Source organism: Molossus molossus, unplaced genomic scaffold (assembly GCF_014108415.1).
Source record: "Molossus molossus isolate mMolMol1 unplaced genomic scaffold, mMolMol1.p scaffold_m16_p_19, whole genome shotgun sequence".
Taxonomy (NCBI): domain Eukaryota; kingdom Metazoa; phylum Chordata; class Mammalia; order Chiroptera; family Molossidae; genus Molossus; species Molossus molossus.
This window is the reverse complement of record NW_023425354.1, coordinates 45,109,468-45,178,646: the sequence shown is the minus strand read 5'-3', so window position 1 is coordinate 45,178,646 and position 69,179 is coordinate 45,109,468. Positions and strand designations below refer to the sequence as shown.

At 50.8% G+C, this 69,179-nt stretch overlaps 5 protein-coding genes across 8 annotated transcripts in view; 2 read left to right on the top strand and 3 right to left on the bottom strand.

The window, feature by feature from the left end:
- Positions 1-9,376, bottom strand: part of KIAA0753 (KIAA0753 ortholog) — a 67,623-nt gene extending 58,247 nt beyond the window's left edge. Inside the window, exon 1 of the mRNA XM_036268239.1 lies at positions 9,355-9,376. The gene's annotated coding sequence lies outside the window, so the exon portion shown is untranslated. The remainder of the gene's footprint in view (positions 1-9,354) is intronic.
- Positions 614-2,939, top strand: TXNDC17 (thioredoxin domain containing 17). The gene is made up of 4 exons (XM_036268241.1): positions 614-816; positions 1,326-1,407; positions 2,100-2,175; positions 2,777-2,939. Exons 1-4 carry the CDS (start codon positions 672-674, stop codon positions 2,843-2,845), a joined length of 372 nt encoding a protein of 123 aa, XP_036124134.1. The 5' UTR covers positions 614-671; the 3' UTR covers positions 2,846-2,939.
- On the bottom strand, positions 4,089-10,712 carry MED31 (mediator complex subunit 31). Its single transcript, XM_036268240.1, has 4 exons — positions 10,617-10,712; positions 9,729-9,806; positions 9,355-9,451; positions 4,089-4,447 (listed from the first exon to the last, which is right to left on the bottom strand). Exons 1-4 carry the CDS (start codon positions 10,642-10,644, stop codon positions 4,255-4,257), a joined length of 396 nt encoding a protein of 131 aa, XP_036124133.1. The 5' UTR covers positions 10,645-10,712; the 3' UTR covers positions 4,089-4,254.
- A 397-nt stretch (positions 10,713-11,109) lies between these two features.
- CUNH17orf100 (chromosome unknown C17orf100 homolog) lies at positions 11,110-11,484 on the top strand. The gene has a single exon (XM_036267653.1). The coding sequence runs from the start codon at positions 11,110-11,112 to the stop codon at positions 11,482-11,484; it is 375 nt and encodes a 124-aa protein (XP_036123546.1).
- Positions 11,485-42,593: 31,109 nt separating this feature from the next.
- On the bottom strand, positions 42,594-68,183 carry SLC13A5 (solute carrier family 13 member 5). 4 transcript variants are annotated; one of them, XM_036269065.1, is made up of 12 exons: positions 68,045-68,183; positions 63,637-63,765; positions 63,220-63,356; positions 60,419-60,606; positions 59,262-59,430; positions 57,748-57,870; positions 52,502-52,714; positions 51,377-51,477; positions 50,158-50,276; positions 47,643-47,804; positions 44,342-44,479; positions 42,594-42,725 (listed from the first exon to the last, which is right to left on the bottom strand). In XM_036269065.1, the coding sequence occupies exons 1-12, from the start codon at positions 68,144-68,146 to the stop codon at positions 42,594-42,596; spliced, it is 1,713 nt and encodes a 570-aa protein (XP_036124958.1). In that variant the 5' UTR covers positions 68,147-68,183. The 4 variants fall into 4 exon arrangements, with proteins under 4 accessions (XP_036124958.1, XP_036124959.1, XP_036124960.1 ...); XM_036269066.1 differs by having other exon boundaries at positions 60,419-60,555; XM_036269067.1 differs by lacking the exon at positions 44,342-44,479.
- Between the last annotated feature and the right edge of the window lie 996 nt (positions 68,184-69,179).

The following is a 69,179-nucleotide window of genomic DNA, read 5'->3' as shown; positions in this document are numbered from 1 at the left end:
CACTCACACACCCAGCTCCAACCTGGCAGCCTCCTTCCTCCCGCCCCCGCCCAGTCCCGCACGCCCTCCCTCCAGGCCCGGCCCCACCCGAAAGCCTAGGCAGAATAGGTAATTAGGGGCGACGAGCTGCAGGAGCTGCCCTGGGCCAAGGTCTCCTCTCCCCCAGGTCCATGGCTCCTAATGCAGCGTCCCAGAACCTCCCCAACTCCGCGGGAGCCCACCCGGCCACAGGCAGCGAAGCGCGGCTACTAGGAAGCCGGCGGACCTCAATTAAGCCTGGTTTCCGGCCGCTCGCCCAGTCGCCATAGCAACAGACGCAGGGAGGCTTGGGAGGGAGCCTTTAGGGCTCCTAAGACACCTAAGGGTCCAATGGCTGCACGGCGTCAGGTTTTGCAGCGATCGTATATGGGACTGAGACCGACACCAGATTAGGGCAGAAACCTGGGTTTCGGAATGAAGCCAGAACCGTAAAATCGGAGAAGCGACAGCAGAAAGGCGGTACGGATGAGTTATGGCCTTCAGAGGCCCCCGTAGCACCAAGTCTTGTAGGCCCTTTGTGGGCGGTGCTCCTGGCCCACCCGGAAACAGGTTCGCCCCGCCCCACATGGGCCCCGCCCCCAAAGCTGCGCAACCCCTAGACTCCCCCGGCCGGTCCACGTTGCGCTCTCCTGATGGCCCTTTTCCAAGAGGTATGTGTGTCCGGCTTCGAGGACTTCAGCCGGGCTGTGGAGCAGCACAAAGACAAGGCCATTTTCGCCTACTTTACCGGTTCTAAGGACGCCGAAGGGAAAAGCTGGTGCCCCGACTGCGTGGAGGGTGAGGCCGGGATTCGGGGAATGCTGCCTAGAGGAAGTGGCAGGAAGGCCCAGGCTCTGGCCAGAGCGCCGTTAACAAGAGGCAGATGGAGCCTGACTCCTGGAGACCCGCAGGGCTGTCTGAGCTGTCCTCTTGCCACCTTTTTACCCTGGTTCCCTTCTTCTGTTAAGTCCATCCCCACCCCAAGAGTGCTTTCTACCATTCGACCCATATAATCTTGAAATTAGTGTTTTACTAGAGACGTGAGTTGATCTCATTTAGATAGATCAGCAAATATTTATGCCTTTCTTTTGGGCGCTGGGACGTGGGATCAAATTAGGACTGGGACTTAGTACCCTTAAAGTGGCTCTCAAATCAGAGAACATCTGACTTGTGTTAACCTCCTCAGTTAACTGCAGGTTAAAGTCTGACTTCTTAGCAACACTGAGGGGAGGGAAGAGGAACAGTATGTCGGTGCCTGATTGTAAAGTTGATGTGTGACTATTTTATATCAACTTTTTTTTTTTAAGCTGAACCAGTCGTACGAGAGGGGCTGAAGCATATTTGTAAAGAATGTGTGTTCATCTACTGCCAAGTAGGAGAAAAACCTTAGTAAGTGGCAATATATACTCTTATTTTCCAGACATGCTATACTAGACTCATGCAAACTTCGGCAGGAAGGGCCTTGAGACGCGGGTTGTGTATCTAAGGTATAGTCAGATAAGCAAGTAGAAGACACTAAATACAAATTAAAGATTTGAATGTTTGGCCACCTGTATTAGAAGCAGGATTATTCAACGAATTTGGCCTGGTGTTAGTTCAGAACTTAATTGTCTTTACATTTATTTTATATCTCAGTCACACTTTTTAAAAAAGCTTTTACTCAGGGGAATAGGTAAACCACAGTCCTCAAGGTTTTTTTTGTTTGTTTGTTTTTGTTTTTTTTTTTATCCTCACCTGAGGACATTTTTCCATCCTTTGTACAGACAGAGTGGGAGGGAGAGAGAGAAAGAGACAGAGAGGGAAACATCAATGTGAAAGGGACACATCGAGTGGCTGCCACCTGCACGACCAACCAGGGCCGGGGACAAACTGCAACCAAGGTACATGCCCTTAGCGGGAACCGAACCCGGGTCTCTCCGGACCACAGGCGGATGCTCTAACCGCTGAGCCAAACCGGCCAGGGCTAGGTTTTTTAAATGATTACAATAAAAACAATGATGACTAAATGTAAGAATATATCAATTTTTTTTTAATGTAAGAAACAAAGTAAATGTTTCATTATCATTTCTTTTTCAAAATAGCTGGAAAGATCCAAATAATGACTTCAGAAAAAACTTGAAAATAACTGCAGTGCCTACACTACTTAAATATGGAACAGTGAGTATCTTTCTTCAACTATGTTGGCACTACAATTCACCGTATCAAAACTCTCTTAACTTGTTCTGGATTCAAATTTGGAAAGGTCTTGACATTTCACCCCAAATACCACATTGCTGTTCAGAGTGCATCTGTCAATCCCCTATGGTCAATCCCAATATCTAAATATTACATCTTTTTCATGCTCTTTAAAAGTTATTAATTTAAAATTCTATAAACATTGCTCAAGAAAGTTGGTTTACACATGACTTGTTAAACACTGGCATCATTGGTTGTTTTCCATTTAATCCATAATTCTGGTTGAAAAGGACACCTCCTGTAGTCATGGCCGTGGGATTCTAAATGAAAGCGCTGAGGTCAAGATGGCGACATTGGGCTTACTGTCTCCTTGTTTTAGTCTGAGTTTTGAGCCAAGTACTTTAATGATTCACCTTAAAGCAACTATCTTAACTATTTCATAAAACTTGTTACAACTGGTTGATAGTTTCTGAATGGCATAATTTCTGTTTCAAGATTTGTGTCACTCAAGGCTGAACAACTGTGCCCTCCTAATACCATTTTTGTAACTGTGGGTTACAATTTGACTATTCTTCTCTTACAGCCTCAAAAACTGGTAGAATCTGAATGTCTTCAGGCCAACCTCGTGGAGATGTTGTTCTCTGAAGATTAAGATTTGACCATTGTGTCTTGATTTCCTGATTTGCTCTAGTATAAAAGAAATTGCATACTTGCTTTGAATTCATGTTAGGCATAAATAAATGATGATGACAAGAAAATTGGTTTGTCTAAACAATAGAGCGTTATAAAATGTGTCTGTGAACCCTCAGTTTGTTTGTAATATATGGATATCTTTAAGATATAGGTAAAAAGTGGTAGTAATAGCACAAAGGAATGTATTGGAGGTAATAGAAATATCTGAAAGCCCTTCATAGTGAGTAGACAGCTTCCAAATCTTTAAACGAGTTAGGATCTTTTACCTTAAATTCCATGAATTCACAATAAATTCCATGAATTCCTAAAACACCTTCTTTGGCTTTAGACTTTAGAACTTAACCTAACCACTGAAGGACAGCACAACACATCTAATCCAGCCCTCACTCATGCAGACAGCTTTGTTTTACAGCTGTCTGAATGTGCTTCACTACTTGGGATGAGGCAGAGAGATGAAAGCCTATATAACCTAGCAGAAGGCCTCCAACCTGTAAGCCAGTCACATTCTTGATTAGCACTTACTAACAGTGTAACCATGGGCAAGTTACTTAACCTGTCTAAACCTCAGTCTCCTCCTTTTGAACCACGATTGTTCTGAGAATACAATGAAAATGCAACTAAACACTTAACACAGTGCCTGGTTTGTGGTGTCTGCCAATAAACGTTAGTTTTACCAAATGAGCACAACTGTTTGAGGTTCCTCATCTTTGTTCTAGTCTCAGGTCAAGAGTCCAGTTAGTTAATTACCAATCTTCCTGCCATCACTAGGTCTGTGACATACCAATGATTCTTCCATAAAAGCTCTCTTGCAAAGCAAGTAGTGGTATAGGTATGTCCTCTTCTGCAGAATTTAAGAAACCTTATGCTGTTCCTGCTCTGTGATTTAAAGAGGTCACTGACTCTATTCCTTATGTATGCAGATAAGGAATACAGCCAATGACTTCATTATGTGGATAAGAAGGGTAAGGTAGCTGATCTAGGGGACAGTAAGGTTCTAGGAGATAGGCTTGCCCCAGGCCCCACTGTACATCAGGAACAGAGCTAGGATGAGTTTGGGATATTGGGGTGGCCTTCCCCTTCCCCATCCTCACTGCCTCCTTAAATTAGTCCAAGGCACCAAATATTTCTGTTCTTAACTCAGTTTGTTGTGTTCAATACTAATAAAAACTTACAAACCCAGAGGGAAATCAAAGAACAGTTTTGGTTTAACAGAAATAATCTATTAACAATAAAAAGTTAGTCAGATTAAATAGCACACTAAAGGTACTAAGTGCTACCACAATAAAAGTAGGTAAGATGAGTCTTTTTTGTCTTCACTATACAAAAGCAATATGTACACTCTTAGGAGCCTGGTTTGGATCCAGCTTTTCATTTTCCTGACGTGTTATTTTGCTGTTGCTGCTCTGCCAGGGCTTGCTGAAGGCGCATCCGCTTCCGGGAATAGTGCTGCCAGTGCAGAATTTGCTGCTCATCAATAAATTTCGCGCACTGAGCATTCACCAGCTCCTTGCGGAAGTGTTCATATTGGAGTAGTTCTAACATGTGTAAACACTGAGGGTACCTGGGTTTAAGTGTACAAATTAATGACTGGCATAATTTAAGTCAATAACACCAACCTCTAATTCAGTTACTTAAAAATGATCCTTGTAGCTACAATTTCTGTTACATTAACTTAATACACTTTGGTAGCATAGAGTTCTTTTTTTTTCCTGCTTAGGCAAAAAAGCTAGTGATCAAAAGTCAGCATTAAACAAAATTTTCAAAAGTGAGAAACCTTAAGTTCAGAAAGATTAAGTAACTTTCCCAAGACCACACAATAACTGCTAAGCGGAGTCAACATTTGGGGACAAATCATGCTACTCTATTCTTGTGGTTTCCAAGGTGAGGAACAGGAACACTTTTACTTTTAGTAATTATGTGTTAAATTGATAACTATTGGTTTTCTGCCAGTAATGATAAAGACATCTTTTATTTTCCAGGGCTAAGGCAGGGAAAATACAAGGTGAGCCTGCAATATTATGTAGTGCCAAAGAAAAATGCTCAAAAAATTATGGGGAGCCCTTCTCCCATGGGGATTATGGAATTCTGAAATTATGCATACTCCAAGACTGAGCAAAGACGTAAGTAAATATACTGTGGATAAAGAGCCAAATTTCTGGCTGTCATAAAAAGAGACAGATGAAGAAAGGGGGAAGGCAAGAGGGAACCCTGTCTTTGAACTAGAGTTGAAAACATCAGTATGAACACATGACTTTTTATATAGAAAAAGACACAGACGTGTTCTTAGTTTGTGTACAGAGAGGGCCTAGGAGGAATGACACTGTGGTACCAATAAGCACACAGTGCCTAATTCATGGGTTTTAAATAGCATTTTCCAGAGTTTCTTGGAGAAATGGCTGATTCCAGGGCTGAGGCAGGGAAAAATACAAGGTGAGCCTGTACTATTATGTAGAGCCAGAGAAAATGATCAAAAAAACTATGGGGAGCCCTGGCCAGTTTAGCTCAGCAGTTGGAGCATCGGCCCAAGGACCAAAGTGTCACAGGTTCTTGATTCCTGGTCAAGGGCATGTACCTGGGTTGCAGGTTCAATTTAATACTCAAGAGACTATTTGAAAGGTCTCCTAATGGCCATATCTGGAATCACTAGGGCAACAAAAAACATAATTATAATCCACAAAATAAAAATAAGATTATGCGAGTCCATATTGATGCAACTTTTTTAAATGAATAAATAAATAAAATGGGAACAAGGTAATGTTCCTTACATCTGAATTCCACCTAATAAATATAGAAAGAATGATGGTATTAGAATTAGAAAAAAAATTATTTGAGGCAAGTAGCTTTAATAGATACTAAAATTAGTGGGTAAAAGTATAATATGAAACAAGGTATTTACAGTTTCAAAGTACTTCCTCACAAGATATTTTACTAAACATAGAAGAAAATATAGTAACTTGATATGGAGAAAACTGGCAGCCACCACCTCAACTGAGTGATCAAGATGAACATCACCAGTGTTGGGTAAATTGACTTCCTGTGACTCCTGATATACCTAGAAGAATACAGCATCACTTCTGTGTCAGTCATGGGGGAATGGGGGGGGAAACCAATGAACTCACAAAGGAGACTAAGAGGACAAGATGACAAAATGCAGCATATGAGCTTAGAGTGGATACTGTACCAGACAGGACATTAATAAGACAGCCTGAAAAATTTGAAGTCTGTAGATTAGATAATAAGGTTAATATATTAATGCTAATGGTCTGATTTTGATCATTGTACTGTGGTTATATAAGATGTTAACATTTAGGATACATGAGTGAGGAATACACAGGGATTCTCTTTACTATTTTTCCAAGCTGTTTTGTAAGTGAAATTATTTCAAATAGAAAAGACATAAACTTTAAATGAGTAAATTAAAAACATTAAATCATATAGGGAGTACACAGAGCCAAAACTGTCCAAGTGGTACAAATGACTCAAGTTTGGAAAACAGTATACTACAGCAGGCCTTCTCATATTTTAACATGCACATGAATCACTTCTTGAAATACAGATTCTATTTAGACTGGGGTGGGGCCTAAGCTCTGCATTTCTAACAAGCTCCCAAGTGATACCAACACTATGATCTGAAAACCACACTGAGTAGCATGCTGTCCTTCCAAGATATTACAGGTTTGCTGTGTACACTCTAGACACACAGTTGCTTGTGATGGTTGCTAGCCTAGAATGCCCTACTCACACCCACCCTAGCTATTTCTTTTTCATGAGGGCACTGGTAGTTAAAAAAACCTAGGTCATATACCAGATCTGAAATTCACCAGTTGGGTGGCCTTGAATAAGGTACTTAACCTCTCACTAAGGTTTAGTTTCTTTATCTGTAAAATAATGTGACAACCAAGAGAATGTTCTCAAGTAGCATTTAAAAGTCAATAACTAGAATTTAGACCCACTGATCTTTTATCAAACTTGTAGAAGCAAGGCTCAGAATATATTAAACAACACAATAAGGAATTATAAATAATTTGACAGGCTATAGTTGTAGCATTACTCAACAAGATGAAATAGAAAAGGTACAAATAGAAAGTTATGCATTTAAGTAAACAAGACATAAATGAACTCAACAGCATTAATAAAAATAAGAACTGAAGGATTTTAGTTGACATAAAGCTCCCAGGAAATCAACCGTGTGAATCCTTGCTCTCCCAGCACCACCCCACCAAAAGGTAATGTAAACTTAAGTTGAACTAACAGAAGTATAATGTCCATATTAAGAAAAAAGTGCTATTTGGTCCACTGTACCCTTACATCTGAAGACCTGTGTTTAGTTCTTGGCTGAATAAGATAAGGCATGATTGCAAAATATCCAGAGGAGGACATAAGATAAGTGACTGAAAGGTAGGTGAGAAAAATAAATGTGAGACATTACAGTTGCAGGTACTGGCTGTTAGTGAAACAGGTCAAATGGGAGAAAGTGTGTAGAGAGGCAGCTGCTCCTCGTCTCTATCCAGTCATTGATTTGGGAGAATGAAGACCTGGGGTTACCAGCTCTTCCAGATTTCAAAGAGTAGCCTGAACTCTGATTACATGACACTTTTCCAATCTTTAAATGTTGGCAACTATTAAAATTAAAAAAAAAAACTTATGCAGACTGAATGATATGTCCACAGGGGTTAATTTGAAACCTCTCTTGAATTTTATTTACTTATCTGTAAAACACTTTTTTTAAAAATAAACGGCCTTCTATTTTTTTCTTTCGAGGAAGAGGGAGAGAGAGAAACATCGATCAGTTGCCTCCGGCATGCAAGGGATTCAAGCCCACAACCTGGGTATGTGCCCTGACCAAAAATCGAACTGGCAACCTTTCTGAGCATGGAACAATGCTCAACCAACTAAGCCACGCCAGCAGAGCAGACCTCTCTTAAGTTAAAATGTCAGAAGGGCCCTTGCCTCACTAAGGCATAGACTAGTTCTAAATTTAGAAACAAAACTGGGTATGTAGATTGAAGCTACATGGAGGTACAAAATATCACAATATAAGGAAGAACTTTGTAGCATCTAGTTAACAATGGAATTGGCTGTCCCCAAATGAAGCAATATCTGCTCAATGGAAACCTCTAGCCCTAATGTAGATGACCATCTCAGCAATGTTGTAGGTGAAATTAAACTTGATGGTGTCCAAGACTCAGTGTCCATCACTGAGTCTCTAAATCTACATACATACATGTTTCAATCTAATAAAAAAGTATTTTCTGTGGATTATTAAATGAGCAAGTGGTTGTTTATAAAGAGCCAGTAAGGGTACAAAGGGTCCTGTAGGCAATCAGAAAAGTGACTTGGGTAAAAAGTACAAGTTTGAAACATTCTTCTCTTAAATTTATGTTTGTTTAGGGAAAAAAGACAGGAAGTTTCATTATTGCTTTTTGACTACCTAGTTAAGACCAAGCAGAGATGTGAATTCTAAGTTTATTTTTTACCATTAAAATGGAATAGTTGTGTACCCTGGCCAGTTTGGCTCAGTGGTGGTGCATCAGCCCACGGATCAGAGTCATGGGTTTGACTCTGGCCAAGGGCACGTACCTCAGTTTCGGTTCGTCCCCGGTCCTGATTGGGGTCGTGTGGGAGGCAACCAGTCTTTGTGTCCCTCTCACATCGATGTTTCTCTCTTTCTTCCTTTCTCTCCCTCTCTCACTCTATCTGAAGATAAAGAGAAAAATATCCTCGGGTGAGGATTTAAAAAAAGGGAACAGGTTTGTGATTATAATATGCTTCTTACAATTTAGTAACCATTAAAATGACATCATCTTTTTGCATAACGTAAATGGGGTGTGTGTGTGTATACACATTAATGAGCACAGTACTTGGCACATAGGAGGCTCTAAAAAAAGACAGTAGCTATTAAGACTCACATAAGGTTACCTCCTCCAGAAAACCTTCCCTAGCCCCTTTCTACGTTCTTAAGTTTTTAGCCTATTGCTATGTCCCTGCATTTATAGATTGTAGGTTCTTTGGGGTCAGAAAACCAATGAGATAGGGTGAGTGGTACAAGATAAAGTCAGATAAGACACAACCAGATCATATAGAGTTTATCTCAAGAAAAGAGACTGAATTTTATTCTGCATTCAATGGGAAGCCATTGAAAAATTCTAAGCAAGAAAGTAACATGTTGTGATCTACATTTTTAAGAGATTAATTTGGCTTCTGTGTAAAGAACTCTTGCTTTGTTTGGCTGGGGGTGGGGGGTGGGAGGAAGAAAGGTAAGAGTGGAAGCAGAGATAATCAGTGAGTAGATTATTGCGATAATCCAAGTTAGAGATGAGTGTGTCTTGTAAGGTGGTCACAACTAAAAGAAGTGGAGAGATTCAAAATAGTTTTTCCCCAATGTGAAACTAAGAGGTCTGTTAAATATCAGTGTTTTGGAGTATAATAAAGTATATACATATTTAGGACTATAAAAATTAAACTTACTTTAGATACTTGGCATATTCTGGTTCTTTCCAGTAAAGCAAGTACTTAAGATAATTAACAAAAGCTTTGTCTTTGAAGTAACCTCTTTGGGCAAGAACTGAAAGGCATAGAAGAAAAAAAAATACATCTGTAGAGCAAACCAATCCTTGAACTACTAATTTGTGACTCCTAACATAAAGCATTTACTTACATAACATCCCCACCAACACACATTGAATTAAAAAAAACAATCCCAGTGTGCTCAGTTATATATATATCATCAGCATAAGTGTAGCAATAATTCTATTCAATTGACAATGTATAAAAGCAGACACTATTATGAATCACAACTCCTGTCACAAATCATTAATTCAATGAGGTGCTTAACAACTTACAATTAAGGTAATTTGGGTTAGCTAAACACTGCACAAACTCCAACTCCAACTGAAACCGAAGTCGATTTCCAGCATCATCTAAGAAAGAAGAGAGCAAAAAAATCACTCAAAATAAAGGTCAGTTCACATAATACGGATTTGTAGAAAGAACAGCAGTAAGGAAACCTGACTAATGCTGAGATACATTTCTACATGAAAGGCAGCCGATGGTTTTTCTACACTGGGTGTGAGAGGAGATAAGCCTTCCTTACAAGGGTGAAAAAGGCAAAGGCCTGATTAGAACAATTAGGTTTCTCTAAAGTTAAAGAGAAGTCATCAAAGAAAACAGGAACACAGGGGGGGCAGGATATTTATCACTTGTGAGCCTCTAGGTAATGTTTTAACAGTAATCACTATGTAAGTGGTAATAAATGTGCCTTCCCCTATTTTAATAGTGCGTTAAAAGGTTAATGTGATTAAGTTAAGCAAATGCTAAATCAATGAAAAAAAAATGTTTAGAATTCAAGCAGAAAGAGACGGAACGTGAGCATACGTGAGAAACGTCTGTGGCAGAAAAATACACGTGTCGACGATATTTCAAACTTATACAAGTTCGTTTGAGATGCAGAAAACAAATCGAACTCGGTTAGTCTCGCCCACGCCAGAAAGCCCATGGGGTCGGTGTTGGACTAGCAAGTGAGGGAAAAAGGTCGGCGAACAAATCAGACTCTGAAAAGGCCAAACTACCTTCGCCTGTCCAGCCGCTACAAGAGCCCTCGCGCCTCCGAGTCCGAATTCCAGCCCCGCCGAGAGTCAGGCCGCCAGAGAGTCCCGGGCGGGAGCAGGAGGAGGTGCCTGGGCCCCGGATCGGGCTGTTCGCGAAAACTCGCGGCTCCGAGAGCTACTGACCTGTCTCCATAGCGACAGCCGCGGCCATCCCAGGCAAAGAAGCTGAGTCGCCACCAGCCCCACACGGCCGCTACCAAGAGATGCGGAGGAGGTTCCGGAAGCCGCGGCTCCGCCTTCCTGTCGCGGGGCAGTGTGGGACATGGGGGCGGGCACAGCCTGGAGTGGGAGCGAGAGGCTCCGCCCACCCCGGGCCCGCCCCCGCTCCGCCGGCGCGCGCTCGCCGAAGGCGAGGGCAGGTGGGTCCACGGAGCGCCAGGGGGCAGGGCGCAGGGCCCAATATTTGCACGGAGAGAACAGCCCGCAGGGAATCCCCGAGCCTTCACGTCATCGTGTCGGGACACTCTCGTTCACCCTCGAGCCTGCCGTGACGTAACACGCCATTGTGACATCATCCCTTCCCCTGTGATGTAACCTAGAGGAGAGACTATCGGAGAGTGTTGGGCCGACCGGCCTCCCCAGGTCTCTCCGTCCCCTCCCCCGTTACACCCGTAGAATGGCCTCACCCCTTCGAGGAAAGACCGCTTCGCCCCGGGTGGAAACCACCCGCCACAAAGAGACGTCGACGGTCCGCGTGGAGACCTCGTCCCACCGCGTGGAGACCTCCTCCCGACTGGTACACACCTACTCCCAGCAAGTGGAGACTTCCCCCGGTCGCGGTGAGGGGCCGTTCCAATCCCACTCCGGGAAGAGGCTCCCTCGCGTCCTCGAGGTGTCCTCACAGCGCGTGGAAACCTCACAGCGCACAGAAACGTCCTCGCGCCACGTCAAGGCCTCGTCCCTGCGGGTGGAGACGTCTCTGCACCACGTGGAGAGCCCTCCCCGAAGGGACAAGCCAGCAACCAGCCGGAATGTAAAAATGTCCCGATGAATTGCTTCCCAAAGGCCACGACAGGGCCATGGCCCTCAGCCAGGGCAGCATCGCCGCCAGTTTACAGCCATCCAGCTGCCAGGTGGACCAGTCATCTTTGTTTTCATGGAAACAGCCCAGCTACAGTTCCCGGGCTCAGCCAGCATTTATTGACCATGCTGCACCTTGGATCATCCTGCCTTTGACCCAGGCAACTATTTTAACTTGAAGCCAGCACCAAAGGTTTTCAGGTCCATGCTACTTTTTAAATTGAGTTGATGGACAAAGAGGCTGTTTGAACCTCTGAGCCAGGTGAGTTTGAGATTCATAGTCCCTTCACTGCTTCGGGACAGGGAGCAATCTGAAACAATGACCAGTAGAATGATTATATGCCTGCCAAAAACCTGAGGGGCAAGGATCAGTGGAATATTGAGAAAACCTGATGTAGGGGACAAACGAGGAAATAAAAACTAGTTGGGAAGCTAATGCCATGGTCTAGTGGTTTGATCCTAGGGTGCAGGAGTGGGGCTAGAGAAAAGAGGCAGATTAGGCATAGGTTTGCAGGCAGAGCTGACATGACCCATGGATATGGAGGTGAGGGAAAGAGGAATAGTAGAATCAAGGGTGACTTCTCAGTTTTGGCTTGAGCAATTTGGTGTATGGTGGTATGGCCATTTATGAGAAATACCAGGGGACGATCAGGTTTAGGAGGGAAAATCAGTTCCGTTTTGGCCATGCTGAGTTTGAGATTCCTGTACAAGACCCAAATGGAGACACTGAGTAGCAGTTGAATGCAAGAAGCTGGCTACCATGAGGGACGTGAGGATTGGAAATATAGAATGGGAGGGCATCAGTACATAGATGGTGTATAAAGCCATATGACTAAGCATCTATCATCTGCCAGTCTGTCTCACTCATTCTATGCTGTATGAATGAATTTGAGATCTTGTTCTTCAGGGAACCCCAGCTGGCTGAACACCTCTTCCCTCCCTCATCCCCACAGGGCCTAGCTTGACCTACATAATTTTTCCTGGCCTATAGTCCTTTCTCACCAATAACTGAGAAAGTTTGCACTACATGTTAGAGAAATGTTTCAGAAAATTTGAGTTTCACAGGTAACATTACATTGCTCCCGGGAAGAAGGTCTTAAAACAAAATTTAAAAGTTCAAGTTTTGGGGTATGGGTTTGTTTCTGGTGGTGGGAGGGTACATGGATATTAATGTGTAGTCCTACTAGCCCAGGTTCTTATGGGATGGCTGAAGAACAACTAAATTGATCTATACCTGTGGTTTTAAACTGGGGGCAATTTTGCCACACAGGGGCACTTGGCAATGTCTGGAGATATTTTTGTCACAACTGTGGGGTTGGATGCCACTGGCATCCACTGGGTCAAGTTTTGGCTTGAGCAGTTTGGTGTATGTTGTATGCCACTAAACATCTTACAATTCACAGGTTAACCTGGCCCCTGACAACAAAGACTCACTGGTCTGAAATCTCTTTAGTTCCAAGGTCCCTGCAGCTTAGAAAGCTAAAGTGTGATCCATCGAGGAAGGATCCACTAATCATAGAATTATGCTATGGGAGAGGCTTAGAAATAGTGACCTATTTCAAATGTCAGGGCAAGAACTCTTAGAGGAGAGGGGTAAGTTGCTTTTTTTTTTTATCCTCACCGGAGGATAAAGGGGTAAGTTGCTTTTTGAGGAGACCTTACATCTGTGCTTTCCATAATTTGTGTGGTATTTACCCCAGGAGGAAAGCTGGTCCCATCTAACAAGATGTAAGTGACCTTGATTCTGTGGGACCTTTTTGTGAGGTAGAGTACTTGCTGTTTCCAAACATTGTGCTAAGTCATTACCCACATTACTTCATTTAATTACAGGGGACTGCACTGGGCTGCCCAGGAGAACAGGGCTAGAAGAATGTTATGAACCCAGAGGCTACCCTCATACTTCTGCCTCATATAACTTCTGCTATAAACTAATATTTAGACTTTGAAATTTTAGTCTTTGGTGAGCTTACTGATTCTTTTACTAAGACCATGTGTATTATATACAAACACACTTTTAATCAGTGTTTTATAAATGAATATGGTAGTTGCTTTTTTTTTTTTTTTTTTTTTATATCCTCACCCGAGGATATTTTTCTGTTTTTTGTACAGATAGAGTGGGAGGGAGAGAGAGGAAGGGAGAGAGAGAGAGAAACATCGACATGAAGGGACACAGCAGCACGACCAACCAGGGCCGGGGACAAACTGCAACCGAAGTACGCGCCCTTAGCGGGAACCGAACCCGGGTCTCTCCGGACCGCAGGCCGACACTCTAACCGCTGAGCCAAACCGGCCAGGGCGGTAGTTGCTTTTTTAACCAATGTTCTTTATTAATGTCTATCACAAAAGTTATATACATGCTTAATGTAACAGGAAATAATTCAAAGATGTGTAAAGAAAAGTTGAATAATTTGTCATCATTCCTTTCCATATTCATCCTCTGGAACTAATGTCAGCAACTTGGAGTATATCCTTCTAGACTTTTCTGTATTAACTACTTTGATCCTCCCTTCTTAGTAGTACTTATAAGGCTGGTTGGAAGGTTACTGTGAAAAAGCTGAACCCAAGCCCTGGCCGGTTTGGCTCAGCAGTTAGAGCGTCGGCCTGCGGTCCCGAGAGACCCGGGTTCGGTTCCTGCTAAGGGCATGTACCTTGGTTGCAGTTTGTCCCTGGCCCTCCTGGTTGGGTCGTGCGGGTGGCAACCACTCAGTGTGTCCCCTTTCACATCAATGTTTCTGTCTCTCTTCCTCTCTTTTCCTTCCACTCTATCTGAACAAAAAAATGGAAAAATGTCCTCCGGTGAGGATAAAAAAAGAAAAAGCTGAACACTTGGTTTCTAGATGTGACTGATTCTCTTGGAAGGATACAGAATTGTGTTACCTTCTTTCTTTTTGTTAGCCTTGTAGGTGTCTTCCTCCAAATTTCATTTATCGGTATTTCAAAGCTGAAATCCAAAGGGGTATACACAGAGCAAGAAAGTGTTAAAAAAGACAAGAGGCACAAAGAAAAGGATGTTGACAGGATGCTTAACGTACATTCTGTTTTATACATCTGAGTCCACAGCTTTAAAATGATCCTGTATATTAAAGAAGCTATATCTGTCCTAATGTTTAATGTACCTGCTACATATAAGTGTGTGCTGCCCATATTGTGTGTCAGCATCCTCCCCACACTGTCTTCTCTTGGAAACGTCAAAGGAGCACGGGTGCTGTTGTACCTGTGACATGATGTACAATGCTGAGCACGTGTACAATAAGCAATGCTGTTCCCTCTGTGGCCAGCCAGGAACGCCTCTAATGTGTCCATCCACAAATCCTTTGGATTTGTTGAGCTAGGAAATAGCTGTCACTTATCTTCAGTTGTTGCCATTCATTTACATATAAGCTGAGGGCAGCTTATAAAATTCATAACTATTTGCTGTCAGTTGTTGAAAATACTTAAAATGAAAGAATGCTGTTAATAGAATACCCTTTCCCCAGATCTCACAAGTAAGAGGAAGAATTAAGAGCCCAGCCAGCAAGCTATGTGGCTGAAGTTCTCATTTACATCTCCCAGCATTCCTGGTCTTCCGTCCTTGCTGGGCTCCCATCCCAGTATGGCTAGTACAGGTACCAAGCCCTGGATACTCGGCCCAGCCTCTGCAGCTCCACAGGCTGATATGGGTTCCACATGCTGTTAGGCTAGAGATGGAATTCACTGTTTAAAAACCTTTTTTTTTTCCCCAAAACAGTTGACCTTCATGGTACAAATGGAACAACTGAAGTCCATAGAAGCCAAAATAACTTGCCACCACTATTTACTGCCTCCCAGGATGGTTTCTTTTGATAACCAAATAAAGGTAGGTATAGTGTCCTTAAGTTTAATTTATAGTGAGCATATAGATAATATGAAAAATAGAAAAGGAAGAAATAAAGAAGTAACATTTATATGGAATTCTACAGAGCACTGTCATTCCTGTGAGGCTCCAACAACATCTCATTACTGTTTTCGAAGTTTCTGTTATCAGGTGCAGAAACATTTAGCATCATCGTGTCTTCTTGATAAATTGGCCTCTTTATCATTATGAAATGACTTTCTTGATCCTAGTAATATTGTTTGCTCTGAAATCTATTTTATTTGATACTAATAGAGCTGCTCCAGCTTTTATAAAATTATTGTTAGGATGGTGCACCTTTTCCCACCCTTTCACTTTCCACCTATTTGTATCTTTATTTTTAAAATGGATTGGTTAATTATATCGTTGAATCTTGGTGCTTTTAAAATCCAACCTAATAATATCTGCTAGTATGGCATTGTTTAGACATTTTCTATTTTCTGTAATTATTGATATATTGGGGTTTATGTTATACATTTTTAACTTATCATAGTCTACCTTCACATGATGTTATACTATCTGACATATACTATAAGAACCTTGCAGGAGTGTACTTCCATTTTTCCTGGCCTTTTTGTTATTGTTGTCACACATATGTTATAAACCCCCCAGTACACTGTTAGCATATTTGCTTTAAACATTAATTAGATTTTAAAGAAATTTAAATAACTTCTTAATTGAACTTCTTAATTAACTAACTTACTTGATTTTACAGAGAAGGAAAGGGGGGGCCAGACAGAGAAAGAGCGGATAGGGGAGAGAGATGTGAGAGAGAAACATCAATCAATTGCCTCCCACAAGTGTCCCAACTGGGGATCGAACCCACAACCTGGATATGTGCCCTTACCGGGAATCAAACTCTCAACCTTTCGGTGTACAGAATGACGCTCAACCAGCTGAGTCACCCAGCCAGGTCTCAAAGACTTTATTTAATTTTTTTTCTTTATTGATTTTAGAGAGAGGAAGGGAGAGAGAAATAGAAACAGCCATGAGAGAGAACATCTACCAGCCGCCTCCTACATGCCCCCCACTGGGGATCGGGCCCACAACCTGGGCATGTGCCCTGATCAGGAATCAAACTGGTGACCTCCTGGTGCATAGATTGATACTCAACCACTGAGCCACACCAGCCAGGCAAAGACTTTCTTAATCATTTTCTAGTGCAGGTTTGCTGGTCATGAATTCTTTCAATTTTTCTGTGTTCAATAAAGTCTTGACTTTGCCCTCATTTTTGATGCATAGTTTTCCTGGGTAAATAATTCTTGTTATTTTTCTTCCAGTACTTTAAAGTATTCATTTCACTGCCTTCTGATTTGCATTATTTTCAACAAGAAATCTTGCTCTATCCTAATCTTTGTTTCTCTGTATAAAGGCTTCTGTATGACTTCTTTGAATATGTCTATTTATCATTAGTTTTAAGCAATTAGATTATGCTGAGCTTTTGTGTAGTTTTCTTCATGTTATTTGTACTTGGGCTTTATGTGTTTTTTGGATCTGTGGTTTGATAGTTTTCATTAAGTTTTGAAATTCTTTGGCTTTTATTCCTTAAAATATTTTTTCTCCCACACTGTCCTAATGGATTTCAGTCAAAAGTATATTAGGCCACTTAACGCTGTCCCACAGCTCATTGATATTGTTCTCTTTCTTTCTATTTTTTTCCTTAGTTTTTTTTTCTCTGTATTTCAGTGGATAGTTTCTATGACTATGTCTTCAAGTTCACTAATCTTTTATCTGCAATTTTAATCTGTCATAAATATCATCCAGTGGTATTATTTAAATCTTAGTCATCTCTTACAATTCAATTTGGGTCTTTTTCATATATTCTTTTTCATATCTGCCTGACATACTCCTTTTCTCTAGTTTCTTGAACATAGTTATAATAACTATTTTATTTTATTTATTGATTGATTTTTTTTTATCTTCACCTGAGGGCATTTTTCCATTTTTTGTACAGATAGAGTGGGAGGGAGTGAGAGGAAGAGAGAGAGAGAGAGAAATATCGACGTAAAAGGGACACATTGAGTGGCTGCCACCCGCACGACCAACCAGGGCCAGGGACAAACTACAACTGAGGTACATGCCCTTAGCGGGAACCGAACCCGGGTCTCTCCAGACCACAGGCCGACGCTCTAACTGCTGAGCCAAACTGGCCAGGGCTATAATAACTATTTTAATGTCTTTGTCTACTAATTCTATTATCTGGGTCATTTCTGGGTCAGTTTCCATTGATTGATGTTTTTCTTCAGTACCAGTTGTATTTTCCTGCTTCTTTGCATGCCTGGCAGTTTTTGTATGCATGCCAGACACTGTGAATATCACCTGGTTGAGTGTGTAATATTTTCATATTCTTATGAACATTCTTAAACTTTGTTCTAGGACACCCTTAATTAACTCACTTGGAAACAGTTTTATCCTCTTCATTCTCGCTTTTAAATTTTGTTCAGTGGGTCCAGAGTAATGTTAAAGGCTAATTTTTTCACACTACTGAGGCAAAACCCTCCTGACTTCTCTGTTAGTAGGAGGTTTTCCACCTTCTACTGGGAATAGGCAGGCTCCTCAGCATTATGTGAGCTTTGGGGATTGCCCTCTCTCCTTTCAGGTATTCCTCTTCCTGTCCTCATGTGCATGTGATGACCAGTGCTCGGCTGAATACTCACAGGAACCTCTGCTCATCTCCAGTTCTTTCTCTGTGCAGCCTTGTCCTTTTCGGTACACTGCCCTGCAAAGTCTAGCTGCCTCGAACTCTCTGGACCCCTTGCTCTGCTTCCTGAACTCAGGGAGACTCTGGGCTGTGCTAGACTCACCCCTTCCTACACTGTAGCAGAAAAGCTTTCTCCAGGTATTACGCTGGGGCAACTGTAGGGCTCACCTTTGTCTGTTATTTTAATTATCTCAGACAGGAGGGTAAATTCAATTCCTGTTACTCCACTCTGGCAGGAAGCAGCCTCATTAATTAATATGTTTCACTGGACATTAACTTTACAGTATAGCCTTTAGATAACAGAATAGTCACATGGATCTGTGACTGAATGTATAGAATAATATCATAGCCCAGAGAGGGATAGTGTAACTGTCTCCCAGAGAGGGATATAATGACTTTTGGGACTTCGTGTCCCTTTTGGGGGGAAATAGTAATAGCATCTTTCTGTGTAGAATAGTTGCATTGTGTTAGGAACAACTTTTTTTTTTCATTATGGAATTTCATCTGTCAATACAATGGCTTGTGGCAGTTATGTTTTTGTCCCTTGGCTCCAAATCCTTCAGTATTCCACTTTGTGGCTGAGGCTGTGACTCCACCAACCACATTTCACTTTGCCACCTGGCCTCATGTTGCATTCTGCCAGTAGGGGGCACTAGAGGAAGACTTCTGGGCTGGAGGAGGGGTATGGGACTTCTTCCTTTCTGCTTGCTGTGGGCTTCCTGCCTCATGGTTCATGCGAGCATCCCGCCAGCAACACTTCACCCTGGCAGCCTCGGGGCCTTCCTTTTCTTCTTAGCAGCAGCTGAACCACTTGGCAGTTTTCTGGTATTTGAAGAACCAGCTTTACTGTACCCCACTTCAGAACACCAGTACCAGCTGACTGATACCCTTTGCAGAGGTCTGAATTTCAGCGCTAAGGGATTCCTCCTGTAAGTTTCTCAGTTTTAATTCCATTCTCTTCTTTTTCCTGCCACCAGTGAGGCAGAGAAGCTTTCTGGATGCTTTTCTGAAATTGCTTGTTCATATCCTTTGCTCATTTCTCTTCTTTCTTGCCTTTTTCTTCTTAAGTTTTGAGTCCTCTGAATATTCTGAATACAGATCCCCATTCACATCACAAACATGTTCTCAGAGTCTGTGGCCTGCTCCTTTTTTACATTTTTAATTATTTTTTTTAAGTTTCAACTTGACTCTTGCCCTGCGCCAGGTACTCAGGCCTTTGGCCTTTATCTTACTTGGTTCCCTTCTCTGGTTTTCTTTCTTTTTTTTAATCCTTACTCAAGGACATTTTTTGCATTTATCTTCAGATAGAGGGAGAGGTGGAGAGGGAGGAAGGGAGAGAGAGAAACATCGACGTGAGAGAGACACATCGACTGGTTGCCAACCACACGACCCCAACAGGGGCCACACGAACTGCAGCCAAGGTACGTGCCCTTAATGGGAACCAAACCCGGGACTCTCTGGTCCGCGGGCCAGTGCTCTAACCGCTGAGCCAAACCGGCCAGGGCTTCATTTCTTAATGGCAGCAATGTGTTTCTGTCTTAATAATAGACTGCTATCCTGAAGGTTATTTTTTTTATTTTTTTATTTCCTTTCTTGATTTCAGAGAGAGAGAAAGGGAGGAGAGAGAGAGAGAGAAATATCGATGAGAGAAAACATCGACTGGCCACCTCCTGCATGCCCCCCACTGGGGATTTGGCCCACATCCTGGGCATGTGCCCTGACTGGAAATCGAACCAGTGACCTCTTGGTGCGTGGGTTGATGCTCAACCACTGAGCCACACTGGCTGGGCTATCGCGATGGTTTTTAAGCTTCCAGTGCAAACCATTAAACGCTGGTGAAATCAGTTTAGTGGGTCACAATTCGCATTTAAAAAAATAAAATAGAATAGAACAGAAAATATCAAAGTGCATCACACCATTAATGAATGAATGAAGGGAGGGAGGGGGAAAGCTTCAGATAATTTATAACTCAGTGTCAGAGTTCTTACTGCAGTCTCATGGCAAGGGAAGAGGCTTCTGCCTGACCCATTCGACAAGTATCTATTGGAAAGGACACTGTATAGGAAAAGAGAATGGTTAGATAACCATTGTTAGACTGGATACAAGAAGAAAGTTCTGGTTAAGAATCATTAGATTTACTGAGAGACAGTTAAAGCCATTGGGTCCTTCTCAAAGTTGACATTAGCAGAGCAGGTAACTGGTTTCTCAGAGTTACCATTAAAATTCACCAGAAAATTGCTTAGGCATTTTATCAGAAATATATTTGATTCCCAAGAAGAGGTTTGTGGATTATATTCCCAAAACACCTCTGGCCCAGCCCAAGTATCAGACCCAAGTATCAGACAGTATTTTCTTCTGTCTGAATGAAAGTCTGTTTCGTGAACACGTTTCAGCATGTACGTACTCTGTCTTGATATAAACTGTATTTTTCACTGTGCACCACTGTCGAGAGGTTCGGAAATTGCTGTGCTGTTCCTTAGAACCGAGATCAGATCGAGGCATGGAGGAATCAGAACCTGCCCTTGTCTGCAGGAAACCTCCCCGTGTGTGCCGGTCCTTAGGGGACATTCTCCTGGATGTCTTTCTTCCCTTAGTCACCTTCCTATCTTCAGATTCAGAGGGCTAATCAGGGTCTTGTGCTTTGTAGAGCAGGTCTGCTTTTGCTTGATAATGCGATTTCATATGCGAAAGTACCCTCACCTGAAATAAAACCTTTGAAAATCGTCCATCTATTCTAATACCTTTGTTTTAATTAAAGAGAAAACTGAGGCCCAGAGTGAGACACCTTGTCAGTCACAGGACATTTGTCCCACCTGAGATGGCACTGCCTCCAGCAGTCCACCAGAATAGCAAGGGTGCCACCCCCGGAAAGTCGTCTGTGGCCTGAACACACTGCCCATCAGAGCCCAGGAGAGGGTTTCCACGTGGACTTGCTCTTTAGCATGTCTTCATGGATCAGGCTCCTTCACCAGATCCAGGGCCACTTCATCCATCGGGCACAACAGGCTATAACCCCAGGGCCTGTGAGCGTTTTAAGGGCCTGCAAAAATTGTTGCAGTTCAGAAAATTCATTTGCTTCAAAACACAAAAATTTAAAATTTTAAAAATTTAAAAATTGAAATGAGTAGGTGCCAATGTGGACAAATTGTAATATTTATGACCTGATATGGATCAGGACCTCAAAAAATAAGGACATCTAAGACCTAAGAAAGTCTTAAAATGGCTCTGCCAAGGTAACTATAAACAGATATCCTGGCTTGGGGAGGTTTGGGGGGAGGGCTTTCCTCCCAAAGTGGTAAGACTGATAGACTTAGTGCACCATTTGGTCTGGGGCAGCCTGACGGTATATTTCCTTAAATCAGACCTCAGATAAGTGAATTCACCTCTCTGGGCCTTACTGCCCCCACTACAAAATGAGATGTTTGAACTCATCTCTAGATCTGTGATTCCCAAAGTGAGAAATGCAGGTGAGCCAGGTGGTTCAGGAGGTATGAAAATGTGTTTTATTTTGACAGTTAAATATTTATTTGGTGTGTATTGGGGGGAAAATACACTTAGCCCTCCAACTTGTCATTTCACCGCTATTTCACGTAAGCTATAGTGGGTATTTTAAAATGCTTAAGTGAATTGACTTAAAGAAAACAAAAATAAGCACTTAGCCTTTAATGTGGCCAAAGGTTTGAAAGTGACATGGTCCACACTGACAGGAGTTTGGGAAACCGGAGTACTCATTCAGTCAAGAAAAGTAATGCCTCGCAAACTTCAGTCCAGTGGATTGCAGTCAGCATTTTTCTTATTATTGAAACAAAATAGAAAAATATAGACTCTATCAGAGTGCTCACACATAGTAAAGGTAAAGAATTGCTTTGTGAAGACTTTGTGTGTAGTTACAGTGTAAATTATATTCATATTGGAAGTCACTGTCAAAAATCTTGGGGAAAGTGCATCTCTGAGGTCTCTCCCCACTACAGTGCCCGGTGTCGTGGCCAGCTTCACGTTGGTGCCATGACACGCAATGGACAGCAGAGGTCAGACTGTCCTTGCACGGCAGCAAAGGCTGATCCTCGGAGGAGCAGAAACCTAGGCTGAGGCCTGAGGTGACCGCTGTTGACAGAAGACCCAGCTCATTGCCTGCTTGCCTGCGGGAGTGACAGCTTCTGAGGGGCACTCACCAGATGGCTCTGCCGCGGCCACTTTACGTCCTCCCTCCCCAGACTGGACTCTGTCTCTGGATTTTCAAAACGCCCTGGGAATACTTCAGGTGTCTTATTTTCCTCAGACCAGTGTCCTCTGATTTAGGATTGGGCCCTAGCCATGCTCCTCTGGGAAAACCACAGCATCTTCATGTGACAGGCCCATGTTGATTTAGGGGGGACTCTTGTGCTTTATAGTCCTTTCCAAAGGGAGCTTTGACAGCAAAGATCAGTAAACATGCCCTGAGCGCCGATTCTCCCCTCGACAGTGTCAAAGCCCTCTGTACAGTCTGACTCATGCGTTCCTCACAGCTCCGTGAGGTGGGGCAGGACCTTGGGGCAGAGAGCAGCTAAGTGCCTTACCCAGGGTTACCAGCTAGGAAGGAGCAGAGCCAGGATTCAAAACACCTAGGCTGGCCCGGCTGGTATGGCTCAGTGGTTGAGCGTCGACCCATGCACAAAAAGGTCACTGGTTCAATTCCCGGTCAGGGCACATGCCCAGGTTGTGGGCCAAACCCCCGGGGGTTGGGGGGGTGCAGGAGGCAGCCAGTCGACGTTCTCTCTCATCAATGTTTCTATCTCTCTCTAAAATCGATTAAAAAAAAATGTTAAAAACAAAGACAGGCTCTTAACCACTAGCTTCTGTTGGTAGGAGAGGAATAGATAGCTGTTTCTCTAGTAGTGTATCTGTCTCAAAGGATGGTGAGGCTGCAGTATGTTCAAGAGAAGTCCTGCAGACCCTCAGAAGAGCAGGGGTGTTCCAGCCCGACAGGAAAACAAGGTGGCACCGCTTTCTTCTGCTGTCTGAAGGAAGCCTCGAGAGCAGAGCGAGAATCAAAGCGTGAAGAGCTACAAGGAGATGCTTTCGGCTCAGCAGATGGAACATAGAAAGCCCAGCAGGCCCCATTAACATCCCAGCACTCTGCCGATCTGTGTCCAGTCTCCAAGGAAAGCTTTGCTAACAGTTGAGCCAGTCCTGTGATAGACCAGGCTGCCTGCCACACAGTAGTGACTCTGTCTCCCTGAGCAAGGACAGATGGAGGCCAGACAACCACTTGGGAAGAGATGTCTGTTGGACAGGAAGGTGCAGAAGGTCCCAGGAAGCCTGTGGTCTGGGGAGACGGGACTGGGGGGAGACGTGAGAAGTCCGTGGGATGGGGCACCTCTCCCGCTCCTGCTTCCTTGCCTAAGTCAACAAAAATGTTACCTCTCCCCTATTCCCTCTTGCCCCACCCTACCCCTAAGCCAAGGTTCATGTTATTTCATTCTCTCCCAGAATTCCTCAAATTGCTGTGTGCACTGACTGCTTAAACTTCCCTATCCTGCCTGACCAGTGTGGTTAGAGGGTTGGTCCGCGCACTGAAGTCTCTCAGGTTTGATTCCAGGTCCAGGACATGTACCTGGTTTGCAGGTTTGATTCCCCACCCCAGTCAGGGCATGTGTGGGAGGCAAACAGTCCATGCCTCCCACACACACACACCCTCCCTCCCTTCCTTCTGCTCTCTCGAAAAATCAATGAAAAAAATATCCTCAGGTGAGGATCAAAAAAAACACAAAATAAACCTTCCCCATCCTGATGTCTTGTTCTACGCCTGCAGCCTAGCTGCACCGAGTCTGTCCTCCCAGGGTCTCTTAAGTCCAGTGGCCTTTTCAGTCCCATCCTCCCTGGCCCTTCTTTAGCATTTGCAACCGGGAACCATTCCCTGCTTGAAATGATCTCCGGTGGTTTCCATGAGCCTCTGGGGCCCAGGCTCCTTCACTCGTCCTCTCCCCCAACCCAGACCCCACAAATGTCAGTGGCCCTCAGGGTTCCTTCCCCAGCCCTTTCTGGCGGTGCACACCTCCCCCAGCACCGCCAGTGCCCACTGCTGCCTGGGGCTGATGCCCCACCGCCCAGACCTCTCCGGAGCACCAGACCTCGTGGCCTGGACACCTTCCCTCGGCCTAGATTCATCTTCTAGTCAGAGTGTCCAAAACTGGCCCATCTGCCTCCTGTCCTCTGCTCCCCATCGTAACTTTGGCCACGTTCGCACACGCTCGCCTGCCTTTCCTCAGTGAGGGATGCTGTCTGCCCAGTTGCCTGGTAGAAATTGTCGTTCCTGAGACTTTTTTCTCATAGTTGCCACCCCAGCCCCATTCATGTCAGCCCAGTGACCTGTCTGCTTTGTCCCTGGCACCAGCCCATAGGCCTTGCCTTTGTTCAGCCTTAGTATCTGTCCACCTGGTCGCCTTTGCTCTCTTCTGACCCATCTCCAAAGTGCTACCAAATCGTTTCTCCAACGTTTCCCTCTCTCCTCGCCCTTCCTCGAGCATCCACGGTGCTGCTGTGTCTCCTACACGCCCTGTAGGTTGGCTTTCAGTTCTCTGGCATCATCTGCCACCAGGCAGGTCCCTCTAGGCAGTGCTCCAGCTGCATCCTGCTTGTGCTCACGCTGGGACAGCACACTTCCTGTGACCTTTGCAAGGTGTGCTGGCGCTCCAACAGCACTGCGTGGAGGAACAGGAGGAGAGCATAGCGACGGGGGTGGGTGAAACCAAGGAGGCTGCAGAATCTGCTGTCCGGTGCGGGTGGACACCAGGTGCGGCTAGTCCACTGTCTTCATCTGACCCCCAGGCTCCTCTGGATGAGGGTGTGGACGTACCAGCGCCCAGTCAAGCTCATTCATGTGCAGGGCCTGGAACCAGTCCCGAGATTCAAGGCAGGAGCCTGGCTGTGATGCAAGACTAATTTCCTGGAGCTCCTGCTGCCTGCCTCTCTGACCTCATCTCCACGCCCACCCACCCGATTCCTTTTCTACCTTGCTGGCCTTCACGCTAATCCTTAAATAGGCCAAGTTTATTCCTGCCTTAGGCGTTTGCACTTTCCGTGTCTGCTGCCCAGAATGCTCTTCCTGGGTTTTTAAATGGCTTGTGCCTCGTCACGTCATGTAGGTGCTGGATCAAGTATGGATTTTACTGACTGACCGCCACCGCCACCTCCTCCTCCCCCAGCGTCATCGCTCTTATCCGTCATCGAACCCTTGTTATGTATTTCTCCAGTGTGAATTTACTTTGTCACTTGTTTGTTATCTGTTTTCCCCACTGGAAGGGCACAGACCTTGACTTGTTTGCACTCTATCCCCAAACCTATCATAGTACCTGGCACTGAGCAGGGTGCAGCACGTGTTTGTGATGCGAGCAAACCAAGGAATGCACACGCGTCACGATGACGTTCAGGACCCTCAGCAGGTGGAGTCAGACCGAGGCGGCCACACCTTCTGCGTCAGTGTGGGAAGGGTCTGGTGTGGGCAGGCTCACAGGTGGGAAGCTGGGGAGGCGGAGGTGGACTCTTCCACTTGCCCCTGGCCCTCCCATGCTCCTTCTGTCAGGCAAAACCCTGCCTGTCTTCAAGGCCCTGCTCCATGTCTACTTCCCCAGGGAGCCTTGCCGGGTCCTCCACCCCCTCTTGAGCCCACTTCTTGGGTGTTCTCCTTCACCACCACTGTAACCTCTGTTCACAGAACCCACGTGATTGCTCCTTGGATTCTTCTTCCTTGTTTACACCTGTCTCTGCCATGAGGTCGAAAGCACAGCAAGGGCAGGACTGTGGTAAAGCCTGTGTCCGGTCACTGTGCATGGACTGAGTGAACAAGGTTCAGTTTGTGTGGACACGGTCATGCTCACTGAGTGTTCCGGCCTGTGAGGCAGGCTCCCCTGGCGGCAAGCAGGGCAGGCCCAGGGACGTAGTTTCTCTGGAGCACCATTGGGGGCACACTGGGAAAGCCAGACAGGTTTCGATTCAAGACAGAATTGTTTGGTAACACGGGCTTTCATGGACTGCGGGGCTTCTCCCTCTCTTTTCATTCACCCACGATTTACTGAGTCCTCACTCACGGCCAGCTTCAGTGATGGCCACCAGAGCGAGGGCACGACCGAGGCCTGGTGGAGTTCAGAGTCAGATCCGGGCCTCCTGTTGGGGCAGCCAGGAGGGGGACCCCACGACTCCTCTTCCCCTTGCCTTCAGTCTGCTCCAGATTGTCTCCCCCATGGAGCTGCAGCCGGAGCCCGGACTTCAGCCGGCTGAACAGATCGCTGCGCTCACAAATAGCAAGATATGCCAAAGCCTGAAAAATCACTTCATTTCCTTTCTTACATGAGGACCCAACTCCACCGTATCTGTACTGGTTTGGCTCCTTGAGGTGTGGCATCGGAGTGACGCTGCGGGCATCACAGACTGCCCAGGGCGGCCGGCCTCAGCGCCTCCCCACCAGTCTGAGGTCTGCGGGTAGGCCTCTTGGTTGGAGAGCTTCAGACGGGGAGCAGCAGGGCAGGTCCCTGGGGAAGACAGGAGTGTGTGTGTGTGTGGCCAGCCGGGAGTCAGACCACCGGTCAGCAGCAAGGGCGGGGCTGCCCAGGCATCCAGGCGGCTGTTTTATGTAATTATTAATTATCATACAGATAGTTTTATTTTCTGCTTATTTGCACATATTATAAGGATCCTTAAATGTTGTTATTTAGTTTTCATATTCCCTGTTTTAAAAAATATTCATGGTGTCCAGCTGGTGTGGCTCAGTGGTTGAGCATAGACCCATGCACCAAGAGGTCACCGGTTGGATTCCCGGTCAGGGCACATGCCCAGATTGTGGGCCTGATCCCCAGAGGGGGGCATGCAGGAGGCAGCCAGTCGATGTTCTCTCTCATCGATGTTTCTATCTCTCTCTCTCTCATGTCCTCTCTCTGTAAAATCAATAAAGGAAAATAAATTTTTAAAACATATTCACAGTGCTGTACTATAGCATATTGGCCATAACAAGTAACACTGTACTCATCATCTTTTATGTACAAACCTGTCATTTTTCTGTTGAATTATTTCCTTGCAACACATTACCACATAAAAAGAGATGAACATTTTAGTAGCCCTGGAGCCGCATTGCCCAATTTCTTCCCAAAAGGCCAGTGCTAATTTACAGGGCCACAGGCAGTGTGTTTAAGCTGGTTTTACCACCCCTTGAGCGGTGGAAGATGTTATCATTCGGTTAATGTGTGCTAATTTAGGAGGCGGGAAGTGGCACACCAGGCTCCTCTAATTGCATCTCCCTGATTGCAGGCAAGAGGAGCTGTTCCGGGTGCTGGTCTGCTCCCTGGGGTTCACGCCTGAGGACGGCCTCCCTGCCTGCAGCACTGGGTCCGGTCAGCTTCTCTCTCCACCCCCTGCCTCTTGCTGTGTGTCGTCCTTGCTCTCTCTCAAAGCCTGTCTGTCTGCAATGGTCTCTCAGCTTCTGATTCCTGACTTTCTCTAGTTTCTAACTGAGCAGGCACGTGGCTGGTTTGTGCAGGTCCTGGACAGGCCCTGACAAGCTGCTGGCTAGACCTGGACACCTTGGCCACTGGCTTCTAAGGCCTGTCTCCCCACTGAATTCATATGGGTCCTTCCTTCCTCCAGGGGCTCTTCAAGAACCCCCTTTTTAACCCTCCAGGTAGCTTCATCTAGACTGATTTCTGAGAAATGGCTGGGAGTGGCCAGGCTGTCTCTCAGTGACCCCCTTCAATGAAGTGTTTCAGGCTCTCCACCCCCAGAACAAATGGACCTGCCAGATGGACCTAGCAGTTGGGGATGTAGGGTCCCCAAAGTCCAGATGTGTGGGTAGCTGAGGAGCCCATAGCGATGCCAGCAGCTTGGCCCCTATTCCTGCTCCAGAGTGCTCCTTGCCTGAGGGAACAGAAAGAGCTCACCTCCCAAGCGGGAAACCCACCTGACCCAGGTGGCTGGGGGCCACCAGCACTCCGTGGTGTGGCAGGGACAGAGCGGGGCTGTCCCACGCCCAGTGGCAGTGGAGGTTCTCGGGCACTTGGGGAGCCCTGTGGCCGTGGGGTGCTGACTCCAGGCCCTGGGTCTGACGCTGCCCCACCGAGGCAGCCTCTGCTCTCGCCCCCCAGACCCGGAGGCAGGCCCAGCCCCTGACAGTTAGAGGCTGTGAAAGCCAGAGGGAAACAGACACCTCGTTCTAGCCTCTCATTTTATTTCTGCCATTTATAACCTTCAACTCTTAAAAATTATTATAAAGTAGTGCATGCGTATTCTAAAATATTTGGAAAATACAGAAAACAAGAAGAAAATATAACCCTGTAAACTCACCGAAGATAACTGCTGTTATATTTCTATCTCAACTTTTTTCCTGTGGTCGTATATGTTTTTCTTATCGTTGAGATCATACAGCATATGTAATTTGTACCTGCTGTATGCGCTTTAAATTATAAGCATTTTCAACATAATAAAATGGTGTTTTTTTTATCCTCACCGGAGGACATTTCTCCATTCTTTGTTTAGATAGAGCGGGAGGGAGAGAGAGGAAGAGAGAGAGAAACATCGATATGAAAGGGACACATTGAGTGGCTGCCACCCGCACAACCCAACCAGGGCCGGGGACAAACTGCACCTGAGGTACGTGCCCTTAGCAGGAACCGAACCTGTGTCTCTCAGGACCGACGGCCAACGCTCTAACCACTGAGCAAACCGGCCAGGGCGAACATAATATAATGTTCTTTATAAACACTTCAAAGGACTGCATAAGAGTGTTTTGAGTGGATACACCAGAAATGCTTACTGTTACCCAAATGTTGGGCATTTTGTGTTCTCAATTCTTCAAGAGCATTAAACACATTAAAGTAAACATCTTTTCAACATGAATCTTTGTCCACAGTTGATCTTTCCCTTAGGTTAGAGTCCTACTCATAGGGTCGAAATGTGTTTTAAGACTTTGCATATGTATTTCTATTTTTCTTTCCAGAAGGTTGAACTCATGTACGCCCACCTCACCAAACACAACTACTCCAAGAAATACCACTTAAAAAACATGATTTGAAAAGCAAAAAGACTATTGATTCGTTTTAACAGGTAAACTGAGACTTGGTGAGGAAAAGGGACGTGCCTAGGGTCACTGTAGGAGTGTGTTACCGCCCTCCGTCCTCACGACAACCTGCAATAGTAGTGGAGGAGCTCACGCACAGAGACGAGGTCACCCGCCCAGACCCACACTCAGCTCATAAGGTCGGAGCCTGAGTGTGACCCCACACGATTGGACCCCAGAGCCCTTGTACTTAGCCTCTGTTCTATGGCTGCTATTCCCAGATAGGTGCTGAAAGGTGGTTTGGGGCCAGGAGATGAAAGAACTTGGCATTTAGATTTACCCGGTAGGCAGAGGGGCACCACTTATGGGTCCTTAAGCATCAAGACTGTGTTTTGCAAAGGTATTTCTAGTCTACTGGCAGGAGGAGGCTAGAGACAGGGAGACCAGTGGGGCGACAGGACATGCCGATAATGTGGACAACAAAGAGATGGCCCAGACGCGTGTGGGCTGTGGGCCACGGGCAGTCAGGAACGCTAGGGGTCTAGGGAGGCCTCCTACTGCATCCTTGTCACTTGGCGAGGGCCATTTTTATCTGCTACACGTCAGACAAAACCTGTGCCAACCACCAAAGACTCCACCTCAAATCTAGCAAATAAGAGAGAGGACGGTATGGATTACGTTATATTTAAAACAAGCCCACACAATGCCTGTAATTTTTTATTCTGACTCCGTAATTATAGCTCAAGACCAGTTAGATCATAGTTATCCCCACACCGACCTGCTGTTGGGACACATGGAATTAAAGGCTTTGCTGCTCAAGATTCTATTTTGGATGCCGAGCACTGGCAGGTAGCGGGCCTTTCGCAAGGCCCATCTTGTTGGAGCCCCTGCTGGGGCAGCCTGCACAGAGGCCAGTCAGCTTGGGCCTTCCAGAAGACACGGGTGCTCACGAGCAGTCGGAGTGACAGCTTCGCCCTGCCGAGCCAGGGCCCGCGCCAGCAGTCTGGGAGCTGGGGAAGGCGCCATCCTTGGGGAGGCTGGCCAGTCAGGCAGGTCTCAGAGCCTCTGCACCCTCCCCAACTAACCGGGGCTCAGGGTCAGGTGAGCCAGACTGTGGGCACAGTTGTCACAGATTGGCTGGCATGGCCCAAGTTCAGAAAAGAAGAGAAAGGAGCCTGAAGAAGCCAGGTTTACACAGGCGGCCCCTGGGCCTAACCAGGCCTGGGCCAGTGCAGCACCCCTCCCAAGGGGCTGCACCCCTCCCTGTCCTGGGACCCACCAGAGAACACCGCTTCTCAGCCCCAGGAACACCCCTGCCAGAGCAAGAGTGGGATCAGGTGCCTGCTCTCAGCCTGGAGCACCACCGCCCCTCCTCCACGTGGCCCTCCCGGGCCCAGTCCTGCCCGCCGAGCCCTTTGGAGGAGAGAGAACAGCTCAAACTACAGGAGGCCTGCGCACACATCACCTCATTTATTCGCAGCACCCTGCCTGCCGAGGAGGTGTGACTCCTGCTACCACAATTTCCACGCAAGGCACGTGCAAATGGAGCTCAGAGAGGGCAAGCGTGGAGCTCCAGGCCACCCAGCTTGTCCAGAGTTCCCCAGAGCACACAGCACATCCACAGACGAGTGGCCTGAAACTGCCGGTCCCGCTCTTGGCTGCTGCTGGGCCCCATGCCCCTGGGCAACTCGCTAAACTCGTGGGCCTAGGAAAGCCCAATCCCAGTACCCGTGTTTTGGCACAACTGTCCTGCTGCCCACAGCGCCACTGGCCTCAGCCAAGCCCCAGGACAAGCAGCCAGTGCCCTGTGCAGACCCTGTTCCTCTGGCCCCATGGGAATGGTTCCCACGCTGGTCTCTGACGCATCTTACACAGACGTCTAGTCAAACACTGAAGACACTGGTCACGGCTCACGTGGCTCTCCTACTGGACTTCTCAGGGCAGAGTCTGTATCCTCTCTCTCTGATACTACTATGACCCCCAGCACATAGTAGGTGCTTACTGTTTGTTGCAAGAAAAAAGGAGAGTCTGAAAAACTCGTATTCATCCTTCAAAACTCTGCTTAGAATAGATCCTGGAAACCTTTCCCGGTTGGCACAGACTGAGTTAGCCCCGCCCCCTCACAATCTGTGAGAGGATGGATGGTTCACACCCTCGTGGGCAGGGACGGGCCTGCTTCGTCCCTGTGACCCCCTCTCTCGGCACAGACCAGGAAGCCAGCAGCCGTCAGTAAATGTAGAAATGACTCGCTCTTTGCTGCAGAGACCCAGAAGGAGGGCACCGTGACCTGACCAGCCAGCTGCCTGTGTCACTAGGCTGAAACCACCACGGACTGGCATGCCAGGGTGTTTGCTGAGGAAGGGAACATTGAAATAAATCCTAACTTTAAAAAAGAAACACACCCAATTAGTGTTTTATTTATATGAACGTCAGCTCCATTTTTAGGTATCTGCCCTCCTGCCTTACCTCCCCAAGGTGGGCCCAGCCCAGGCCTCCCATTGGCCCCCTCCACACCCCACCCAGTAATCATGGCCCTACCTGCCCCGGGCCCCTCCCCTGTTTGCTCTCTGGGGTTTCCCTCGATTGCAGGGTGTGAGCTTCCAGACACCCTAGAGGCCTGTCTCATGCTTGGCCCCAGACTCCCTCCCTCTCGGATCTGCCTTCTAATCCGAGTTCCCAAAGGGCAGGCCAGAGCCAGGGCCCATGAGCCCAGGTGGGGGAGGGCAGGACAGGGAGTCGGTCTGTGACTTGGCCACCCCTTGACTGAGTCAGAGCAGGGCAGGTTCACACCCTGCCCCTCTGCCAAACCAGCAGGGCCCACTCCCCAGTTCAGACAAAAGTCAGGGTCCCGCCCTGCCTGGTTTGGCTCAGAGGTTAGAGCGTTGGCCTGAGGACCAAAGGGTCACGGATTTGATGCTGGTCAAGAGCATGTTCTGGGTTGCAGGTTCAGTCCCGAGCCCAGCAGGGGTGGTGCCAGAGGCAACAAATCAATGTGTCTCTCTCACATCGATGTTTCTCCCTCTCTCTTTCTCTCTCTCCCCGCCCCCTTCTACTTTATCTAAAAATCAGTGGAAAATTTTCCTCTGGTGAAGACGAACAACAAAATTTGGGGTCCACTGGGCACAGTGGAGAGAGGGCGCCTTTGGAGTCGGGCTCACAGCCTGGGTGCTGGCTCCACGGAGGCTGACGATGTTTGGACACCTCACCTGCCTCCCTGCCTCCCAGCCCTAGAGCCCTCCTGGCTGAACAGGCCGCGGCTGTGCTCCCTGCTCAGGGGAGGCCCAGGCCCTCCGCTCTGGCGGGGGCGCTGCGTGTGGAACCCCGCGGGGTAAGGAACTCACGTTGCAGAGCAGCAGCTGGATATTTTGTGTGCTCTCAAGCATCCAGCCCAGGCCACCCAGCCCTGGTTCTGTACGCCCTCTCTGGTCTCACCGCCCACCCCTTCGACTCCATCGGCTCCCTGTCCTCGAGACCCCTGGGGCCTAAAGGAGCACCCAGCTCTCTGGCAAGGTTCCTGCTCCTTAGGGAAGCCAGTTGAGGCAGGAGTACCAGGGGACCCTCCACATCTGGCAGCTCCCTCCAGCCTGAACCTGGTTCTGGGAAGAGACAGGGGTGAGCCTGAGGCGGGGGCTGGGCGCCAGCATCCTGGGAAACGTCTGAGCCTCCCTCAGGGCTCAGCACTCAGGCAGGCACCCAACTAACCACAGCTGTGGTTTCCAGAGAGCCAGGCCTCCTGCGCGGGCGCAGCGGACTGAGAAGCGCTGTAGCTATAAATGTGAAGTGGCAAACCACGGGACACTGCCGCCCTGCCGCCTGGCGAGCTGCGGAGCCCGGCCAGGCCTCCAAATAGCCCTACCTGCCTGCGGGGTCTCCCACTCTGGGCTCTGAGCAGGGCCACCGGGGGCCCCCAGTGGAGGTCCCAGGCAGAGCATAAGGCAGGACATCACACAGCACTGTCTACACGAACAGTCGGGGCCTCTGGGCTCGCTTCCTGGGCATATCTTGTTTTAGGTTGACACCCGAGAGGAGGGGGCTCCATGATCTTTTGGGAGTTTGGTACTTCTAAAGGTCATATTCCTGCCCTTCCCTGATCACAGTCTCAGACCCTTCTGGAGGCTACCACGGGCACAGTCAGGGCGATCTTGGGGTGGACCTGGGGCTCACATGATTCCGACAAGGCATCCTTGTTGGAACTGCCGGAAAGGAGACCCTGGGGACTGGCACCCACGGCTGACAGAATAAGAGCAGCCCCCTTCACAAAGTGCCCAGTGTTTGCCCAGCCCAGAGCTCTTAGAACCGCCAAAGGGTTGTTGTGCCCATTTCCCAGGGAGGAGGGTCCAGCGCTCGCCTGTGCCTGGAGTCTCCCCACCACGCACATAGTTCAGGCCTGGGCGGGACTGCAGTGCAAGGTGTCAGGGGGCCCATCAGCAAGGGTGTGGGGAAACAGGCAGCGCAGGAAGGCCCCTCATTCTCAGAGCTGCCAAGGACAGGTCTCTCCTCCAGCACCTTACTCCACTGAACAGACCGTCCTCCATCACGGGCCCCTCCCATCAGACTGCGGAACTGGCCAAGAAAGGTAAGGGCACCCTGGGCTTGTCACCTGCTCTGCAGGAGAGCTCAGAGATGAGCCCATGAGTCTCTGCAGAGGCCCCACACAGCGGGACTGTCCTGAGAGATGTCTCGTCAACATCTCTTTGGTAGAGCCTCTATCAGGGAGCAGGATGGGGATGGATGCCTAGGACGTAAAAGATCTGAGCCGGCGGGAGATCGCATCCACAACACAAGGCCAATGAAGAGCAAAATAATTTTGTTACATGCTCCTGGGTGCAGGCGGGCTGAGCCCGAAAAGAGGTCAGCCTCGAATAACAGTTGGGGTGTAGGTTATAAACTCTGCTTCTAGCTTCCGGCAGTTCCTGCTGACTACTCTGCCTGGCCCATTGTCCACTTTGCAGTTGGACTGGTCTGGTATCACATCCTGCATCTGCTGGGTGATTCATCTTCTTGTGGGTAATTCAATAATCCGTACTCAACAGAAGGCTGAGCAAAGGTTATGCAAGCAATGCATTTTTCACAGTTTCTGCCTTTTGCAAGCTTTTACCTTTATCCTTTAAAATGTTACTAACCCTTTCAGGAAGCAGTCAGCCAAGGCAGAGGCCCTCCCAGGACACTGAGGGAGAGCTCTGGGCTGGGTGATGGGGATCCTGCAGGCCCAGGGTCACCCTGCTGGGGAAGTCACTGGAGCCTGGCAGCCCATTCCTGGCCATGTGAGCCAGGCAGCTTCACTTCCCAAGTCCACGAATAGGAAAAATACAAAACAGGCTGGGCCAATGTTTACTACAAAAAAACATATGGAAAAATACATCTTATTGTATGAGATGAATCAATATTGTCTTGAGGTCGTCTCTCACCTAAGCCAATCTACAAATCTACTCTTTCAATTCATATATTCATTCAACATTTATTGAGCACCTACTAGGTGCCAGTTGTGTTCTAGGCACAGGGGATACAGACGAGAACCAGCCCTCGTGGGACCTACACTTTTTTTTTTTTTTTATCCTCACTGGAGGACATTTTTTCATCCTTTGTTCAGATAGAGTGGGAGGGAGAGAGGAAGAGAGAGAGAGAAACATCGATGTGAAAGGGACACATCGAGTGGCTGCCACCCGCACGACCCAACCAGGGCCGGGGACAAACTGTAACCGAGGTACATGCCCTTAACGGGAACTGAACCCGGGTCTCTCTGGACCACAGGCCGACGCTCTAACCGCTGAGCCAAACTGGCCAGGGCGGGACCTACACTTTTAAAGGAGGGGGAGAGACAAACAAAATAAAGAGCTAAAGAAATAAATTATTCCTGTTTTAGAAGGTGAAAAGTGAAATGAATTAAAATCAGGAATAGTAGAGAGAGTGGGGCAGGTGGGGGAATTGCAGTTTGAAACCGGCTGAGAAGTAATAGTTGAGCAGGGATTTAACAGGCGAGGGGGCAGAAGTGTCCTTCACACGCTCGAGGAACTCTGGGGCGAGCAGGGTAGGTAGCTAGACCAGAGCGAGTCGGTCTCCGACACCTGGCAATGCCTGCAGACATTTTCCATGGTCACAGGCAGGGCTGGGAGGGTGCAGGGTTGCTGTTGGCATCTGGTGAACAGAAGCCAAGATGCTGCTGAATGTCCCACAGTGCACAGAACTGCTCCCTACAAAAAAAGAATTATTTGGCCCAAATACCAAAAGTGCTGAGGTCAAGAAACCCTGGAGAGAGAAGGAACCAGTAGTAGGAGAGAAAGCCAGAGGGGTAAATGCCAAGGAGGTTTTTTTTGGAATTAGAGAAAGCTGATTCAGAAATTCTTATGGAAAAATATGTGAGAATAGCAAGAGGGAATATATTAAAAAGGACAAATAGTAACTAGCTTCACCAGAGCTTAACATATACTATAAATTCCTATCACAGACAAATGACTAATTTCCTTAATATATAAAGAGTTCTTACAAATGAATAAGAAAAGGCCTTTAAAAACTCTCAAAAAATGAGAAAAAGACAAGGAGTTTACAAAAAAGATACACAAATGGATCATAAATATGTGAAAAATGTTCAATGTTACTTGTAATTTAAAGTAATGAAAATTATGAGATATCATTTTTTCAACCATCCGATTCACAAAGATTGAGAAGTTTGATCACATACAGAGTTGCTAAGGGTATGTGAGAGTAAGGTCTCATGCACAGTTCTGGAGAATACATATTGGCACCACCTCTCTGGAAGGCATTTTGGCAACATCTGCCCCATATTTAAATACACAGTGACCCAGCACTTTATTCTAGGAAAGTATTCTCCTCACATAGGTACACAAAGATGTCAATACAGAAGTGTTTATTGCCGTATTAGCCAAAGACTGGAAATGACCCAAATGCCCATCATCAGGGGACTTGTTTATTACGTGGTATAGACTTACAGTGGAATGCTATGCTGTTCTTAAAAAGACGGAGGCTTACTCGTAGGCATACATCCGGGAGAAATGAAAACATATGGCCACAAAGAGACCTGGTTCAGAGAATTTAATAATAGCTTTATTCATCATAGCACCAAACTGGAACAACCCAAATGTCCATCAAAGGAGAATTATTTGCAGCTTAGTCACACAATGGAACACTCATTAGCCACAAGAATGAAAGGAATGAATACACACAGCAATAAGAATGAATTTCAAAAGCGTTTCATTCAACACAATAAATCAGACACAAAAGAGTGTGTACTGTTGGATTCCATTCACACAAAGCCCCTGGTAACAGAAATCAGAACAGGAGTTGCCTAGGGAAGGTGCGGATTACTGGAAGGGGCAGAACTTTCAGGGGGCAAAGATGAAAATGGGGTGTTGCTGACACTCTGTCCAGTTGTCTAAATCACTGAATTGTACGCTTAAGGTCTGTGCCATTCCCTGAATTTAATTTTGCCTTGATTGAAAAACAAAATTTATTGAATTAAAAAAGAAACCAATACCCTAGTCAAACTTAATATGTCCTGAAATGGAATGATATCCGAATAAATTCAGCTGGGTCGGGGTGCGGGGAATGGAGTTGGGGGGTGGGAACAAGGACAGGAAATGTGTAAAATAGGCTCCCATATGTAACAAAGAGGATGTATATCTTTTATTTTTTTTAATTGATTTTAAAAAGAGAGGAAGGAAGAGAGAGATAGAAACATTGATGAGAGAGAACATCATCAACTGGCTGCCTCCTGCATGCCCGGCACTGGGGATCAGGCCCACAACCTGGGCATGTGCCCTGACCGGGAATCGAACTGGCGACCTCTTGCTGCATGGGTTGACACTCAACCACTGAGCCACACCGGCCAGGCAAGGATGTATATCTATTGCATAAGCTCATACATGTGCAACAGCTCCGGCAGGACGTGTAGAAACCGTGCCTGCCTTTCTGGAGCGGGACGGAGGCCTCAGGTCTGAAGTGGAAGGGACATGTCTCAGTACTTTCTATACTGTTGAAATTTCTTTGGCGGTGTTTGTATTTTTTAAAACGTAGAAATTTGTTTGTTTGTTTGTTTGTTTGTTTATTTTTATCCTCACCTGAGGACATTTTTCCATTTTTTGTTCAGATAGAGTGGGAGGGAGAGAGGAAGAGAGAGAGAGAGCGAAACATTGACGTGAAAGGGACACATCGAGTGGCTGCCACCCACACAACACAACTGCGACCGTGATACGTGCCCTTAGCGGGAACCGAACCCGGGTCTCTCTGGACCGCAGGCCGACCGACGCTCTAACCACTGAGCCAAACCGGCCAGGGCAGTTTATTTATTTTTTAATATATTTTTCCTTTATTGATTTTTTTTTTTTTAGAGAGAGAGGAAGTGAGAGGGAAAGACAGAAACATCATCTGGCCGCCTCCTGCATGCCCCCCACTGGGGATCGGGCCCACAACCTGGACACGTGTCTTGACCACGAATCGAACCAGCGACCTCTTGGTGCCTGGGTCGACGCTCAACCACCGAGCCACACCGCCCAGACTAGAAATTAGTTTAAATTGCTTGATGGGGAAGAGGATGTTCTGAGGTTGGATTTCGGAACTCCTCTCCCCTCGGTAGCTGAAATCAGGGCCGGAAATGCGGCTGGCGGCCTGCGTCTCCGAGGGTGGCGTGGGCACCGGGACAAGCGCTCGGGCAGCACCTGGAAGGCGGTCCTCGGGCAGGGAAGTGAGAACGGGAGCCGGGCTCAGGCCACCAGGGCAAATAAATGCCATATCTGACTGCAAGGATTTCAGCCTGAAATGATAAGCTTTCTGTTAAGGAATATAAAAACCCATCCCATGGTGGGGAAGGTTCATCTCGATGGATTTTTTTTTTTTTTTTAATGTTAAAAGAAGCTTTCCTGGTGGGTGGGGAGACAAAGTTTTTAAGAGGCTTTGGGACCAGGGGTGAGATTCCTGGAAGAAAGGGTTCAGGCTAAGCATAGGACTGTGAGGAATAGTTTTTCATCAACCAGCCTTTGGTCTTGATATCCACAAACAGGAATGTGCCATCAGGGGCCTTCCTGTCTGCATTGATTTTGAGAATCGCATTCTGTGCTACAACACGATTCCATTTGGAGTCCAGAGCAAAAGCCTCACTATCCATCCTTTTTTTTTATCCTTACTTGAGGACACTTTTTTTCCATTTTTTGTTCAGGTAGAGTGGGAAGGAGAGAGAGGAAGAGAGAGAGAGAAACATCGATGTGAAAGGGACACATCGAGTGGTTGCCACCCGCACGACCAACCAGGGCCGGGGACAAACTGCAACCGAGGTGCATGCCCTTAGCGGGAACCGAACCCGGTCTCTCTGGACCGCAGGCCGACGCTCTAACCGCTGAGCCAAACCGGCCAGGGCTTCTTTTTGTTGGTGTTCAAGAGATGACATGGAGGAGAGAGAACTCTATGTGTCCCAGGAGGTGCCCTGCTCGTCCCCGAGGAAGTTCTCAGCCCAGAGGGACGGAAGGATCTCAGTCCTGGGATCGGAGGGTGAGGAACCCCAGGTCCTGATCTTTGGAATGTGTGGGATCCTTGCGGACTCCTGGCAAAACAGTTGAGAGCAGTCCTGGTTAGCATTACGTGTTCAGCTACCCTGGGGCCCAAATGTCTGATCCAGAGAAAAGAAGGGTCTTGGGTAGAACCTCTTTACAACGTGTAAGAGGCAAAATATGGACATTAGGAAAATATCTGAAAGGGCTCTCAGCGAACGGCTAAGGCCCAGCTGGGCACAGGGGTGGACTGTATAACAGACTCCACGCTGGGACAGCATGGGGACCCGGGGCGGGACTGCATCTGGCCCAAGCAGATGGAGGATCAGATGGGGGAAAGGGGACAGGTCCTTACGGATCCTCTAGTCCAGCCTCTTCCTGATAGAAACAGGCCGAGAGGGGACTGACGGTTCAGGCGTCAGGACCCAGCTCAGTTCACAACACAGACTCTAGCCTCCCAATCCAGGGGGTGCCCAGGAGGAGTCCTGGCCTTTGGGAACTGGAAGCAGAGCCAAAGCCCTTGCCCAGATAACCAAGTACTCTTCTGCTACCGAGGCACATGCTTCTACTGAATCCCATGGAAAGGGAGCCACTTGGGCAGCCTGGAGTGATGGCAGCCCTCTTTTATTATCATTTTTTAATTTCCATCTTTTTTTTTGTTTTAATTTTAGAGAGCGAGGAACGGAGAGGGAGAGAAAGAGAGAAACATTGATGAGAGAACATCGATTGGCCACCTCCTGCATGCCCCCCACTGGGGATCAGGCCCACAACCTGGACATGTGCCCTGACCAGGAATCAAACTGGCGACCTCTTGGTGCATGGGTTGATGCTCAACAACTGAGCCACACCGGCCAGGCCCTCTTTGTTTCTTTTAATGTTAGATCTTTTATTTTTAAAATTATTTTTTTACAGAGAGAGGGAGAGAGAGATAAACATCGATGTGAGAGAGAAACATCGATCAGCTGCCTCCTGCATGCCCCCTACTTGGGATTGATCCCAAAACCCAGGCGTGTGCCCTGACTGGGAATCGAACCAAGGCCTCTCAGTCCATGGGATGATGCTCAATCCACTGAGCCACATGGGCTGGGCGAGAGCAGCCCTCTTAAAGGGTCACAACACCTGACCCTGTTCATCACCTACCCAGTAACTCCCCCCTTTTTTCCTGCCAGAACCCAGGTTTCATAGTGGGTAGAAATCTTTTATTTCAAGAAACAGGCCAATTCCCCAAGCCCAAGAGATGGGTCCTAGTGGGTCTCATGGTATTCCAACAGTACCCCAATTACCCTTTGTCAGTGATTGGCCTACGGGTGGGCATATGACCTAGTTCTGGCCAATGAGACATAACGGGAAGTGTGTCAGGGCTCCTGGGAAAGCGTTTGCCTTCCTGATGAAAGGGAAGGATGAGGAGACAGTCCTGCCCCCACCCCCCACCTGTCTTCCTGCCCTCGATACACACGCACAGGTAGCAGACGGGTAAGGCGCGAGGGTAACGGAAGGCAGGATGCCCTTAGGATGGCAGAGTGGATGGCAAAGCCCAAGTCCTTGGCCTGAGTGTGCTGCTGGACCAACACCTCCAGGCTTCTTGCTAAGCAGACACGAAGTGCCCTTACAGTTTAAGGTACTGTTAGCTGCGTTTCTCTCTTACTTGTAGCCAAAAAGAATCCTGATTGGCACCAGCCATAACTGTTAGTGTAACTCCAACCAACTTCAAGAGAAGTTATATAGAAACAGCTTTCGGTCAGCCTCCCCAGCTTTGGGATCCACGCTCCTAAAGCCCCCACCCAGCTCTCGTCAGTCCTCAAGCAGATGGAATTTGGGAGAGTCCTCCACCCATCCCCCACATTGCCCCTCCTCAGCCTGGCTGGTCCTACTCACCTCCCAATGTGCACTTTGGATGACCTTCCCTGACCTTGCCCACTAGCACAAGGTGTGCATCTCACTGACCCCACCGATCACCTGCTTATTTACGATCACACTTATGGTGGCCGGGTCTGCGTCAGTCAAAGCTGGCACTGGACCCAGCAGGCAGGTAAGTCCTCGGGCAGACACGTCCATAGCAGCGGTGTAGACAGCAGTAAGTAATGAAGGGGTGGATCCATTTTACCTTGGTGGGGGCACCAGCTCGCCATTCTCAGACCACCCTTTCCAACCAAATGCTTTGCTTCTTCGGGCAAAAATCAGCCCTGTCTGCTCCAACACTGTCCTGAGCCCGTCAGAGGTGGCGGCAGGAAGGGGCTCTTGTTGGATGATCCTCCCTGAGCAGGCAGGGCCTCGGGGTGGACTTGCTCTGGGCCACTCACTTTTCCCCACAGGCCCTACAAGGCCAAGGCCCTTAATGACTAGAGGAAGGAGCAGTGGACACGGAGGCGAAGATCTGGATTGGAACCCTAAGTGCTACGAACTCGATGCGCGTGACTGGACACGTGGCTGCCTTGGTTTCTCTGAGCCTCAGTGTTCTTGAAAGAGAAACAAGGATACAGAATAAGACCTGCCGATCTCACAGGGCTGCTGCAAAGGTCAAGCGAGGTGAGTGGTGGGTGCGCCAGGTCCAGGAGGCCTGGCGCACAGGAGGTGGGCAGTGAGTGTCCACTCATCGCCTGCCCCTGCTCCCCACACAGAAAGCCAGACAGCACGATGCACCTTTTCATGGGAGGCAGCTGGGGTGGGCAAGAATCCTCCCACCCGAGGAAGCAGGTACATGCCCGGTCCTTGAGGGGTTTCCCTGGGTCCCCATACTTTCTCCTGCCCTGGAAACGCCCTCCATGGACCTCTGTCTGCTATGGCCCTTCTCCCAGAGCCTGGAAGGAAGAAAGGGGGCTGCTGGGTAAGAGGGAGGGTGTTTCGTGTCTCTCACAGGGGTCCGAGGGTTCCCACCGCCACTCCGGGGTCTCTGCTGCAGCAGCTTCAGGGAGATTCACTCCCGGGCAGGGGCCATCTGCTCAGGGACCACCCAGCACTGCTCATTCCCAGCGACGCTCCGCCAGCACCAGGCATGACCTCGAAGGCCAGCAGGCTTTCCCCAGGGGAGCTCAGCTCTGGAAGGACACACACACTCTGAAGGGACCCTGCTCTTGGCAATCAACAGCTGTATTCACCTCTGGGCCTGCAGGGGAGGGATGACCTAGACACCCGACTGTGACCCCGAAGGAGCCATCGTGCCCATACTTGGAGTGTGATCCCAGCTGTGTGGGGCGGCAGGAGGAACGTCTCCCAAAGAGCCCAGCTGACCTGCCGGGAGAAAAGAGGGGATCCCAGCGGATGTTGGCCCAGAAGACAAAGGGACCTGGGAGGTGAAGGAGCTGCACTGGAGACGGGGAAAGGGGTCCGAATTGTCAGTTAAAGCGGAGCACGGTGAGGAGAGCTGGTTTGCCAGGGGTGTGCCGCGGGGGGCGTCGCCCGGAAGTTATCAGCTCAGAATTCCTCATCCCTTGGTGTTGGCACTAAACTCCTGGGACTCCAGGAGGCTGACAACCACTCTCACTTCAGCAGTGGGAAGCTTCCCAGAACCAGACGTTCTGTCCCCGGGCTGGGCTGTCCCTTCCAAGTGACAGGGGTGATCTGAGGCAGCCCAAGGTCAGCAGCAAGAGGCAAGGGCTCTGGAAGGTCGTTTGCTCCGCTCTCAAGCTGGCATCTGATTCCCCTCTGGATGACCTGGGACTGAGCAAGTGGACATCAGAGCCCAGCGTGGGGTCAGCTCTAGGCTGAGTTGAGGCAGGAGCCGGCATCCTGGTCCCTGTGCAGCTTGTCCCAGAGATGATGGCAGGTCCCCAGGAAAGATGGAAGCCAGCTGCCTCTTGGGAGTCTCCCTTCACTTCCAGACCTACCCTCCAGCCAGCCGTCCCCAGCGACGACCCGGGCCTGGGTCTCTGTGGGGTGTGGGCATCATCGGGTCACTTTGGGGTGTGCACCCCAAAGCTCTGCTGTAAGGTGTGCCAGAAGGTTCGGGAGTCCTCAGGAAGGCGGGGGCTGGGCTGTGGTTTCGTGGCTCTCCCTAAGTCTCAATATGCGTCACATTAGCCCAGTCAGGGAAACCATCCAGGTCAAATATGACCCGTCCCCAGGTGTTGACCGCAAGAAATACACAGAAGATTCCAATGACGTTCATCATTAGTCCCGTTTTCACCTGGAAAAGAACAGGACCAGAGTCAGCGCCCTCAGGCCACCGGGCTGTCGGAACAGAGGTGAACGGGACACGGGGCGCTAGTGCTCTTGTACAAGGGCTCTCGGGCTGTTTTGCTGGGCCTCCCCTCCCTGGGCCATGCTCTGTGCTCACCCCCAGACAAAGCAATTTCCTATCAAGTAAGTATCATCAGCGCTCAGAGCGTCCCTGGGAATCAGGCATGCTGGTGTGTTCTCTGCCTAATTGAATATTTGGAAAACTGGGCCTCGGGGAGGTGACACGAGGCAACACCTAAGCCACTCGGAGAATTACTGGGGGAGCCCGGGTCTGACTCGAGGGCCCATGCTTACCCCAGCACCTCCACTGTCCCACAAGCACCTGCTGGCTTCCCAGGAACCTCCCATGGCTCTTTCCGATGCCAGTTCTTTCTTCCTGCTCACTGGCCCCTGCTCTAAGCACTGTTGTCGACTTTTTTTTTTTTTTTACCCTCACCTGAGGACATTTTTTCATTTTTTGTTCAGATAGAGTGGGAAGAAGAGAGGAAGAGAGAAACATCGACGTAAAAGGGACACATCGAGTGGCTGCCACCCGCGCGACCCAATCAGGGCTGAGGACAAACTGCAACCGAGGTACGTGCCCTTAGTGGGAACCGAACCCGGGTCTCTCTGGACCGCAAGCCGATGCTCTGACCGCTGAGCCAAACCGGCCAGGGCTGTCGTCGACTTTTTACTGAGGATTGGAACTGAGTGAGTCCATGGTTTCTGGACTCTCCCCTCTTTTTAAGAATGCTCCACGGGCTCGGCCAGTGTGGCTCAGTGGCTGAGCATCACTCCATGCACCAAGAGGTCACTGGTTTGATTCCCAGTCAGGGCACAAGCCCAGGATCCCCAGTGGGGCATGCAGGAGGTGGCCAATCGATGTTCTCTCTCATCAATGTTTCTCTCTCTCTCTCCCTCCTTTCTCTCTAAAAAAAAAAAAAAAAAAAAGCTCTATGGAGTCCCAGATACCCAGTGGAGGCTGAGGTAACTCCCACCTGGCTGGGCGGAGGGAGGGACCCTCACTCCCCCATCCTCCTCTCAGAGCGGCCCCCCTTCTCTTGGCAGAAGTGATAAAGCCCAAGCAGAAGGAAAGAGAGACCCTCCCCCGGCAGCGTCTCTCCCAGGCACTGGTCTCTCTTCCTGTCCCCACTTCTCTGTCTGCGGACACCTCTGTCGGTCAATCTCTCTGGCTGTCATCAGGATTCGCCCCCCACCCCCGCCCCACCCCCAAGCCATCTCAGCCTTGTCTGTCCCGACTGCCCTTAGGGCTTCTTGCTAGTTTGTGAGGTCCACCTTGGCCCCATGAGACCCCCCCTCTCACCCCTTCCAAGGGTTCAACCAGGGCCCCCCTGGGGAGATCCTGTAGCCCGCCTCTCAGCTTTGGGAGACAGAACAGTGTGAAAAGTGAGATCATTCCAAAAAGAAGAAGAAAAGCGGCATATAAATGCAAGTACTGAGGACAGATCTGGATCGTGGGTGGTATTCCCAACTCACGGGGCATCACACGTCACTAACAAACAGGGCGCCCCTCAGGACGAGGGCGGCAGAGCGGGTAGAAGTAGATAAAAGTGGCTGCGTTACCATGTCAGAAACCTTGAGGTGTCCGTAGGCAAACACGATGGCATTAGGCGGGGTGGCCACAGGCAACATGAAGGCAAAGGACGCACTCAGGGTACAGGGGAGCATGACGTACAGCGGATTGAGGCCAATGGAACGTGACTGGGGGGAAACACAGCACTGCAGAGTCACATATAAGGAAACGAAAGCTTCTGGGACCATCATTCTGAAAAGCATCCTCCTAAGGTACTGTGAGCGTCCCCACCTCTGCACCTTGGTCCTTCTGGGTCCTCTACCCTTCGCCAGGCCTCTGGATGATAACTCTGCTGCACCCCAAAGGCAGTGCTCACAGCCATCTCCCCGGAGGCCTTTCTGAAGCCCCTCAATTCATTCAACATGTATTTCTTGGGCACCTACTATGTGCCAAAGACCATGCTTGTCACGCAGACCGCACTCATCGTGACATGTTCCTGCAGCCCACGTGTGCGCACATCCGTCTGTCCTGCCACAGGCTGAGCGCGCCCCGGGGGCAGGGACCACATCTTTTCACCTACAGATACATCTGTGTGTGCATGTGATTTTGTACACATTTGGGATCATTTTGAGTATGGAATTTGGTATCTATTTTTTTTACTTTTCAGCTTAAAATCCAGCCACATGTAACAGCATCTGGCACACTCATTAAATATGTGTTGAATGATATAACAATGTAATTCAGAAAACCTGTCAATATCTATCAAATAATATACTGAACGAATGATATAATATAATGAATGATACCTGTCCATATCTATCAAAATTAATGATCCAGCATGCAACTTACATGCACGAGGGCAGACACGAATACAAAAATGTTCACGGCAACATTGTAATAGCAAAACACACAAGAAACTGACTCAACAGCCATCAGTAGCAGGATGGTTAACTAAGATATGTATCTACAAACAATGAATAGTCTGCAGCTGTAAAGAACTGAGTAGGTCTTATGTGGTAACATGGAAAGGTCTCCAAGGTCTACAGTTAGATTTTTTAAAAATTTAAGGTGCAGAACAGAACAATTTGTTTAAAAAGTGTGTGTGTGTGTGTGTGTGTGTGTGTGTGTGTGTGTAATGCACCCAGAAAGATATCTAAGAAATTAGTAACAGAAGTTGTCTATCGAAGGAAGCTAGAGAGTTAGGGCCTTTTATACTCTTTGCTATTATTTGACATTTGGAAGCCATGTATATGGATTACATTTCAACTTTAAAAAATTATAGCCATGGCCAGGTAGGTGGCTCTGCCGGTTGGAGCATCGTCCCATACACAAGAAAAAGGTTTGGGGTTCAATTCCCAGTCAGGGCACATAACTAAGTTGTGGGTTTGATTCCCTGGTCGGGGCACATATGAGAGGCAGCCAGTCGATATTTCTGTCTCACATGGATGTTTCTCTCTCTCTCTAAAATCAATAAGCATATCCTTAGGTGAGGATTTTTAAAAAAATTATACACATTCCCATTTTATTAAATGCCCTTCAAAACTGATTTTAAAAAAGTGGCTCGATAACATTACGGTGTGTGCGGATATAACCTCTTCCATCAATCCCTGTTATGGAAATATCTCATAAGAAATAATTCTGTGTGCATCTTTATAATACAGTCGACCCTTGAGCAACGTGGGTTCGAACTGTGTGGGTCTACTCGTACATGGATTTTTTCAATAAATGTACAGTCAGCCTCCGCACCCCCAGGTTCCCCACCTGCAGACTCACGAACCAAGTGGGAACCGCGGGTGTGGGCACATGTATGCATGGCTCTACGCCACTGTACATAAAGGACGTGCGCACCCGCAGGTCTGGGTACCTGCGGGAGGTCCTGCAACCCGTCCCCCGTGGATGCTGAGGGACTGTAGTTAAGTTCTGGGAGCGTCAGAAGTAATACTGTGCAGCGTCGTTCAACAGTCCGCTGTAGTGCTTGTGGGCGTCTCTGACCATTTCCTAACACGTCCCCAGCCAGGAGCTGCTGAGTCAAAGGGTAGGAGTGGGTTTCAGGTTACGGCTGCTGTGGGCAGGCAGGTCTCTGACAAGTTCCACTCCCTCTGGGCCAGGGGCCCAGTCTATTTCCTGCTTCCCCCATTTGTCCTGGCCTTGAGTACCCAGGGCGTGTGCACCCCATGTGGCTCCGTGACCCAGCTGGGTCCTGAGGCAGGAGTGCGAGTTGTCTGTGGGAGCCTTACTCGGGTTTCTGATTCTGGAAAAGCTTGTTCTGGAAGGGCCTGGCCACCCCCTCAGGCTAAGACCTTGTCTGTCTGGCTCAGGGCTTTGGGGCCCCCTGTTGGGGCTGGAGGTGACAAAGCCAACCTTTGCTAGAGGAGGGGGGGCCTCAAGGATGCTCCTTGGCATACGCCTGAGCAGCCTGTTTAGGGGCGGGGAGATGGAGCCACCTTGCTATTTCTAACACTGTCACATTCACTTGGATTGAAAGGAGACACCGCATGGACACCTTGACAGTCAAACGGAAATTTACCAACTGCGGGCCTGTGTTCAGGTGTTTGAAGTCTGTCTCCCGACTCCAGAATGGCAGCCGCAGCCTCTCCCGGGCTCATTTGCAGCCACAGAGGGTTTTCTCAGCCCTCACCTTACTCATCCCTCAGTGCGGGAGGAAAGAGCTGTGGGCTTGAACCCCAAGCCCAGGGCTTCTCCTCTGCCACCTTGAGGTCGGTCCTGCCGTGAGTGGCAGAAGAAAATGCACAAAAACATCACAGCAGACTTTCCCGTGAGCTCTGCTTCCTTCTAAGTCCCAACGCGACAGCATGCTTGCCCCTAGCACACTGATCCCCGATCCCTGGCTCACCACGCAGGGCTCCTGGGAGTCTTCAGTCATGCACTCCATTTCCTTTACTTGGGGTCTCCATCTTCCCAGAAGTTCCTGTCCCCCAAACCATCCCCAAGCCCCACCTCCCCCAAGGCCTCTTCCCGGCGGATCCCAGTGAGCGGTGTCCGCCTCTGCACATCGTGCCCTCATCCCCGCACGGCATTGGTCCGCTCCTCCTGGGCGCCAGTCCTGGCTCCCCAGCTTGAGAAACAGTCAGTCACACTTATAAATACATTTTGAGCACCTGCTTTACGCTTAGCGCTTTGGCCGGCATGGAGAACACAGAAAACAACAGCAAGGCACTGAGGGCAAGCCCGGGGTCATCAAGGGCACACAGGTCCGATCAGAGCCAGGCCTGAAAGCCCAGCTGGGCTCTGGCTCCTGATTTCACTGCCTCACTACGGACATGGTCATGGACTGACAGCTTCTTGTGAAGTGATGGCTAAGGGCCCCCACCCCCTGGCAGGGTTACTTACCATGGTGGCAAAGATGGGCAGGAACAAGGTGGTGGTGGCCACGTTGCTGGTGCACTCAGTGAACACGGCAATGAGCAAGGACAAGATCAAGGAGATGGCTGCCGGAGGCAGAACGTGCAAGGGCTCCATCTGCTGCCCCATCCATTTGGACAAGCCCGAGACCTGGGAGGCACCAGCAGGGCAGTCACTGCTTACGGTTCCTCCAGGGCCAGGAGGGACCCTCATCTTTCTCTGGGCAGCTCAGCCCATCCCCTCCTTCCTAGTCTCTCTGCATACATTCCACAGGAGATCTCCTCCATGCCCACAATTCCAACTTCCATCCTCATTCTTCTGTCTCCCAAATGTGTGTTTCTAGCCCAGCAGGTCAACTGTCCAGATTTAAACATGCATACTCCTCCTAGAAATTTCCACCCAGGTGTCCCAAGAGCATGTCCGACTCAACCTGCCCTCACCTGCATTCTTCCTCTCTAGCCCAGAGTCTACCGCTCCCCCTGGGTGCCCCAGCTTGCTGAATGGACTCATCATCCACCTGCTACCCAACCTAGAAGACCAGGAGTTGTCCTGGGGATCTCTGTCCCCCTCATTCCTTCCACCCAATCAGTCACCAAGTCACCCAAAACATCTCAGGCCCGCTGTCTCCCACAGCCCCTGAAGCCCAGGAGAGATCTGAGCCAGAAACTGGGGGTCTGGATTCAGTGCTTTGCACTGAGAAAAGATTGTCCGGGGGAGAGAATGAAAGTGGACAGACAGGAGGCCAAGGGTAGAGCCTGGAGGAACACTCACACTTAAGGGAGAATAGAGGAAAAGCCAGTAAAAGAGGCTGAGCAGGAACAGTCAGTCAGAAGGAAACCAGGAGAGAATGGTATCTTGGGGACCAAAGGAGGAGGGACTGGTCCATGGAGTCCCATGTTCTGAGGCTGAGTGGGATAAAAGCCACCGAGCATCTCCCGGGTCTCCCTCAACCCCGGCCCTGCCCAGGCCTCCACCCCAGACATCAGTGATCTTCCCCCAGTGCAGGTCTGACCAAGTCACTCTCTGGCCTCAACCCTTCAGTGGCTGCCACTACCTGCGGAATAAAGTCGACACCCCCTCTCTTGAATTCAAGACTTTTATGAAGCAGCTTCTGCTAGCCTCACCAGGCTCATCGTCTGTGCCTTAGCTCGGTGCCACACACTTATTCCTTTACCGGTGTGTGTCTTCTTTCCGAAATGCTCTTCCAGACCTCTAGTCTGTGAAGTCCTCAAGAACAAGGACATTTTAATGTCCTCTGTAATTCCCATGCCTGGGCTAACAGGGACATCATAGAAACGTTTGGTGAATGAATGAATAAGTGAATGAATGATATGATAGATGGACAAGTGGATAGAGAAGTGACAAGATGAATCGATTTGTTCATCAAAAGAATGTTTATGCACCTGCCTTGCACCAGGCTCTGTTCTAGATGCCAAGGAAACAGAATAACAGATAGACCCTGTCTATCTACTACATTCTATTCCTGGACAGATGGACAGATGGGTGGATGCATGGGGGTAGATGGCTCATCCCTCCCTCTGGCTCATTTCTTCCCTATCACGGAAGGGGGGGAGGTGAGAAAGTTACATTTTGGCCCTGGCTGGTTTGGCTCAGCGGTTAATGCATCAGCCTGCAGACCCAAGGGTCACAGGATCCATTCCTGTCAAGGGCACATACCTCAGTTGCAGGTCCAATTCCCGGCAACCAATCAATGTGTCTCTCTCACATCAATGTTTCTCTCTCTCTTTTCCCTCCCTTCCACTCTACCTAAAAATCAATGAGAGCCCTGGCCAGTTCGGCTCAGCGGTTAGAGCGTCGGCCTGCGGTCCAGAGAGACCCGGGTTCGGTTCCTGCTAAGGGCACGTACCTCGGTTGTGGTTTGTCCGCGGCCCTGGTTGGGTCGTGCAGGTGGCAACCACTCGATGTGTCCCTTTCATGTCGATGTTTCTCTCTCTCTCTCTCTGCCTCTCTCTCCCTCCCACTCTATCTGAACAAAAAATGGAAAAATGTCCTCAAGTAATGATTAAAAGAGAGAGAAAAAGTTACATTTTGGGGTGGTTTTTCCCCAAAGCTGTTCCTCTCCATCTACACTGCTATATCCTCAGCTAGAGAAAAAAAATTTGAATGGCAACCCTATCAACAAAGATCTCAGCGAGTAGAAGAACCCAAAGTAGCGGTGGAATTATCCAGGGACTAGAATCTATCAGGGGAAGGTCCTTGTTGCCAAATCCCAAGGAGACCTCGTGGATCCCCTGCCTCCTTCCACTGGGCAGGGCCCTTTAGGTCACCTGTTTCCACGACCACGGGAAGCGCTCTCTCTATTCCAGGCACTACTCATGCACAGCTGACCAGACAGAATCCCTGTCCCCGAGAAAGGTGCAGTGAGTGGAGGTTCTGACACAGACCCGGCCCAGGGGTGCAGGGGTGGAGGGACGTAGCGAGCCTTTGGCCACCCTCCCGTTGAAGGGGGGGGCCCTGGGCGGCCCGCAGCCGGAGCGGTTACCTCGCATCCTTTAGCCAGAGCGAATCCGCCCCCCAGCAGCAGCACGATGCCCCAGGGGACTTTCTCCTGCGTGACCTTCCAATCCAGCAGCGCAGGGGGATAAAAGGGAGTTTTCCTCTCTGAGAAGAAACAATAAAAACACACAAATGAACAACCCAGAGCAGCCTTATGAAACAAAAAACATCGAATCAAGGTGAATAAAAGCCTGTAAGGACAACGAGTGCCGTCCCATATCTATAAATTAGCTACAGTAACTAAATTGTAAATTTAACGGCGGGTGAAAATGTGGCAAAACTATTACACACTCCTAGTAGTATTATAAATTGCCAATCTTTCTGAAAGGCAATTTGGCAATACATTTAAGAGCCAGTAAGACATACATATCCCAGTAACATCACTTCTAGAATTTATCCTGAAGAAGAAACCCCCTCAAAGAAAAAGCTATAGACACGAACACGTTAATTTATAGTAATGAAAATTTTAAAACAACCAGAATGATCCATATCAGGAGAATGGTTACAGTCCCTCGATGCAATATAATGCCGTTATTAAAGAAGACAAGTTTGAAAGACGTGGTGAGAGAAAGAAATGTTTAGAGAGTAACCCACGCAAAACCATGAGAACAGAAACAACAAAGCAACAGGGTTCAAATTGTGTGTTTTGATTGTAGTCATATCATATATTACTTACTAATACAGACTGGGAGGCCCTGGCCGGTGTTCTCAGTGGTTAGAGCATCAGCCCAAGGACCAAAGCGTCTCGGGTTTGATCCCCAGTCAAGGGCATGTACCTGGGTTGCAGGTTTGATCCCCAGCCCCGGTTGGGGTCATGCAGGAAGCAACCAACTGATGTGTTTCTCACATCGATGTTTCTCTCTCTCTTTTCTCCTCTCTCCCACTCTCTCTAAAAATCAATGGAAAAAAATATCCTCAGGTGAGGATTAAATACATAAAAAAGACTGGGAGGAAGAGAGAAACCCACAAAATATTGATGGCATTATGAGAAAACGTCTTCTGTCCCTGTCGTAATATTAATACAATATCAAATGTTCACAAAGCAGAAGAGACTGTGTACTGAACAATACGTGGGAAGGCCTGGAAAGCCCCTCTGTCCAGACTTGCGTCCTCGCCAGTCCTCTTGGCCAGAGCGGGCTCTTCTCCCTGCCGAGCCCGGACTCCCGCAGAGCCCTGATGAGGGGAGGCCGGCACCGGAGACCTACCTTCCTCGCTCTGGCTGCAGAAGTTGAACTTGGGCTTCTGCGAAGGCACAATGAATAGCAGCATGGCCACGAAGATGGCCACGGTGGCGTCAGAGGCATACCTAGTCGGGGAGACAGCACAGGAGGAGCCAAGTCAGCCGCGCCACAGACCCGCACCGCATCGAAACCCGCCTCCGTGAAGAAACAGGCTCCGCTGCGGTGAGAACTGCAACCCCAAAGGCCAAGATCAGGAACCCTGGCTGGAAACCAAGGCCCCCCCACTCCTGGCCTGGCTCTGCCGCCAGTGTTGGGTGACCCTGGGCAGCTCACTGCCCCCAACATCCTGTGTGGCTCCATGAGCGAACGCCGTGGCCGCTCCTGGGCCAGGGTCTCTAGAATCCGGGCTCGCCAGGTGACCACGGCAGACCTGCACCGTGCAATCAGCAGTACGGCAGCGGTTCCCGCCACACACCTGCTTTTCCAGGCTGGGCCTGTCCCGGCCTGTCTTACATCTGACCACAGAACCTCTGAGCCAGGGGAAAATCGACACATACCCCCTGCTGCCAAGTCTCTGCCTAAAGCAGCGATTGGACCCCAGGATCTGTGCCTTCAGATCCCTGTCCAGATCTAAAGAGGGATGAGGGGAAAGAGATGATGAAGGAGAGGTTTGGAAATCAGAGCTCCGGACGCCCCACTCCAGCCCTACACAGTTCTCTCTGTCACAGCCCTGGCCACCAACCTGGCCAGGTATTTTCTGCTCAGCCTGTTGGGAAAGGAGGGGCCACCTGTGGGTTTGTCCTAAAGATTCGTGAGGAAAAAAAAAAGGCTCCAGCGGGTGTTGCTCAGTGGTTAGAGCGTCAGTCCAGGCACCAAAAGGTCATAGGCTCGATTCCCAGTCAAGGGCATGTATCTGGGTTGCAGGTTCGATCCCCGGCCCCAGCTGGGGTACGTGCAGGAGGCAGCTAGTCGATGTGTCTCTCTCACATCCATGTTTCTCTCTCTCTCTCTCGCCCTTCCCCTCCCTCTCCCTCCCTCCCTTCCACTCTCCCACAAAAAACAGAGAGTCAAGAAGACAACAGAGTGCCCCCGAACCCAACTACAGAACGCGGGAGTGCCGTGGCGGGTGCTGCCGAACGAGGGACTTACTTGGTCTCGCCCTCCACCCAGGCGAGCGACACCCAGCCGGGCATGAAGCCGGGGTCCCTGGAGAACCACAGGCTGACCAGCAAGAGGAAGCAGAGCAGCACGTTGACCTCGGCGAAGGAGAAGGGCCCCAGCTTCCTGTACTCCTCCTGCAGCACCTTGTAGGCAGCCTTCTCGCTGCTCCTCTCCTGCCTGCAGCCCCAGGACTTTCTAAAACTGGAGGAGGCAAAGACAAGGGAACAGAAGGCAGGTTGGTTGGCTCAGGGGCTGGACAGAGGGACGCCTGCACGCCGGGCAGAGAACATGATGGCGAGACCTAGGGCGCTGCCCCTGGCCGGGCCGGGGTGCTCGAGCAAGTGCCTGCCCCGTGCGGTGTCTGTCACTCCTACCACACCTCACAGGATTTGGCAGGGGACGTCTCTTACATGCCCCGAGTACCCAGAACTGGAAGATGCTCCCAGAGGAGGCTCAAGATGGCACAGGTGAGGAGGCCAGGACGGACCCGGTCTCCGGGGCAACGGAGGTAGGAGAGGAGAGGACGGCCAGGGTGGGAGGCTGAGTGGAATTCGGGGAGGGGTGGCCAGGAGCATCGGAGGCAGAAATAAGCGGGACTGAGGCTGCCACTGGCCATGGAGACCTGGCTGCTCCTGTCATCTGTCCCCCAGGGAAAGGCCATGAGAAGCCTGGAGCCAGCTCAAGGTGGAACCAGGGCTCCCTCACATGCTCAAGCCTTTGTTTCCCTACGGTGGCCTGGAGCTGCCTTCAAGGGTGCCAGGGTGCCAGTGCCCATCTTTGAGGAGGCTCAAGGGGGCACAAAGAGCACGCAGGCTGGGCCAGGCAGGAGCAGGGTGGGAGCTTGCATCCTGAGGAGCTGGAGGTGTGGGCTCGGGATCCAGGAGATGGGCTAGCAGCAGGCATGGCCGTGGCAGGAGGGAAGCCAGCCCTGGCTCTGCTCTTGATGGGTTCCTTCGGGACCCGTGCCCACTGGCCAAAACGGCCTGCCCAGGATGCGCGGCGGGACTTCCTCCAGGGGGCGCTGGCATGAGGAGGCAGGGAGGAGGAAGGATTCTTGGAAGAGGTGTGGAGGGTACTCAGCCACGGGGAGAGGCTAACTGGGGCCCCCGGGGCCCAGGATCCGGGCCTTCAGGAATTCTACAAGGAACCCATGCCTGTCCACCTGAAGAGGGCGGGCCCGGCCAGGGGAAACGTCCCTAGAGAGCCCTCCCTGTGGGCATCCTTCCTGAGGCCCCAAGACAGACTTCACGGGGGGCGGGGGGGGGACTAGTGCCAAGATGCCAGTTTCTGAAGCCAAGGCCGGACGAAAGCCGCCTGTGAGGGTCATGCTGGTGAGGGGCACGGCCTGGAGCCCGGGCCGCAGGGAGGTCAGGACACAGCAGTGCTCAGGGATTGGGAAAGGAAGAGGCAGTGATGGGGTCTCCTATCTGCACAGCCTGTGGGATCTCTGTGCTGGACAAGGGGGCGAGGCTGTGCATCCCGAGGTCACCCGGCATGGGGGTGCTCTGCTGGTGTGGGGGGGAGCCTCTCACCCCCTTGGCACGGGAGAGTCCGTTTGGACCAAGGATCGATCTGCTGCCAACTGTCATTCTCGAAACTCTGGGGTTGGGCCAGAGGCTTCAGGTGCCCAGGATAAGGCCTGACTCGGACACTCCCAGCTGCCCAGCCCGTATCTGATGCTGGTGACACGTCCCAACACCACACAGCCACAGCCTCTGGGGGCTGCACCGCACATGCAGCTGTCCCGTGCTGGATCCCCACAGTGGTGTCGCCAAGCCTTCGAGACCCTCTTCTGCTACTTGGCTTCACCCTCACCTCTGGGTTAACCCTGACTGGTGACCGCTGGGCTGGCACGAGACCAGGCAAGTGGACCCAGTGTGCCCGTGGGAGCCCAGGGGGAGGGATGGGTACACAGCGTCCTTCTGCAGCAGCACGGCCTTCAGACTGATGCGGATGAACTGCCACGGAGCCGAGAGGTGGCGGAACCCCTGAATCCCTGAGTGCCTCTGCTGTGGCAGGGGTCCAGAAAATGCTCCCTCCGAATCCAGGGCCGGCCTGGTTAGGGCAGTTGGGTATAAGCCAGCAGTGATGCCCCATTAGTCCTGGGTAGTACTGGTGGGGGGCTGTGGCCCACTTGGCTGGAAGTAGCCAAGGGGGTCACCCATAAACCCAAAAAGATAGTTTTCCTGGATCAGGCCAAAGGCAAAGGCCCGGACATTGCTCTCCACGGCCGACCTGGTGAGAGATTCAAGTGAAGGCTCAGCAGAGACGCTTCCCACCGCTGAGACAGGCGCTGTCTCAGGTGAGGTGGTCCAGGAGGCACGGAGGTGGGGGTCACCAGGTCCTGGTGCATGGCAGGACATGGCCTGGGCTGGAGGACATCTGCTGTCTGAGTATTCAAGCTGAGTAGAAAAGCTCTAAACAAGGCTTCCTGGGAGCCACCCCTCGGCGCCCCGCCACACTCCAGGTCTGTCTGGTGAGGGTCCCTGGGCTGAACAGCATGCCGGGAACGCGTACGATGGGCGGCAGCCCTGAGCCCAACCACAGGCAGAGTGCAGAAGCCTCCAGCTCCCTGCTGGTCAAGAAGAGCTGATGGCCCTGGCTCAGCGGTTAGAGCATCAGCCCGCGGACCAGAGTCCTGGGTTTGGTTCCCGCTAAGGGCACGTACCTCGGTTGCAGTTTGTCCCCACCTGGGTTGGGGTTGTGTGGGTGGCAACCAGTCGATGTGTCTCTCTCACAGCAATGTTTCTCTCTCTCTCCTCCCTCTCTCCCTCCCGCTCTATCTGAAGATAAATGCAAAAATGTCCTCAGATGAGGATGAAAAAAAGAAGAGCTGACGGAGGCCATGCCAGGCTGGGTGAACCGCAGCTCGGGTCCTTGGCTGTGAGTTCCTGGGAGCCTGGTGTCCACCTCTAGAGGTTGGCAATGTCCCTGTGGTCTTGGGCCAGCTCCCCTCTGCTTACTCTGCCAGGGAACTTCGTAGACCTCAGAGCCTCAGGCCCCTTCCCCGCCTCAGGTTGAGGGGGCCGAAACCAGTACTCCTGACACCTGGCTGTACCTAGGCCTCTAGGTGGCCAAGGGCAGCAACCCTCAGCCTCCCCAAAAGGGGGTTGTTAGGGGCTGAATGATGTCCCCCTAAATTCAGATGCTGAAAAACTACCCCCAATGTGGCATCAGGAGGTGGCCTTGGAAGGCAATTAGGGTTAGATGAGGTCACGAGGGTGGGTCAGCGCCTCTGAGAAGAGGAAGCCCCAAGCACACTCGCGCTCTGCCCCGTGCGGACACAGGAGAAGGTGGCCGTCTGCAAGCCAGCAGGAGGGCTCTCACGGGAACCCGAGGCCGGCACCTTCACCTTGAACTTGCAGCCTCCAGAACTGTGTGAAATAGAGGTCTGGGGTCTGAGCCCCCAGCGCGTGGCGCTCTGCTCCGGCAGCCCGAGCGCCTGGACAGGGACATGGGCATGAGCACAGGTTCTAGAGCCAGGCCGCCTGGTTCAAACCGCAGTCCCACGACTTCCACGTCGCACAGCCCTGCGCAGGCCGTTTACCCCCTCTGTGCCTCAGCTGCCTTGCCTGTGAATTGGGAATAATTAAGAGTACCTACCTCACAGGTTGAAGTGAATATTAATTAATACAGGTAGAGTGATTCAAGCTGTGCCTGGCGCTTAATAAGCACTCAGTACGTGCTGGTCGTTATTGTTCCTATTGCCTCCCTGGAGGCAGGGACGCCACCCACGGCCAGCAACAGGTTTGGGGCGGGTCTCCCGAGGCCCCAGGATGCGAGGACTTTGGTCCTGAAGCAGGTGTGAAAAGAGCTCCACTCAAAACCAGGCTGTGGCCCTGGCCGGTTTGGCTCAGTGGTTAGAGCGCTGGCCTGTGGTCCAGAGAGGCTGGGGCTCGGTTCCCGCTAAGGGCATGTACCTCGGTTGCAGTTTGTCCCCGGCCCTGGTTGGTCGTCCGGGTGGCAGCTACTCGATGTGTCCCTTTCATGTCGCTGTTTCTCTCTCCTTCTCCCTCTCTCTCTCTTCCTCTGTCTCCCTCCCACTCTATCTGAACAAGGAATGGACGAATGTCCTCAGGTGAGGATAAAAAAAACAAAACAACCAGGCTGTGCCCCAGCTCCCAGGGGAGCAGCTCCCTTCATGTGAGGGCTGCCTACTACTATTATTATGTTGTTGCTGTGACTACTTTGATTATAAATAGAGATTTTTTTTTTTAATGGCAGTTTTCAAAACAGTTCCTCCTTCAGAAGAAAACTTACAAAAATGCCCCTTTGGGAAGAACCCACAGGGTTTTGTGGGCACTTCTGCCTCTGGCTCTGAGACCGCCCCTGGCCACACAGCTGCCTGTGATCTCAGACACAGAGCGCACGGCTCATAGCTAAGTACCTTCCATACCAGGGTGAGAGGGCCACCTTTGCTCCACAGATAAATTTGTGTCTTTTAAAATCAAAACAGCTTTTTTCAGGTATTTGTCAGCCACACGCCATGGTTTCTGTCCAAAGTCTGGCTGCTATCAAGGTTGACTCTTGGTGAACTTGCCGGTGTGCTGGGAAGAGGAAGGTAAACTTTGCGGAACGTGCACGCCGCTGGGAACACTGTAGGCCTTCAGTACAAGTCTGGGTTCCGACTGTTTGGACACTGTCAGGTGGTGTGCTGTGACCTGACCTAATGGACACATACGGCCAAGTGGAAGTTTGTCCAGCAGCATCGATTTGCTCACGGGGACAAGATTCCCTTTAATGGCTTTGACTCACGTTGATGGCAAACCTGCTCTTTCTCCCTGGCCAGGAGCCGGGCAGGGGGCAAGGGACAGAGAGGACTTAGCACAGGCCCCAGAGGAGCTCAGGTCAGGGGTCAGGGGCAGCACTGAAACATGAATACAGGTACCGAGGGACAGGGCCATGTGCTGCCCAGGGAGGCCCAGAGGAGCAGGTAAGGGACTCCTCCATGACAGAATGGGACGGGGGGAGGGGGGGTCAGGAAAACTGACCCTAAGGAAGCAGCATTGGAACTGGCCTTGAAGGCGGAGGAGGTGCAAAGGTAGGCAGATAGGGAATGTCATTCCAGAATGAGGGGACAGCATGTGCAAGGCACGGTGAGCACGTGAGGTGAGACCAGCAGATGGTGGGGCTGGAGCAACAGAACCAGACGGGAAGAACTCCGCGGACTTGCCTATTGGTCCTTCTGCAAGGGCGTGGCAGCTTAGACTATTCCGGAAGCCGTTCAAACTTACTTGAATCCCATAAACATATACTGGAGCCACAACCAGGCGAGCAGCAGCATTATCAGCATGTTGGGGAAGGCAAATCCAAACCAAGAGGCGAAGTTCACAGTGTCTTTGCTGTCAGGAAACAGTCTGAAGAGAGAAACAGCGGTCCGTATCTCTGCCGGATGCCAAGCCGCAGAGAACACGCAGGGTGGGCCTGTGGGTACAGGCCGGGCAGCAGCCGGACCCTGAGAGGTGGTCTGGACTGGAGGTCTCATCCTCCTGAGGCCCGGCCATCCAAGGCCACCGCCTGGGTCTACCTCAATCAGGTGGGGGCCGCAGAACACAGCCATGCACAAGACAGGCCCGAGGAGCGACCAACTAGCCCTCCTGGGGGTCCAGACCCTGCTGAGCAGCTCGTGAAAGTCGTTGGCCAACAGCATCAGGAGGACCACAGATGCCTCGGTAGCCTCACCCTGTGGGCTTCTGCCAGGGAATGCCCCACTTAGGAAACAAATCTCAGAAGCTTCCCGGAAGGGACCAGAAGCTGGTTCTGCGGGCCGGAGGGCCACTCTCGCTGCAGGCTGCCCTCCCAGCCCCCGCGGTGCTCGCTGTAGCCCAAGGGTGTCCAAGTAGACAGCTTTCTGCTCTCACCGGGAAATCCAGGGAGAGCTGGAGGCTATCATTACAGAGAACACTCACAGGAGCAGAGCAGTCTGCTGGTCGGACCTCCAGTGTCTGCCTGGCCAGGCTCCAGGCCTGTCCTTCCCACCTCCCCGCTGCCTCCCCACCTGTCCAGGGCTCGTCTGCACAGGACGGGCACCAACACACGTCCGTACTTCCCTTCATCACATGTACGTGACCTGCCTAGACCTCTCCAGGCATCTGCCACCCTCAGCAGACCACGAGTATGCCGCAGATAGGGCCCAGGTCTCCCTCACTTCTGACTCCAGCCCCTCCCAGCACGACGTCAGGCATATGCCTGGGTCCTCAAGGCCTGTGTCCCTTTGGGCCAAGGAAAGTTCCAGACCACCACTGTGGTCCTGAAGCCTCACAAGGGCACAGGTCACCTCAAGGGCACTTCGAGGAACTATAGGGACTGAGCTGGCGAGGCAATGAGTGACCCTTGACGCCATCTCTAGATGCCCCGTATCACAGGGCCATTGCCACTCACGGCCAAGGTCGGTGAGCCCGTTTTGAGGAGAACATCCACAGTCGTATCTATTTTCGGTAGTTTTAAACAAGGACCCGGCACCTGAAACTATGCCGTCACTTCCCACGACTTTAGCCCAGAGTTCAAGCACACGACCTGTCTGAGCGAAAATTCTGAGCCCCAGGACAGAAAGCAACCAGTCTGGGGCCTGTGATCAGCTCCCCCCCTGAGTCCTGAGCAGCTGCCGCAGAGGCTGATGGGGCCACAGCCTCCGAACCCTGCCAGACCCCGGCTCCAGGGCCCGGCGGGGGAGGAGGGAGAGGAGGCCGAGGCCCTCCAACCCCAGGGCCCACACTGTTGTCCCCAGAAGGCATGGCCAGCGACTCACTCGTGCATCTGGCCCAGGAGCACCACGTTGGGTCCTGTCCCGGTCAGGGTGGCAGTGCCTCCGATGCTGGCCGCGTAACACACGCACAGGGTCATGGCCTTGCATATGCTCTTCCTGCCACAGTTCTCCTGCTCGCCCATAGCAGGGCCTTCAAAAATCACTCGGCTCCCTGTAGTGACACACCTCCGTGAGCAGAGCCAGCCCGGGGGCGCCTGCTCAGCCCCAGCTCCCCTCTGCCGCTGCCCTGAGGACGGGGCCCTGCTGGCTCTGCCGGCTCCCTCCTCGGGTTCTCCTCCGCCTGCAGCCCTGCCCGCCCTCCCACAGTCAGACGCCTCCGTGCCCAGTGCCAACTCGGGGGCTGCACATATGTGCCCTTTCCTGCCTCCTTGCCTTTGCTCCAGCTGGTCCCTCCATCTAGGGGGTGTCCACATCCATCCTAGATGTCCCTTCCTCCTAGCAAGGCCTCTCCCTGGTCTGAGCTCCTCTGGTGTCTGGCTCATGGCATCCTGTGGCTTCCCCGAGGTGGGGGAACTGTTGGAGGGGCCTCATCACTCCACCCCACTGGGCTCCTTGAGTCCGAAGTGGGGGTGTGTCCGCGTCATCTCAGCAGCCCCAGGACCTGGCCCAGAATCTGGCAATCGGGCCCTCAGAATGGGCCCCGAGCTCCCCTGTGCTGGGCCTCGGGGGTGGGGTACAGACAAAGCAGAGAAGGAAACAGGCGCCATCTAACTTCCCTGAGCTCAGCACCTGGCAGGGAAACAACTCGGGCAACCACCCCAGGACCTGTGGGGGCAGAGAGCGGAGGGGAGGCTTGACCTGTTCGGGGGAGGCCTCCCTGAGGATGAGTAGCATCAGCAAAGGGTGAGGGACCCCCACAGTGGGTGCTCAAAAGATGCTCAACTGAGTAATCAAATGAACACCTATTGATTTCTGTGGTTGGCAGGAACGAAGGATTGAAACTTATTATAAGCAGCACTAAAGGTTTTAACTTTTATGCAAAAATGATGCTCCTAAAACTTACAAAAACAGCATTTTCTAAGTATTTCTCCACATGCTTGTTTAAAAGTGGGCTCCGGGGTCGGGGAGGTGGCCAAAGCTTTTGACGAGAGGGGACTGCTGTCACTGTGGACCCCGGCAGCTCCCGGCCAGGGGCTCACCTGGCAGCTCACTGGTTTTGCCTTTGTCCGCCAGCTCCAGGGCCCCCAGGCTAGCCTCGGTGGCCGAGCTCGTGGCCTCCATCTGCTGCAGCACGGCCTCCACGATGGGCACCATCATGGCCGTGGTGGCCGTGTTGCTGATCCACATGGACAGGAAGGCCGTGGCGCCCATGAAGCCCAGCATCAGCCTGCAGAGGAAGAGCAGAAGGGAAGCCGGCCAATCCCCTCCCCGAGTGCCCCAAGCCTTAGGTAGCAACAGGGGTTGGGTGCCCCTGCAGGGATGCCAGGGGTCAAGGCCAAGGTGCTGACACCAGTTCGAGACTGGGTAGTCCAGGAGAGTCTTGCAGTTCTAGTCCCTCCCTCCCTCCTTCCCTTTCTCCCTCCCTCCTTCCTTCTTTTCTCCCTCCTCTCTCCCGCAGACATTACTGATGTCTACTCTGATGGCTACTGGGGGCACCAAGAGGCCTTTCTCAGACCCAGTCGTGGTTCTAAGGAGCTCCTGTCTAGCAGGGGCAGCACAGGCACCCAGGTGGTGCCACCCCAGTGCGAAGAGCAGCCCCCACACCCCACTTCTATCTAGAAGATTCCCACCCAGCCCAGACCCTGCTTCTCCTCTCATACATTCAGAAGGGCTGCACAGTTAGCCCTCAGGGGCAGGGTGAGCCTGGGAAAGTGGGCCTCCCTCGTGGCCGACCACCCCCACCCCTCTCTGCGCACACACGCGTCGCACCCTTTCCACTCTGCGCTGGACTAGATGGAACAGTATTCAGAAAACACGTTCCCATTATTTATAACACCTGTCTTCCACCTCTGTCCCACCTCTGCCGTCTGCTTGGAACATGCCTCATGGTCCTTCAAAACCTGTCGCACCATGTCCCTCCTCCGGGGCCTCCCTCCCGGCGCCCGCCAGGCAGGGCTGAGCACACCCTCCCCAGCCCCGCAGCACTCATCACTGGCTGGGTTCGGAGGACCTGTTTCCAGGTCCGCCTTTCCTCAGATGGTGAGCAGGGGCAGGGTCTGCTTCTTCTCCGTGGCCGTACCCCGGCACAAGGCCCAAATCATGGGGCTCAGGGAGGGCCGGCTAAGTGAAACAAAACTGCTTGCAGTCTCTGTGCCCTCTACGGTCAGGCCGCTCCCCAGGGCCACCGATCCGCCGGAGGAAGGGACCTAAGGCTACACCGCACTGAGGTCCAAGCTGGTGTCCATGTAGGTCGACTTCACAGACCCACGAGAACAAAGGCTTGGATCCAGGCTGGAAGCAGGATGGGAATTTTCATGAATGAGGCTTCGCTAAGATGCTTCAAGACGCCAAGTGGGCCTCAACATAAAGGTCGCCCAGGGCAGGCCGGTGCCATGCACAGCTGGATGCCAAGCTCAGAAGAGAAGCCTGGCGACAGGAAGGGGCAAAGAAGCACGCGTGAACATCTGAGGTTTGGGAACAGAAGCTCTTCAGCATTCTCAGAATGAGGGCCACCTGCTGATGGAGAACAGCTGGCCACTCAAAGGATCCTGAGAGCAAGAATCCTGAGGCTGCTGAAGTCTCGCATTTCTAGAAAATGCAATGGCTTTGACTTGATCCTGTAACCAGTCACTGGGGGGGAAGGGATACCATGAAGGGTGACAGAGACCAGAGAGTCACAAAACCTTGTACTGGGGGAGCCTGAGGTGCCAAGGGAGCCAGGCATCATCTCCTGGGGGGGGGGGGCGCAGGCTCTATGTGCTCAGAGCCTGCACAGTCCCTGACACGTGGACATCTCGGGAGGGATTTGCTGTGAACTGACCAACTGCTGCCTTCCCAGAGCCGGGGTGAGGCACAGCATCATTTAGGGAGCACACTGCCTCAAAAGAAAGGTGGTTTGCCCGGGCGGTGTGGCTCAGTGGTTGGGCATCGACCCATGCACCAAGAGGTCGTGGTTGGGCCTGATCCCCAGTGAGGGGCATACAGGAGGCGGTCAATCGATGTTCTCCCTCATCGATGTTTCTCTCTCTCTCTCCCCCTTCCTTTCTCTCTATAATCAATAAAGAAAAAATATTTAAAAAAAAGAAAAAGAAAAGAAAGAAAGGTACGTCCTGGGCTCTCTACTAGAGGGGCAAGGCTTCATCTGACAGCCAATCACTGAACCCCTCTCTGTCCCACCTCTCAGAGTTGTGGTGAGAGTTAAGTGAGGTGAGGAGTAAGCTCCCAGTGTCACGCCTGGGGCCTTGCAGACGCTCAAATACCCGGGTGATTCTGATGATATCAGTTCCCTGGGTTGGTTGGAAATTGCCTGTGATTGGGTGAAGGAGACCTTGGAGAGAGGGGAGAAGCTGAGGTTCTAAGTGATATGAAGGAGGATGAGGTAAAAAGCTTCTTTGCAGAGGCGGAGGATGGGCCAGCTTTGGAAGGAGAAACTTTCTGCCTCCTCCTGAGTGGGGTGGTTGAGCCACCTCTGGCCAACTTTCCCCACAAATGCCCTATCAGGCATAGCTTGATCCAGCCTCCACCCATCCTGTTCCCTGTAGAACCCTGCAGCCCCTCCTCCAGGAAGTCCTCTGAACATGCAGGGACCCTTGCTGACCAGTCGCCTCTGGACTCAGAGTACCTTACCTAGTGCTGCTCACCACAAACCCCCACCATTACCAATGCACCTGCTTTCCCCAGCTAAGATCGTCACATGCCCCACCCAGAGGCCCAGCTGCCTGCCAAGCCCAGGTAAGGCCGCGGGCAGCCCTTGCCAGGGGTGACCTGGTCTGTGCGACGGCTCCTCCCCAGCCCTGGGGCCCACAGGGAGCCCGTGGCAAGGAAGAGAAGGCGTAATTACTGTGCGGGCTTGGTCCCCACCCAGAGGAGCGTGCGCAGGGCGATCCTCTTGTGCAGGTTCCAGCGCTCCACGGCCACGGCCACGATGAGGCCACCCAGGAACAGCATATTCGTGTCCTTCATGTACTGGACACACACCTGGGAGGTGGTGGCACAGAGGCCCCATCAGGGTTGCCTCCTGGCCACCACTGCGTGGGCCCAGGGCCACCCAAGTCCCCAGAGACAGGCGAGTAGACCAGATGCTGACTTGAGGGACAGCTGGGAGAGGAACGGAGGGTCAAATGGTCTGTCTCCATGCCAGAAAGAATCCACAGTGGGCTTTTCTGGTCCCCCGGGGCCTGGGCAGATCAGAAGGGGGCTTCGAGAAGGAGCCAGTGGGAGAAGCAGGAAGCCACCAGGGTCCCCTGGGTCTGCTCACCTGCTTGGAGTCCAAAATCTTGAAGAGCGGGAAAAGCAAGGCAGGCATGAGGGAGGTGACAGCCAGGGGGATGACTTCGGTGCACCAGTAAATGGCCATGAGAATGATGACGTAGGCACACCTGGCAAACTGAAGAGACAGCCCTGAGGCCGTGGCATGCTGCCCCCGCCCTCGTCTCACCACCCGTGAGAATGTGCATAATAATACCCACCACCTCGCGGTTCGCGGTTGGTTCGCTGTTTCCTCAGCACTCTCGTTATAACCATTATTAACCACCCGGACCCTGCCCTCGCCCTCCTTCCAACCCAGCCTTTTATACCAGCCACCAGGACCTATTGCTTTCAGCCCTCTATTGCCTGGCCCCTGCCCCCTCCTGCCCTCACCCCAGGGCCACTGCCTTCTCAGGACACACTTTCTCCCGCCTGCGTGGCTGCGACTACCATCTACCTGACCTTCCTGCCTGCATCACTCCACACTGCGCTCCCTCTTTCTCTTTTGCAAATCGCCCTCTGTTTCAAAGTTTCCTTTTGCCTTCAGGACAAAACCCAAAAGCCTTAGCAAGACTTAGGAGACCCCCTGCAACGGAGCAGACTCTGCAGACTCGTCCAGCCCCGTCTCCTTGCCCACTCACACCCCGAGTTCCTGCTGCCCCAGAGACTGGCAGTAACTCAGCCTCCTCTTACACACAGAAGGGGTGTTCGTGGGCTCACTCTGTCCTCAGCACCCAGCCCAGGCCTGACGCCCAGGAGAAGCTGTGTGAATGCCGACTAGAGGAATGGACTAGCAAAGCACAAGCCACCACTACACTGCGGGAAAGACGGGCCTGGACACTGTCGCTGGTTATCATGGATTAACCGAGGAGCATGGATTCTATGCACGAGACACTGCATGACTGTGTTATCAGTCATAAAAAAATAAATCTTTCTTCAGCATCCCACGAGAACCTCAGGACACCTCCCTCCTGTCTAAGGCGGGGGTTCTCAGCCTTTCCACTGTGGACATTTTTGCAGGGATAATTTTTTTTGAGGGGTGGTGTGCCCTGCGCATTGTAAGATATTTAGCAGCGTCCCTGGCCTCCACACCACTAGGTGCCAGGAATACTCTCTCCAGTTGGGACAACGCCAGTGTCTCCAGGCTTTGCCAGATGCCCCCTGCTTGGAAGGGTGCAGGTGTCAATGCTGACTGAAGCTACTGGACTCAAGGCAGGACAGCGGTGTGTCAGAAGCCCAGGCTCTGACCCCAGGCGGTCCTGATCAGTGTCCACTGTCTGGCTTTCAGCAGCCACTCAACAATGCTATTGATAAAACACTCCTCACTCCCAACCCAGCCCCTCTCCCTGTTTGTTTCATGTCCTCACCTGCACACTGAGGAATTAAGAAGCGTACCCATGTTTGGTGCATGGCACACAGAAGGTGCTCAGTGAATTTTTATTATCTAAACTTAGAAACAACCAGTGGCACGGCACGTGTAACCAATTTCCACAGCACAGTTCCTGGAGGCACCAAATGTAACCAACAGAAAAGACACAGTAAGCTGGCCCCCCATCTCCATGCCACTATCAAGAGGCCCAAGAGATGCCCCATCCGAGGTAGACTTGACCGTCTGGTCTAGAATGCTCCACAGTATAGAACAGCGTAGGAGGCATGTCAGGCCAGTCTGAGGAGGGGGCCGGCTCCCCGGGGGTCAGTAAGTTCAGAGCGCTTCCCTGCAGCTGGCACGTGACTGGAAAAGTGCTTAAAGCCCAGATAAAAGTGGGATTTATTTATTTTTCTTTATTGATTTTAGAGCGAAAGGAAGGGAGAGGGAGAGATAGAAACATCTATGAGAGAGGACATCAATCGGCTGCCTCCTGCACGCCCCCCACTGGGGGTCGGGCCCACAACCTGGGCATGTGTCCCGACTAGGAGTTGAACTGGTGACCTCTTGGTGCATGGGTAGATGCTCAACCACTGAGCCACACCAGCCATAAAAGTGGAATTTAAAAGTCAGCACCCAGTATAGAGCCTAGCATATAGTAGGGCCCAATCAATACCTGTTAAATGCACAACTGACTAAAACCATGTATAATTATTAACAAATAAGGCTCCCCATGACATGTTGCTTAATGAAAAAAAAAATGTAGGTAAGAGAACATGCTGCATCTATGTGTGTGTGAGTGTGTGCGCGTGCACGCAAGCGCATACATATGTGCGTAGAAAGAGGGAGAAAAGAGATTGATTTCTGGAAAGACAGCCATCAAAATATCAGTAAGTAATAGGATTTGAGGGTATTTTCATTTTTTACTTTATACTTTACAGACTTTAAAAAGAAAGCATTTTCTTACAATTTTAATAAAATCAATGCTATGTCTGCAATAAACATATCATCGATTTTATTAAAATGCTATTTAAAAACAACAACAACAACAAAAACAGAGAAAGGGCAGAAAAAGTAGGGCAGAGATGAATCCAGGCAGGAACCGGGTGGAGGAGCGGAAGAAAAGAAGGAAGCCTGCAGGAGAGGCCGGGCACGGGCAGAGGGTGGTGTGCCCTCGGAGTCGCTGCCCCACTTGAACAGTGCCTGCCAGGCTGCCAAGTTCTCGCTGGCTTCCCAGCCGCTCTGTCCCATGCCAGTATCTCTGGGTTTCCTTGCACAATGGTGTGGCTGTGGGGGGCGGGAGCAGGGAACTCTTCAGTGGTGACTGTTCAGAGGCACAAGGGAAGAAAACACCAAGACAGGGGTCCAGGGTCCCAGTGACCTGTCCTACTGGGAAGGAAAGTGCGTGAAGGCAGCCTTTGGAAGGACTTTCACAATGTCTCCTCACTCCCAAGGCAGAGTAATGACACTCACAGACACTCAGGGTTGGGCGTCCCAGCTCAGGGCTGGCTGTGCATGTGTGTGTGTGTGTGTGTGTGTGTGTGTGTGTGTGTGTGGTGGGGTGGGAGTGGGGTCTCAGTCACACTCTCCTAGAGCAGGAAGGTCAGCCAAGCTGTATAATTATTCCACAGAACATCACTCCCCACCAGCAGAACTAAAATCACAGCTCTCCTGCCTGGCTCCCTCCCACAGATGGTAACAGCCCCAAATCTCTTTCTACAGAGAAAATATGATTGCTCGCAGTTGGTATGTCAACTGAAGAGCCATCACAGTTTGATCTGCTGTCTGTGACCCATCCAAGGCCTGTGCTCACCCCACTGGAGGCCTTCTCTCAGCCTCCCCCCCCTCCTAGGAACCAGCATAATCCCTTTGGGCACCCAAAGCCATACAGTGTCAGGACCCAACCACCTTGCCCCATTGTACAGACAAGAACACCAAGGCCCCAAAAATGAAGAGGAAAAGGCTTCACTAAAATCACAAGGAAGAGTGAATGAAGTCGGGTTCTCTTGCAGATTTGGCTTCCTGATACCCCAGGACACCCCCAGTCCTCCAGGAATGCCCCTAGAGTATCCCCGAAAGAATTCCTCTGTTTCCCAAACCTGCCTGGAGGGATGGGGGAGCCGGGGGTTTCCTGACTGGGCTGAGAATGAAAGGGCTGAAAGAGGGAATGAAGAAGGAGCAGCCAGCAGCCACAAAAGGCTTCAAAGGGCTCGGGCCTCTGCCAAACAGGCTCCGCACAACCCAGCACAGCCTGGGCCAGGGCTCCCAGCGCCACCCTCACCCTGTGGCCAAGGCCATTCATTCTCTGCCTCCCTCCCAGGAGCTCCAGGAGACCAAGGCATGGGATGGGACATGGCTTCCCTGCAACCCTGAGTCCTGCCACTCAAGGCTTGGGCTCTGGGGACCTGACTGCCTCCTGCCACAGCCACAGCAGGCAATGAGCACAGCAGACCAACCCTGACCTAAGCCGGGAGGAGGGTTTTCACTCAGCTGTGGCTTCTAGGCCTGCAGAGTTGGAAAGAAATGTGGATCATAGATGGGGAAACTGAGGCTCAAAGAAGGGCCAGCGAGTGGCAAAGACAGCATTCAGGATCCATGTAGGTCCCTGACTGATCCTGGAAGCCACCCACAGCTGGGAAGTCCGGATACACGAAGGGAAGGGAAGGAGAGAGAAGGAGGGAAGGCAGCGCTCAGGCTCACTTTCAGCCCGGCTGGCGTTGGGAGTAGGGGTGGGGGGAGGGAGTGAGGTTATGCGCTCGGGAGATTCAGCGTCCCGGACTGAGTCTCTGGATGGGCTGTGTGGCAAGGTCTGTGCTAACTTCTAGATTTGTGTGCTTGTTAAGACGGTTCTTGTCCTGGGAGCTGTAGACCCCAAGGTTGGTGTGCCCCTCGGAATTCTTTACAGCACACCTCCCATCTGGCACCCGGAGCTCCCAGCGGAGCTGTGCCCAACCGGGAGTCCTTGCGTTCCAACTCAGTAACCCGGCGTGCGGCGCCCGTTGACGGGACGCGTAGCCTGGAGTCTGCGGGGCTGCAGGGAGATGCAACTGACCTTAGTGGGCATCAGAATGATGAGTGGCAGCAGCAGTAGTGGGGTGACGAACAAGATCACGAAGGACTTGAACTTGCAGACATAGCTCAGTGCCGAAGCCATCGTGCTGGAAGGAGACGGGTGGGAGAGGCAAGTTAGAGGCAGCGAGAGGCTCTGCGAGCTTAAGAAGGGGCCACAGTCCCGGGGGACGGTTGAGCGGCGGCAACTCCGCCCCCCACGGTGAGGCCTCCGCGAGGCCCCGGGGCGGGGCCACACTGCGGGGTCGGTGGGGCCCGCCTGCCCCCAACTCTGCCACCCGGCGGCGGCAGGAGGTGCCTGCGGGATTTAGCGCATCGGACCCGCCCTCGAGGAGCGGCCGGGCCCCCCCGCATTCTCCAAGCCTTTCCTGCGCTTCCCTGGACAGAGGCCCGCTCCAGGTCTGCCAAGCGAGATGTGATCGGTCATTTTTTCTGCCAGCTTTGGCGTGTGGCTCCCCTTCTGCTCCTGCCTTCCTGGGCCGTGCAAGCGTCCCAGGTGAAAGTCTCCACATGCCTGGGGCCATCTACTCACTCCTTCCGCCCCTCGCACTCACAGGTCGGAGGGGGCTCTGGCAGAGGTGGCGACCCTGCCCCGCGCCCTCCGCCCCGCAGCAGCCTGGCCGTGTCTCACCTCTGGCTTCCCCGACGCGTCCGCGCTGCTTTGGGCAATGGGACCTCTCGCCCCGCGCGCCCTCTCCCACCCAGCGCGGCTGGTGCTCCTCCGCGACCGCTGGGGAGGCGAGGGCTCTGCCTTCTGCAGTCTGAGCGCCTTCAGCCCTCCGGGGGACACCCGCGCGGCCCGCCCACGTTGGTGGGCATCAGAATGATGGGCGCTCCTCTTGGGGCAGGGGACTGAGCCCCAACAGCCGCCGCTGCCCTCCTGACCAAGGCTGCTGCTCCCATTCTACTGAGGGAAATGGATCCAACAAGGAAAGGACTTAACCAAGGCTACCCTGAAAGGGCCATTCATTCATTTGGCCACCTGCCAACAAGTACTGAGCACCTATTCTACGCTAAGCCCTCTTCTGGGTGCTGGGGATACAAGACACTGCCACCTCTATCCTGTTCTCCTTTCCTTCCTTCTCCTCCTCTGCCTGCCTGTCTTCTCGTTCTGTAGC

Excerpts from the sequence above, each read along its gene's own strand:
- MED31 (XM_036268240.1), bottom strand. The coding sequence starts at position 10,644 with ATGGCCGCGGCTGTCGCTATGGAGACAG. Across the intron at positions 9,807-10,616 it reads GGCTGTCGCTATGGAGACAG|ATGATGCTGGAAATCGACTT; the intron begins GTCAGTAGCTCT and ends CTTCTTTCTTAG. Across the intron at positions 9,452-9,728 it reads TAACCCAAATTACCTTAATT|TTCTTGCCCAAAGAGGTTAC; the intron begins GTAAGTTGTTAA and ends TATGCCTTTCAG.
- SLC13A5 (XM_036269065.1), bottom strand. The coding sequence starts at position 68,146 with ATGGCTTCGGCACTGAGCTATGTCTGCAAGTTCAAGTCCTTCGTGATC. Across the intron at positions 60,607-63,219 it reads GTGGGGACCAAGCCCGCACA|GCTGATGCTGGGCTTCATGG; the intron begins GTAATTACGCCT and ends CTTCCTCTGCAG. Across the intron at positions 51,478-52,501 it reads TGGGTGGAGGGCGAGACCAA|GTATGCCTCTGACGCCACCG; the intron begins GTAAGTCCCTCG and ends CTCCCCGACTAG.
- CUNH17orf100 (XM_036267653.1), top strand. The coding sequence starts at position 11,110 with ATGGCCTCACCCCTTCGAGGAAAGACCGCTTCGCCCCGGGTGGAAACC.
- TXNDC17 (XM_036268241.1), top strand. The coding sequence starts at position 672 with ATGGCCCTTTTCCAAGAGGTATGTGTGTCCGGCTTCGAGGACTTCAGC. Across the intron at positions 817-1,325 it reads GTGCCCCGACTGCGTGGAGG|CTGAACCAGTCGTACGAGAG; the intron begins GTGAGGCCGGGA and ends TTTTTTTTTAAG. Across the intron at positions 2,176-2,776 it reads CACTACTTAAATATGGAACA|CCTCAAAAACTGGTAGAATC; the intron begins GTGAGTATCTTT and ends CTTCTCTTACAG.